The 72,089-nt window shown below is 41.9% G+C and overlaps 3 protein-coding genes across 3 annotated transcripts; all 3 read left to right on the forward strand.

The window, feature by feature from the left end:
- Positions 1–6,052: 6,052 nt before the first annotated feature.
- Positions 6,053–8,799, forward strand: mrps14 (mitochondrial ribosomal protein S14). The gene is made up of 3 exons (XM_055883290.1): positions 6,053–6,162; positions 7,407–7,571; positions 8,348–8,799. Exons 1-3 carry the CDS (start codon positions 6,094–6,096, stop codon positions 8,528–8,530), a joined length of 417 nt encoding a protein of 138 aa, XP_055739265.1. The 5' UTR covers positions 6,053–6,093; the 3' UTR covers positions 8,531–8,799.
- A 3,683-nt stretch (positions 8,800–12,482) lies between these two features.
- cacybp (calcyclin binding protein) lies at positions 12,483–16,119 on the forward strand. Its single transcript, XM_055883292.1, has 6 exons — positions 12,483–12,619; positions 13,072–13,279; positions 13,407–13,503; positions 13,633–13,732; positions 13,829–13,923; positions 14,093–16,119. Exons 1-6 carry the CDS (start codon positions 12,602–12,604, stop codon positions 14,271–14,273), a joined length of 699 nt encoding a protein of 232 aa, XP_055739267.1. The 5' UTR covers positions 12,483–12,601; the 3' UTR covers positions 14,274–16,119.
- Positions 16,120–17,061: 942 nt separating this feature from the next.
- Positions 17,062–24,996, forward strand: LOC129824024 (serine/threonine-protein kinase PLK3-like). Its single transcript, XM_055883293.1, has 15 exons — positions 17,062–17,394; positions 18,248–18,355; positions 18,469–18,585; positions 18,687–18,816; positions 19,019–19,106; positions 19,215–19,310; positions 19,584–19,782; positions 20,124–20,250; positions 20,347–20,456; positions 20,898–21,021; positions 21,302–21,385; positions 21,505–21,667; positions 21,821–21,950; positions 23,376–23,486; positions 23,626–24,996. Exons 1-15 carry the CDS (start codon positions 17,185–17,187, stop codon positions 23,818–23,820), a joined length of 1,992 nt encoding a protein of 663 aa, XP_055739268.1. The 5' UTR covers positions 17,062–17,184; the 3' UTR covers positions 23,821–24,996.
- The last annotated feature ends 47,093 nt before the right edge of the window (positions 24,997–72,089 follow it).

The raw sequence follows: 72,089 nt of genomic DNA on the forward strand, positions 1-72,089 counted from the left end.
GGAGGACCAAAAAAGCCGATAGCGATTAATCGGACGATTTTTTTAGTTTTTTTGTAATAATGACAATTACAACAATGAACACCTATTTTAACTTAATATAATACATCAATAAAATCAATTTAGCCTCAAATAAATAATGAAACATGCTCAATTTGGTTTAAATAATGCAAAAACAAAGTGTTGGAAAAGAAAGTAAAAGTGCAATATGTGCATGTAAGAAAGCTAACGTTTAAGTTCCTTGCTCAGAACATGAGAACATATGAAAGCTGGCGGTTCCTTTTAACATGAGTCTTCAATATTCCCAGGTAAAAAGTTTTAGGTTGTAGTTATGGGACTATTTCTCTCTATACCATTTGTATTTCATTAACCTTTGACTATTGAATGTTCTTATAGGCACTTTAGTATTGCCAGTGTAACAGTATAGCTTCCGTCCCTCTCCTCGCTCCTACCTGGGCTCGAACCAGGAACACATCGACAACAGCCACCCTCGAAGCAGCGTTTCCCATGCAGATCAAGGGGAACAACCACTCCAAGTCTCAGAGCGAGTGACATTTGAAACGCTATTAGCCCGTACCCCGCTAACTATCTAGCCATTTCACATCGGTTACACCAGCCTAATCTCGGGAGGTGATAGGCTTGGAGTCATAAACAGCGCAATGCTTGAAGCACAACAAAGAGCTGCTTGCAAAACGCACGAAAGTACTGTTAGAATGAATGCTTACGAGCCTGCTGCTGCCTACCACCGCTCAGTCAGACTGCTCTATCAAATCATAGACTTAGTTATAACATAATAACACACAGAAATATGAGCCTTAGGTCATTAATATGGTCGAATCCGGAAACTATCATCTCGAAAACAAGACGTTTATTCTTTCAGTGAAATACGGAACCGTTCCGTATTTTATCAAATGGGTGGCATCCATAAGTCTAAATATTCCTGTTACATTGCACAACCTTCAATGTTATGTCATAATTACGTAAAATTCTGGCAAATTAGGCAGCCCAAAGTGTTGCATATACACGGACTCTGCGTGCAATGAACGCAAGAGAAGTGACACCATTTCACCTGGTTAATATTGCCTGCTAACTTGGATTTATTTTAGCTAAATATGCAGGTTTAAAAATATATACTTCTGTGTATTGATTTTAAGGAAGGCATTGATGTTTATGGTTAGGTACACATTGGAGCAACGATACGCACCGCATCGATTATATGCAACGCAGGACACGCTAGATAAACTAGTAATATCATCAACCATGTGTAGTTAACTATTGATTATGATTGATTGATTGATTGTTTTTTATAAGATAAGTTTAATGCTAGCTAGCAACTTACCTTGGCTTACTGCATTCGCGTAACAGGCAGGCTCCTCTTGGAGTGCATTGTAATCAGGTGGTTAGAGCGTTGGACTAGTTAACTTTAAGGTTGCAAGATTGAATCCCCCGAGCTGACAAGGTAAAAATCTGTCGTTCTGCCCCTGAGCGAGGCAGTTAACCCACCGTTCCTAAGCCGTCATTGAAAATAAGACTGTGTTCTTAACTGACTTGCCTAGTTAAATAAAGATTAAATAAAGGTGTAAAAATAAAATATATATATTTATTTATTTTTTTAATCGGCCAAATCGGTGTCCAAAAATACTGATTTCCGATTCTTATGAAAACTTGAAATCGGCCCCAATTAATCGGCCATTCAGATGAATCGGTCAACCTCTAGTTGAAACCCCCAAAAAAGAGCGAGGAGTACCTCGAATAAATAACACAAGTGCACAATGATACCTCACGGGACGAGACTCGTAATCATCTGTGCAATACACGCGGCACGAAAGCCAAAACAACACAGCACAGGTCGGCACACGCGACCAACGGACTTTGTAAGAATATTTATACAATTACTAATCAATGGGAATAGGGGCCAGGTGTGCGTAATGAAAGTTCCGGAGGGATCCGTGGCAGTGATGGTAGGGATTTCAGAGGAATGGAGCTTTAAAAAAGAAGGGCAACATACTGCTTGTAATTGAGACGTTATGCTAATTTAAACAATTACATAATCAGAGAATTAATTGCGCAATGTAAACATGGAAAGTATCTGAATGTCTTGCCTCCTGATTTTTGAAAGCTCAGCTCGCATTTCTATTGTTGCAGGGAGGAAGTTGTTTGACAGAAGCCCACGCCATGGCAGCCTGGTATGGAACCAAAAAAAAACTATGGTTAAACTACCTATCATGAATGTAGTAATTCAGCAAGAAATCAATTAATTTACACACATACATTGGTATTCAATAGGTACTGTTATTGCTAGTCTGAAATCAGCTTCTCTATTAGTAGACCCAGGTACAATCTGATCGCTCATGATGACCAGAAGACTGATTAATGGAGTTCACCTATTTCCCATAACATTTCACAGCTGATATAGCACTTGCAATAATACTTGTCATAGGCTACCTAGTATTCGAGATATCTATTTAAATCAACTGAATTTCTACAAACACAAATAGTACAAAACAAAGCTTAGCTTAGCTGGCTAGCTAAATAAAGAGATTTGGAAAAGCTTACCTCACAGTAGTGTTTGCAGCCATAGTTTGCAGTATCCATGCTTGCTTGCAGCATTCTCATGTCAGCTAAATCAAGGTTTGCAATCAAATTTTGCAAGCAAGGAAACACCAATGACCATGCATTGATCATGATTCGTACTTTATTCACCAATAATCGGTGAGATTTCCAGCTAAAACATATCATAAATAACCTGTAACAATGATCACATTTTCCCGTCTTTTGACGGCACACGCTTCTCTCTCTGCACGCCTCAGAACAATCAGAACATTGCAACGAACCCTATTGATTTTTTTCTTTCCTTACGTAGCCCAGGCAGAATTTGGCATGTTCTAGCAACAGATGATAGTAGCTTCTCAAATCCCATTGTGACACAGGGGGGGACACGTTTGGGCAGTGGGACACTATTTGGCATGACAGGGCCCCTGGAGGTCAGAGCCCTAGACACGGGCCCCCATGCCCGGTAGATAATTTGACCATGAGGACTATAAGTTCAGATAGCTGGCTAGAATAACTTACCAATCTTAAAAATGTGTGCTGACATGGCAAATTGAGTGACTGTGTCACGGCTCCTCCTCTGCAGTGCAGGGGGCGGTTCCTCCTGCAGGCAGAGGAGGGTCGTTAGTGATTGGAGCCACCTGGGCTCAGGGTATAAAACTGTCACTAATCGCTCTTGCTCTCTCTCTCTCTGCTCCTCCAGGTATGCTCATGATTTGTTTGTTCCTTTTTAGTTTTGCATAGTTTTCACTCAGTCATGTTCACACACACATATTCATGCACCCATGCACTTTACATACACCTTACATTATGATACATCCACACCTCATTCCTGTTTCTTAGTTTAAGTTAATAGTTTGTTTAATAATAAAGAACACTTTTAAATTGGCCTATACCTGTTGTTCGTGTCCCCTCATTTTTGTCACAGGCTATGAGCCGGCTTGTGACAACTGTCAGTGGCTGACATAACAAGAGAAAAACTGCTGATGCACAACCAAACGTTGATATTGCAACTTGTGTATTCTACTATTCTAACTCTCAACCGTCAACAGACTGAGTTCCAAAAAATAAACACTGAGTGGACAAAACATTAAGAACACGTTCCTAATATTGAGTTAAACCCCTTTTGCCCTCAGAAGAGCCTCAATTTGTGGGGCATGGACTCTACAAGGTGTGAAAGCGTTCCACAGGGATGCTGGCCCATGTTGACTCCAATGCTTCCCACAGTGGTGTCAACTTGGCTGGATGACCTTTGGGTGGTGGACCATTCTTGATACACACGGGAAACTGCTGAGCGTGAAAAACCCAGCAGCGTTGCAGTTCTTGACACACTCAAACCAGTGCGCCTGGCACCTACTACCATACCCCGTTCAAAGGCACAGTTGTGCTGTGACAAAAGTAGTTGTGTTATGCAGAAGATAGCCCTATTTAGTAAAAGAGGAAGACCATATTATGGCAAAAACAGCTCAAATAAGCAAAGCGTCCATCATTACTTTAAGACATGAAGGTCAGTCAATGCGGAAAATGTCAAGTTTCTTCAAGTGCAGTCATAAAAACCATCAAGCGCTATGATAAAACTGGCTCTCATGAGGACCGCCACAGGAAAGGAAAACCCAGTTACCTCGGCTGCAGAGGATAAGTTCATTTGAGCTACCAACCTCAGAAGGAGGTTGCTTGGTCCAAGAAACACGAGCAATGGACATTAGACTGGTGGAAATCTGTTGTTTGGTCTGATGAGTCCAAATGTGAGATTTTTGGTTCCAACCGCATGTCATCTGTGAGACGCATGGTAAGTTAACGGATGATCTCTGCATGTGTGGTTCCCACCATAAAGCGAGGAGGAGGTGTGATTGTGGGGGGGGGGGCTTTGCTGGTGACACTGTCAGTGATTTATTTAGAATTCAAGGCACACTTAACCAACATGGCTATCACAGCATTCTGCAGTGATACGCCATCCCATCTGGTTTGCACTTAGTGGGACTATCATTTGTTTTTCAACAGTACAATGACCCTACACACCTCCAGGCTGTGTAAGGGCTATTTGACCAAGAATGAGAGTGATGGAGTGCTGCATCAGATGACCTGGCCTCCATAATCACCCAACCTCAACCCAATTGAGATGGCGTGGGATGAGTTGGACCGCAGAGTGAAGGAAAAGCAGCCAACAAGTGTTCAGCATATGTGGGAACACCGCCAAGACTGTTGGAAAAGGATTCCAGGTGAAGCTGGTTGAGAGAATGCCAAGAGTGTGCAAAGCTGTCATCAAGGCAAAGGGTGGCTACTTTGAAGAATCTAAAATCTAAAATGAATTTTGATTTGTTCAACACTTTTTGGGTTACTACATGATTCCATATGTGTTTTTTCATAGTTTTGATGTTTTCACTATTCTACAATGTAGAAAATAGTACAAATAAAGAAAAACCCTTGAATGAGTAGGTGTGTCCAAACTTTTGACTGGTACTGTATATATATATATCATTTTCATTTTTTTGTTGTTGTAGGTCCCCTATCGGCCAGGGGTCCTAAGCGACCTCTTATGTCGCTTATGCCTAGAGCCGGCCGAGGGAGGGTATCTCACATTATACACATAGTGTATAATGTGAATTTGATGAGTTGAACTTTATTCAAAATTCCAACTTAGCTCCATATTGTGTCTCTTTATTGTGAACACATTAGCAGTTTATTATGTGTTAGTATTTATCCAGGAACGCATCTTCAAGCAGCTACATACGATGATGGTCTGGTGGAAAATTGTGAAAGAATTCACTTGTATTGTTTTATAAATGATTAAGGACTGCCCTCAACCGATTTGATGTGAAACTGATTAAATCCAAACATTATTCAGACTGAGATATCGAATAATTTCATCACCGCGAAACTGATTAAATCCAAATACTGCCATCCTTAGGTGAAAATGGGGTTCTGCAGGGAATCTCTCTCTTTTTCCCTTCTCGATCTAGTCATTAAAACCTAATTTAATTATATTTATTATTGTTATTCAAGATATGTTGTGTTTATTGCATTTGCATTGCACCTGACCTGAATGAGTTCACACTGCCATCCATAGGTGAAAATGGGGTTCTGCAGGGAATCTCTCTCTTTTTGCCTTCTCGATCTAGTCATTAAAACCTAATTTAATTATATTTATTATTGTTATTCAAGATATGTTGTGTTTATTGCATTTGCATTGCACCTGACCTGAATGAGTTCACACAGTGTAAAAGGTCGTCACTCGTTACAATATCATAATTATACCTAAACTCTGCCTATTTCTACAATTTCTCTCAAAACCTGATTTTAAATCTAACACAAACCTTAACCCTGACCTTAACCACACTGCTAACCTGATGCCTAACCCTAGCCTTAAATTAAGACCAACATTTTTTGTTTTCATGAATTGTTGCGAAAAAGACAATTTTACTTTGTGGCTGTAATAGTGACAACCCAGTGTAAACTACATGCAGGCCAACTCCCGCCTTGTCGCAAGGTGGTAGTATTGTGCAAATCAACGTTTCGAGCATTACAGAAGAAGACGCAATTGTCAAGATGGCGGCGGCCTGTAGGACTGCACTTGCGGGGTTAAATGTTTTTCACTCCTTTTGTACACCTAAACAGGTATGACGACGTTTGAATTATTGTTAAGGATTTCATCAAGGGTACATTTCAGTTGTGGACTTTATAACCTGAAAGAGGAGCAGAAGACAGGATTGCTAGCTAGTATGCTAACGAAAGCCTAACTCTGGTCCATCGCGCGACAACGACTAATTATTTGCCTCTACCGTAATAGAATTAGAATACTAGAATGGACATGAACCTTCTTATGATGGGATAAAGGTCAGGGAGTTGGTCAACCAGTGCTGTGATAAGATAATGTAAAATAATGAATTTATCTGCACTAGGCTAGCAAGACAGTTTGAGGAGTGATTCCATACATTTTGCCAATAATACATTCAGACCATGCAGTCAATCCACAGCCATACACTGGCTGAGGTCAGTTGATGATAGGATACATTCATGGTCTGTTTACATATGAGGCTATTATACAGAAAATGTGTATAAAACCTCTATAAACTATTGATAACTTTTTGACAATGTTTTAGGTTGACTAATTCTATTACACAATTTCTAATATCACATTTTATTTTCCTGCACAAGTAAAATCAGGGTCATGCTTCTACTGCCATTAATTCCAATTGGACTGGTTTGGATTTCTCCCTGACCAATATGGCTGCCATAATGCAACTTTGAGGGTTTATGACATTGACACTCTAGTTGACACTCTAGTAATTTAACAGGATCACTATGGCCTCTATGCTCTGATGCTTTCCATTTATCATTTCATAGAAGATGTTTGTTTCCCCAACTTTGTTAAGTGACTACTGGCTTCAATCTATTTTCGTAACTCACCAAAGTAAAGATGTTGCTAGAGTGCTGGATAGCTTTTCTCTGCATGCACGGCCATTCTTCTGTAGCCCAAAGGCCTGTAGCCTGATGGCGATATTGAGTAATTTCAGCTTACCGTCCAAAGAGACTGCATGCAGCCGGTTATACACTCGTATCCCCTGTGGACCGGTTCATAAATTTTCTATTCAGGCTGCAAAGGCGTTTCCTTTGTATGGTAAGATGAAATGACTATCGCCATCTGCCGGCCTTGGGCTAAGTCTTCTAACCACGAAGGAAAACGTTTGAGCAGCACTTTGTGTGCCACCAGACTGGCTCTGCTTCTGATACACGTGCATGCGTTGGATCAACACTACGAGCTGTATGCGTATCCTACGAATGATCGTGGACCAGAGGTAGATCTCCTGTATGCTATCATCTGTGTATGGTTTCTCAACTTATTCATTTCTGTGTTCCAGACTCTGAGAAGCGGCTGGAGTGTGGTGGAGCAGGTCAGAGGGTACTATGTTGACTGGAGAATGCTACGCGACGTGAAGAGAAGGCAGATGGCCTTTGACTATGCAGATGAAAGACTACGGATCAATGCACTAAGGAAGAACACTGTTCTCCCCAAGGAGCTTCAGGTAGCCCACAATTATGCATATTGTGCTTCAACTATTTTTTCTGTGGTTGTAATGTTCAGAATTTTGTGTTGTGTTGAATAGTTTGTTGGGATGTCCTTGCCCCAGTATCTGTGCGTTAGAGATGCCGACGATGAGTATGACGTGTCTTCTCTAACGCCCAGGAAGTTTTGATTCAAACTCCCATTAGACAGCAACAAAAATAATATTTTTTAATTACAAGCAACTGAAAAAAATTCTATTTGGCACCTCCAATCACTCATTACTGCCACGCACAGGTCGTAAGTTTACAACAGCTCTGTACATTGGAGGTGCCAAAGTGGCATTTTTTTCAGTTGCTTGTAAATTTTTGGAAGTACGTACTGGCCGTAAAGGGAGTAAATTAAGATTATTGCCCAGTAAAACTTCATATTTGGTGAGTAAAGAATGTATTTTGACATTAACGCTAGCAGAGCTGTCGTTAATGAGAAAAGACACGTCATGCTCATCGTCAACATCTCGAATGCACAGATCATGTTCTTACCCCCCCCCCCCCCCCTTATGTTGCTTTCAGTGCCACACTGATATTGATTACTGCATTGTGGGGTTTAAAGCTTGCAAGAAAGGCTTTTCACTGTACTTGTGCGCGTGACATTGAAACTTGAAACTACTGGGGCGGGATGTCCTGTGATAACATCAATTATAATTTAATTAATGGTAACGACAACTTGTTTGAGTAGCTTATGTTTGACGAATATTAAGCCTCCACCATTTTACATGACAAATAACTGTCCTTGCAGGATGTTGCTGATAAAGAAATCGCCGCGCTGCCACGTGATAGCTGCCCAGTACGAATCCGGAATAGATGTGTGATGACCTCACGGCCGCGGGGCGTCAAACGCAGGTGGCGTCTCAGTCGCATAGTCTTCCGTCACCTGGCAGACCACAACCAGATGTCTGGAATACAGCGGGCCATGTGGTGATTTTATTTATCTCAATGATGTAGTGGTAAAAAAAAAATAAAAAAAAAAAGGTGGTCATCGTTTGCAGTGAGTAAAGTAATGGTCCCTAAACCTGCAAAAGACAGGTGATTAAGTTAGTCATTGTCGGACGACCAGACCAACACAGTACACTATGCTGTGAACTCTGTTTTTCTTTTCCACCCCACTTTGAATTATGTTAATTGAAGGTTGCAACTGGTAGCTTAAAGGTGTCAACTGTATTAAAACAAATAAAAGGATGTATGTTTGAATCCCCTCCTGATTGACTTTTAATGAGAATCGGTGCTTTGCCGTTGGTGTTGTAAAAAGCCTTATGTCAAGGATGCTCCTGAGATAACTTATCATTTTCTATGTTCAATTAAACATTTGGTATTGCTGAGAGCTCACAGTGCTCAAATGAGGTTGTCCATTCACTTGTTATCATTCTGACAAAGTGCTTTCACTAGCAAAGTGTCTTCCATTATTGAATGTAACTATTCAATGGCTGTGTTTACACAGGGAGCCCAATTCATTAAATTCAATTCGTTTCACTAACTGGTCTTTTGAACAATAACATCAGGTAATTTCACAGATCTTTTTCACAACCAGTGTGGCTCACATTTATCCCTGAGACATTAACTACGTTTACATGCACACCAGTGTCCCGTTATTATTCGGGATACTCAAGTATTCTGTTTTTGAGTTGACACATATAAACATCGTCCCGTTTACAATAACCTGAAAAGGCTTGTATCCTGGTTATGAGAAACCTGGATAAGATGCCTGGGATATGCTGATCTAAAACGGGATACTGTGGCATGTAAACATCTCATCCTGTTGACTGTTGTTTTTGCGGTCTGCGCAGGCTCAGTTGCACATAACAAATTACTGGACAAGCAAACAGCCACAAACTGAACACTCCCATGACACGCACAGGCCGTTATCAGAACTCTCCCATTCCATACTTCACTAAACAGATCAATGCACACCAAAGAGCCCAGGGCCTTAAAAATGCCTTCCTAAGAACTCTAAAGATGTATTTTCTAAAACTGCCAGCCCTAACCTTGTTGTCATAGTATTGTTGTTTTGTATACACAGTGTACAAAACATTAGGAACATCTGCTCTTTCCATGACAGACTGACCAAGTGAAGCTATGATCCCTTCTTGATGTCACATTTTAAATCCACTTCAATCAGTGTAGATAAAGAGGAGGAGAGACAGGTTGAATAAGGATTTTCAAGCCGTGAGACATGGCTTGTGTATGTATGCCATTCTGACGGTGATTGGGCAAGACAAAATATTTAAGTGCATTTGAACAGGATACGGTAGTAGGTGCCAGGCACACTGATTTAAGTGTCTCAAGAACTGCAACGCTGCTGGGTTTTTCACACTTAACCGTTTCCCTTGTGTATCAAGAATGGTCCACCACCCAACATCCAGCCAACTTGACACAACTGTGGAGTCAACATGGGCCAGCATCCCTGTGGAACGCTTTCGACACCTTGTAGTCCATGCCCCGACGATTTGAGGCTGTCCCGAGGGCAAAAGGGGATGCAACTCAATATTAGGAAGGCATATTTTAAAAATGTATTATATTAAAGCTGCAATATGTAACTTTTTGGGCAACCTGACCAAATTCACATAGAAATGTGAGCTAAAGATCTGTCATTCTCATTGAAAGAAAGTACTGAACAAAAATATCAACGCAACATGTCAAGTTGGCATGGGTCCCCAGATCCTCAAAAAGTTCTACAGCTGCACCATCGAGAGCATCCTAACCGGTTGCATCACCGCATGGTATGGCAACTGCTCGGCATCTGACTAAGGCGCTACAGAGGGTAGTGCGTACGGCCCAGTACATCACTGGGGCCAAGCTTCCAGACATCCAGGACCTATATACTAGGCGGTGTCAGAGGAAGACCCAAAAAATGGTCAAAGACTCCAGTCCCCCAAGTCATAGACTGTTCTCTCTGCTACCGCACGGCAAGGGGTACCAGAGCGCCAAGTCTAGGACCAAAAGGCTCCTTAACAGCTTCTACCCCCAAGCCATAAGACTGCTGAACAATTAATCAAATGGCCACCTGGACTATTTACATTGACCCCCCCTTTGTTTTTACACTGCTGTTACTCGCTTGGTATTATCTATGCATAGTCACTTTACAAATTACCTCGACTAACCTGTACCCCTGCACATTGACTCGGTACCTGTACCCTGTGTATCTAGCTTCGTTATTGTTATGTAATTTTCTTGTGTTACTTTTTGATTTTGAGATTTTTTTTCTTCACTTTAGTTTATTTTGTTTATATTTTCTTAACTCTATTTCTTGAACTGCATTGTTGGGGGCTTGTAAGAGCATGTGCATGTGACATAGACGATTTGATTTGTGTTGGTCCCATGTTTTCATGAGCTGAAATAAAATATATTGTATGTCTATGTATATTACTGTAAATGTTGATCACATTCCTTGTGTATTATCATATATTTTGATACATTGAATGTTAATATTGTGAACCTTTGTTATACATGTTTTACTTCCTGTTTCAGGAAGTTATGTCACTGAGTACTGCCCCTATATATAGGACCTTTCACCCCCACCTGGGATATGGATGCATGATGAAGACCTAAGGGTCGAAACGTTGTTATAAATAAATATAACCTGGGAGCATGAGCAGCAGTGTGTGGCGTTTTCCTTTCTGTTTTCCCTGAAATTAAAGATCCCAGAATTTTTCCATATGTCTCTCATTTTGTGCACAAGTTTGTTTACATCCCTGTTTGTGAGCATTTCTCCTTTGCCAAGATAATCCATCCACATGACAGGTGTGGCATATCAAGATGCTGATTAAACAGTATGATCATTACACAGGTGTACCTTGTGCTGGGGGCAATAAAAGGCTATTCTAAAATGTGCAGTTTTGTCACAACACATTGCCACAGATTTTGAGGGAGTCTGCAATTGGCATGCTGACTGCAGGAATGTCCACCAGAGCTGTTGCAAGATAATTTAATGTTAATTTCTCTACCATAACCCACCTCAACGTCGTTTGAGAGAACTTGGTTTTAAGTCCAACCGGCCTCACAGCCCCAGACCACGTGTAACCACACCAGCCCAGGACTGCTTTAATAAAGCCCCTTTGTGGGGAAAAACTCGTTCTGATTGGCTGGGCTCCTCAGTGGCCTGTGGGTAGGCCTGGCTGCCAAGTGGGTGGGTCTATGCCCTCCCAGGCCCACCCATGGCTGCGCAGTCATGTGATATCCATAGATTAGGGCCTGATTAATTTATTTGACTGGTTTCCTTATATAAACTATAACTCATTAAAGTCGTTGAAATTGTTGCCTTTATATTTTTTTGTCAGTATATAAGAAGCGGTAGATCAGTTCTTTGTGCACTATTTGTATGCTTTCTGTTCTTTAGTTTAGTTTTTGTGCCTTTACTTTCAGTTTTGTACACCAGCTTCAACCAGCTGAAAATACTATGTTTTGGGTTATTGACATATTTCACAGCGGTTTAGATGGTACGTTGATTCTCAACACTAATGAATTGCTTGTATTGTCACAAACTGAAATTAGGCGAACTATTAGAATTTTAGCAACCAGGAAATGGCAGAGCGATTTCAGCATATTGCACAAGTGTTTTGCTAGTTTAGGATTTTACTATTCGATAATTATATATGATTGATGTTATGATTGTAAATTTGTACAATTCAGTGTGACTGCGAGAAACCAATAAAACGTACTACTACTGCGTCTCAGAGCAAATATAGTGCTTTCCTCTAAATACACTGTTGATTTTTATTCTGAGCCAAATAGTAGTTGTACTTGTTTCCTTTAACTCTAGTAATGTGAAATAAAAGTTGTAAAAAATGATTCATAGGCTAATTGATTTTCAGGTATCCTTGGACATTGTACAGTGCACATTTTGACCGATAGCGAAAGGTGAAAATATTGGCGGAACTCAACTCAAACATCAATCGCTCTAGACGGAGCATTTTCATTGTTACAAAGGAGCAATTGGAAACTTCGCTGTTAATCTATCCAAACACACCCATACAAACCTTACAGAATAAACGACGAAATGGACCTCAGCGAACAGGTAATCAGCCATCTTGTTATGGGACTGCTGAGGATTGCATGAAAATAGCCTGGTCAAAGTCTTCTCAGTCTGGTTACTTGCCAGTTAGCTACCAATGCTTATCTGGGATGGTATCGTTAGCAAGCTAGCTAACGTTAGCTGATGTTGCGCCATAGAATTGGGAATGAGCTAGAATATTTAATTCTAGTTATTTTAATATGATCTAAATTGTACACATTTTGTACGGACCAGAAACGTTAGTTAACTAAATATTAAGTCAACTGTGGCATGTCAAGTAGCTAGTCAACTTTAGTTAGCTTAATGTTGGCGTTTTGGTGTGGCAGCTAACTTACTTGTTAGCTAGCTAACGAGTGAGTTGCTTACTAGCTAGCTGTTGCAAATCAATGTTTGCTAGCTAACGTTAACTTTATTCTCGATGTTCAGACAAACGTTTTTTTTATATATACACTTAGATCAACCAGTTGGAGACAGACCTACAGGATATCGCCAGTCTTCTGGAGAAGTCTGAGAGAACACGTGTTCAGGATGTCCTCAAACAGGAACAGAAGAAGATTGAGAAGGAAATTTCAGTGAAGCGACATCAGAAAGAGCAGCAGGCAAAAAGGGAGGCAGATCCAACGTCTGCCTCAAAAGCATACACAGTCAAAATAAACAACTATGGTACTACTTTTGTAATATCTAAAAGTATTAATTGCTTTCCTAGCAGCTCAGCTAGCAAACACTAATTTAAAAAATGTAGGCAACGGCAACTGCTGCTTTTACAATGAATGCATGTTCTTTGACGCAGGGTGGGACCAATCAGAACATTTTGTCAAAATCTACATCACCCTCAATGGTGTACACAAGATTGCACCAGAAAATGTGATGGTCACTTTCACAGAGAGGTAGGCTATGCTTTAGTCATGTCACATTGATAAACGCTTTAATCCCTTTTTTTTGCTCTCTCTTAGTCAATACTTTTGCCTGTTTATTTTTTTTAACATTTAAACTGATCTATTGTTTCCTGCATACAGGTCTTTTGTTCTACTTGTGAACGATTTGGATGGGAAGAACCATCAAATGGTGATCAACAATCTTCTTAATCCTGTTGATGTTCAGGACAGCTCTAAAAAGGTGTTTGATTATTTTAGATTTACATCAACATTGTAAACTGCAATACTTTATCTGGGCAAAGTGTAAATTACACACACCTTGTCATATTTATTATAGATTAAAACGGATATGGTCCTGGTAATGTGTAAGAAGAAGACTACCAAGAAGTGGGAATGCTTAACACAGGTGCACAAACAGATCAAAGAAAAGGAGTAAGTCAAACACAATTTAGTGTGCTAAATAATTGAATGGTTCAAGATTAAATCACTCTTAATTGATTAGACTTGTAATGGATATTAAGCTGTAACTTTGACACTGTTCAAGATGTTTACTGCCAAACCTTCTTAGAGATATACAAATAACATTGTCGTTTTTGCACAGTAAGCCCAGTGTAAACCCAGACGAGAATGCTGATCCTAGCGATGGACTAATGAGCATGCTGAAAAAGATGTACTCTGATGGGGACGATGAGATGAAGCGCACCATCAACAAGGCCTGGTCTGAGTCCCAGGACAAGAAAGCCAAAGGAGATGGAGACATTAGCAACATGGGCATGTTTTGAACCTGATCCACCCCCTCTAAATCACGTGTCAACCTCATTGCACCTAGAGCCGAGTTTCTGCATGTTTTCGCTCTTCCCTTGTACTTAATTCATGAATTAAGATCACTAATTAGTAAAGAGCTTCCCTCACCTGGTTGTCTAGGTCTTAATTGTAATCAAAAACCTGCAGACACTAGGCCAGCGATATACAAACTCTGTCCTGGGCTCATTCAAATTGTCTAAACTTGGTGATTATTTGAATCAGCTGTGTAGTGCTAGGGCAAAAACCTAAACGTGCACCCCTTGGGATCCCAGGGACTGAGTTTGGAAAACCCTGCACTAGGCCTTCCATGGAATGAGTTTGACACCCCTGCTCTAAATCTACCAACCTTCCAGTCCTTCATTCGTTTTTTTATTTTTGTACATTGATTTTGCATTCCAATGCCCTCTTAAGTCTTTAGACTGGTTGAAAATGAAAGTTTGCAGTACTGTTCATCCTCAAATCATTCAAAAGGTGAAGATCACAAAGTATATTTGTGAAGGTAAAATTGCATGTATGTATTCATTCATGCATTTCAGAATAAAATGTCAAAGTTATTCACTATAATTAAATGTTTATTGTTGCCTTCCATAGTCTGATTCTGAAATGCAAGTGAAGTGATCAAGATGCAGACCCCAGAGACATTTACATAAAAAGGGATTGCCATTGTTTGAATTACAGGGGGGCAATTATTAGCAGGAACCTTTATTAAAAAGAAACATTATTTATTCGTAACATGTATTTTATGCCTACAACCAAGGAAGCAGCTTTCCGATTGCTGAAAAGTTACTGTTTTGAAAACAGCGTCTCAACATGTAAAGCTGAGAAAGGGTTGACCTACTGGGTGTGTCCAGATCCTGAATTAACCCAGCCACTGATTATTTGCCATTATAAACCAGGTGGTTTGAGCCCTGATTGCCTGAAATCTGTCATATATCAGACTCTACTGCAGGTATGACAAAAATCATTTTACGATGTTAACAAGTTTATAATAGCTATAAGGCACCTTAGGGGGTTGTGGTATATGACTAATATAGCTGTATCCAAACACTCTGCATTGCGGTCCCCCTTCCAGCATTGGGTAACACCGCTGTGCACCCCTAGACTATTTCTATGGCCACAGGCCCTGTTCATGACACAAGCTGTTCGCACCCCTCTTATTGGTGTAGGGATTTTAGCATGTTTAAAGCTTATTTCCTGCAATTCTACACATTTTCTCATGAGGTGCAAAGAACATTTTGATGTTTTAAAGCTATTTTCCTTTCAATTCTATACATTTTACCATGTCTAATGTGTAGTCGTGATATTTGAGTGACAAAAAAAGTACAGCAATATCTATAGGCTAAAAAAACGAAATAAAAAACGTTAGCTGGCATGGGCTAGTTGATCTGGACATTTCTGACAAGTTATAAATAGCTCGCTACGGTATGCAATGACTAACATGACAAGAGGAACTCATGATGCACTACCCTAGTTCGAAATTGCACTTTGTGCATTCTACTAATACAACTTTCATGAGTACATTTAAAGCCGGACCCCCGCGCCTCCACTGCCGAATGTGGTATAGTTCATGCTGAAACCATTCAATGTTTACTCCGCTAGGTGGCATCTGGAATCACTTTCCCATGCACTGTCAGAAGTGAAATGAGTAGACAGCCTCAATATGTTCAGCCAAGTGATAATGTCAATGTGATAAAATGCTGTTCGTTGATTGCGGTTTTTAGTTTATTACATGCAATTTCATTCCTAAGATACTGGTTACATTACAATTTTTGAGACAAAATCATACTAACAAGATACGTGAATAAATATATATTTAATCGTGAATATCCATGTCATGTGTGATTTGCTCTGATAGAATAGCAATGGTGGGAAATGTACCCAATTGTCATACTAGAGTAAAGGTAAAGGTACGTAAATAGAAAATGACTCAAGTAAAAGTGAAAGTCACCCAGTAAAATACTACTTGAGTAAAAGTCTAAAAGTATTTGGTTTTAAATATACTTAAGTATCAAAGTAAATGTAATTGCTAAAATATACTTAAGTATCAAAAGTAAAAGTACAGGTATAAAACGTTTTAAATTCCTTATATTAAGCAAAGCAGACGGACACATTTTCAAAAAAAAAAATTTTTACAACTAGCCAGTTGCACACTAACACTCAGACATCATTTACAAACGAAGCATGTATTTAGTGAGTCCTTCAGATCAGAGGCAGTAAGGATGACCAGGGATGTTCTCTTGATAAGTATGTGAATTGAACCATTTTTCTCTCCTGCTAAGAATTGAAATTGTAACGAGTACTTTTGGGTGTCAGGAAAAATGTATGGAGTAAAAAGTACATAATTTTCTTTAGGAATGTAGTGAAGTAAAAGTTGTCAAAAATATAAATAGTAAAATAAAGTACAAATACCCCCAAAAACGACTTAAGTAGTACTTTAAAGTATTTTTACTTAAGTACTTTACACCACTGTATGATAGTGTTGTTGCTCTGATAATGTGAAAAAATGTCTTGCCTATTTTATAAGACAGGTTTAAACCGTCCATGTCTCTCAAAAAAATCATATCATTCAACAGCAGTGGAATCAATACAGTCACGTGACTGGATAAATTGTTCATGGGGACATTCAGTATTTCACACACACATAAAAATCACATTTATCGTTTCAATCAGCTTTGATTGAGAAGTATTTCGAGCAAATAGGGTTGGTTCATTTCAGGAATGAGCCACCTATTCATCCGCCCACTTCTGTGACGTCAGGGACAGTTTATATAGCTGAGGAATTTTCTGCTTGGGCATGTCAGATGTATACGAGTTGCATTTCAGGATACAACACCGCTGAAAGGATAAATTGTTTATTCAGAGGATTGTTGGATAATTATTTTTGGATGAATGGATACTGCGTGTTTTACCACCTCTCAGCGTACTTCATGTCTCACGATGAATCCGGATCTATTCAACCCTTGTCCAGAACATGGCCAAGTTATTCTTCCTATTAAACCGAACAAGACAAAATCGGAACAAATCAAACCAGATCTCGCCCATGTGGTGACTGATTCCAAGACAGGAAAATCTTACAGCAAAGGAAAGCTTCTGGGAAAGGTATATTATTCTATCAATGTGATCTATGTGCTGCTATGTATCGCACACAAATCAATTATTTAAACACACATTTAGAATGTGGCTTGATGGTAGTATGAAGAGATTGGCTATTGCTGCGTCAGTGTTACAACGTGGCAACTTTCATTAATTGGCATGATTTATTCCGGGTTGGTTCGCATGTTCTGCGAGTAAGGGCTGGCTACACGTTACACTCAAATGTGATTGTTTTATTGCGGGATAATGACCACGTGCGGGATATGATACTCTACCAGCTTCATTAATTCTCTAGCGAGGTATAATCAAGGCTACTATCGAGATTGTCTCTTCTGACTTTATTTTGAGGTCATTGGTAGGCTATCTTCCAGCCGCCTTTTTATTTTATTAAAATAACTATCCTCATGGATGGCTTAACGTTCTTTTGCCAGTTGTAATGATGCGATGTAACGCCGGACGTGTCACTGATAATTAAGTAGTTGATAGAATGTACATACATATTCTAAATACGTCTTGTATCAACACAGCGCCGTGTCTAAACATCTTCGCCTGTCTGCTGCCGCATGGGGAGGATTTTTTTTGTTGTTAAAATGCTGCAGTCGCATTATCCTAATTCGAATTACATTTCATTATAAACAAATGGTAGTGTAATTGACACAATTGCTAATGTCATTCTTATTTAAGAATTTGTTTGAAGAAAGGCATCACATTTTGTACAAGATGTGTGGTTACAACATACGTCATTGGATAGGCAATGCCAACAGGCAGGTGCAAAGTAGCATGCATGAAAAGACATGTCACTGTCAACAGTAATTTTTATGGCCGATACTGATTTGTAGTGTATTGTTTTACTTCAAAGGGTGGCTTTGCAAGATGCTATGAAATGACAGACCTTTCCAGCAACAAAATGTATGCTGTGAAGGTGATACCACAGAGCAGGGTGTCAAAACCTCATCAGAGGGATAAGGTAAGGACACATTTCATTGTCAATCATCTGCAGACTTTAACTCCTTTCCAAAAAGGATTAGTCTTTATTCCTACTGATATATTTTTGTACCTGTTTCATTACTCTTCTGACAGATAACAAATGAAATCGAACTTCACAAAACCCTACATCACAAACATGTGGTAAAGTTCTCCCATCATTTCGAAGACCAAGACAACATCTATATTTTCCTTGAGCTCTGCAGTAGAAAGGTGAGCTGTGCGGTTGCTTTGGTCTGTGGTGGTACAGCTTGTGCAGACCTTCTGAAGGGTGCTCACTGGGTACTAACAGCACTCTGACCTTGTCTTTGTAGTCCCTGGCACACATTTGGAAAGCAAGACACACACTGACAGACCCAGAAGTGCGGTACTACCTCCGGCAGATCATATCTGGGCTGAAGTACCTTCACAACAGAGGCATCCTTCACAGGGATCTCAAATTAGGTGTGTAGCGTGATTTGTGGAATAAGATTTATAGTTTGGATTATTTTACCACACAATCTCTCACTATGTTCAGCCATTTTGATAATCTTCATGGCATATTTTGAATTTGTCATTATTTGGTTGTACTTTTATATCAAAGCACTTCAGACTATTCCTCATGGGAGGCCTGGGAAAACTGACTTGATTAATGTTGCCCTTGCAGGCAATTTCTTTGTGAATGAGAACATGGAGTTGCGGTTGGGAGACTTTGGGCTTGCTGCGAAGTTGGAAACAGTCGAGCAGAGGAAGAAGTAAGTAAACTGGTGGAATATGTCCTATTCCTTTAACGGAATATTCTTGTTTCATTCAAAGCCAATCCGAGGTGAACAACTGCTCTAATGCAAATGGTTTCTCCTCAGAACAATCTGTGGAACGCCAAACTACCTTGCACCCGAGGTGTTGAACAGGCAGGGCCATGGAACAGAGTCTGACGTCTGGTCACTAGGTTGTGTAATGTAAGTATACTTGGAATGTTTGTCTTTTGGTGTCAGTTGTATTTTATTAAGTGCGTACTTGTCACACTTTGATATATGGTGGTGCTACAGCTCCTACTTAGGCCTTGAATGTAAATGATATACACAATTGAGTGCATTCAAATGGTTTAAGGGTTATGAGGTAGACCACTGGTAAGCTAGTTTAGGCTTTTATAACATTCCTCAGAGGAATGTGTCAACAGTTTAAATCACGTGGCTGTGGAGAGACTTAATATTTATATTTGCTTTAACCAGGTACACGCTGATGTGCGGGAACCCTCCCTTTGAAACCCTTGACCTGAAGGAGACATACAAGTGTATCAAGGAAGTAAAATACAACCTGCCCTCGACCCTGTCTCCTGCGGCTCAGAAGCTCATCTCTGGCATTTTGCAGAAGGACCCCAGTGACCGCCTCACACTAGACCAAATCCTGAACCACCAATTCTTCACCAAGGTATGTGGCCCATGCCTAGAATTAGGCGTGACTTTACAGCACCAATTCCTGAGGCTTTTTACTCATTGGATTATATTTTGAGCCCCCTCCAATGCCATGATTTGTACTTGTATTTTGAATGAAATTCCAATTGCATTATGCTTCATCTTTAGATGCAATTTGGGTACAATTGGAGGGCTGAGCCTTGGATATAAAGTGTACTTTCTAAAGAGCCACACTAGGAATAACAGCACGTGCCCACTGACTAAAGAGACTCGAGAGGATGGCACTATTAATTGAGCTAAGTGGTTCCTTGAATTGCCGACCTTGCAGTTTCCCTGACCCAAACTTTTTTTTCTCAGGCTTTCACCCCGGATAAACTGCCTCCCAGCAGCTGTGTGACAGTGCCAGAGCTCAACCCGCCCAGCCCTGCCAAGAGGTTTTTCACGAAGATGGCCAAGAGTCTCTTTGGCAAGAGAAAATCCAAAGGTAAGCTTTGTGGCAAGTCATGACTGACCATCAAAAGGCTGCAGTTTAAGATTAACTTTTGAATCAGGGTATAATTTAACGGGTTTGGTTTTATAGTGGAGAAGAACCATTGTGAAGAGCGAGAGAGCATCTCCAAACTTGTGTCCGGCATCGTCAAATGCTCCATCAGTCGGCAGATGAGTTACAAAACAGTTTGCACCGATGAGGTATGTATTTTGAAGGATGGATTGTTTTTAGCATAAGCTAAACTTTTCTATAGTGCAGGCTAGACTTAAGGTTAATTACTTTCAAACAATGCAGCAGTTTTGATTGTTAGCCGAGATGAAGCAAGAGACCTAGACCATCAAGGGACTCAGAGGGCAGTCATAGTAGTGAATGTCTCAGAATAGTGTTGTACTGTACTTAGCAGAATCCCATTTCAGCCAGATCTATGGGGAGATTGTGGGTGATGGCTTGATCCATCTTTTAAAAGGTTTGTGAATCAGGCCTGTGGAACAAAATGCAATTGCATATGCACTCTGTAAATCATAGTTTTCCCAGCCCCCTGATGTCTGTAGCTCTCATTCAATACAACAAACTGCATTTGGCTCATGTGCCATTCTTTCTAAGGAAGGACAACCGCTCATGACAGCTGTTTCCTCTTTCAGGCTCCCCCTCCCACGGTAGGCCAGCAAGTCAGCTCTGGTCTGCTGGATACACCAGCTGAGGAGGAGTCCAGGAAGTCTGCAGCATCACGCTCCTTTAAAGGCACGGTGGCCAGCAGCACAGAACGTAAGTCACTACTCGGGTTATGTTTGATGAACCTCAATTGCTGAACATGATGCTTTAAATGTGGTGATGTGCCAATAATGGACCACTAACAGATCATGATCTCTTCCATATGTATAGCCGAGACAGCTTTTCATCTACATGTATTATATTTAAGTGGCATAAGTGCATGGCTTGTTTTGTAACATCTGAGCTCATGGGCCTGATAAGTGGTTGAATCAGTTTGCCAGACTGTCACACTGTTGGTGGGGAGTTCAACTAAACTTCACCCTCCCCTCTCAAGCGTGTGAAGATGGCCTTACCCCAGCGTCTATAGCGGAGTCGGCCATGAAGGTCCTCAACAGCTGTTTGTCTGCCATGCCTGCAGGTGAGCTTTAAACCTCTCCACAAGCTATTCTAGTACTATACTTCAAATTGCATTTAAACAAGTTGATTATACTGAAATCTATTACTGTGCCATTTCTAAACTAGTCTCTTCCTCTCCAGCTACAAGAAACCCGCCATGTCTTTCCAGGCCCAAATCCTTTATCTGGGTCACAAAGTGGGTTGATTATTCCAACAAATATGGCTTTGGGTACCAGCTCTCCAATCAAAACATTGGTGTGCTCTTCAATGAGGGGACACACTTGAGTCTGTGTGATCAACGCAAGTAAGAGTCCTTTTCAACTTGATAAATTATGATCAAGCAGTTATTAGCCTTAGTTTATTGATTTGCCAACCTGTATTCTGCTGGTTTATTGTAGCCTTTTCAATGTCTCAAACCCTTGTCTCGTTTAATGCGTCTCCATTGTTTTCCCCACAGGACTGTGCACTACTGCTTGACCAACAACAAACACTTCACCTTTCAGGCCAGTGCTTTACCAGAGCAGCTCTGCAGTCAGAAGCAGATTGTGGAGCTGATGGCCAACTACATGGAACAGAACCTCATGGAGGTAAGGCTTTGAAGGTTCTCTATTAACCACCTTATCAGGGTATGACTAATCAGGATGTACAGTGCTGTGCAAAACTATTCATCCCCCCTCTGCTTTTTTCTTATTTTGTTGCATTACAACCTGTCTAAAATATTTTTATTTCGATTTCATTTAATGGACATATACAAAATAGTCCAAATTGGTAAAATATTTTTTTTTTATTTAAATAAAAAAATTAAATGGAAAAGTGGTGTGCATATGTATTCACCCCCTAAATAAGATCTGGTGCAAACAATTACATTCAGAAATTGCAGAATTATTTAGTTTGCACACAGGTGGACTTGATTTAACATGATCTCAGTGTGTGTATATATACACCTGTTCTGAAAGGCCCCAGAGTCTGCAACGCCTCTAAACAAGGGGCACCACAAAGCAAGCAACACCATGAAGACCAAGGAGCTCACCAAACAGGTCAGGGACAAAGCTGTGGAGAAGTACAGATAAGGGTTTAAAAAAAATATTCTTAACTTTGAAAATCCCACAGAGTAGACTAAATCCATTATTTAAAACAATGAAAGAATATGGCACCACAACAAACCTGCCAAGAGGGCCGCTCACGGACCAGGCAAGGAGGGCATTAATCGGAGGGATCAATGAGCTCCACAGCGGAGATTGGATTATCTGTCCATAGGACCACTTTAAGCCATACACTCCACAAAGCTGGGCTTTACAGAAGAGTGGCCAGAAAAAAATCCATTGTTCAAGGGAACATGTTTTGTTTGCCAAAAGGTATGTGGGAGACTCCCCAAACATATGGAGGAAGGTTCTCTGGTCAGACAAGCCTAAAATTTAGCTTTTGGCATGTCTGGTGCAAACACAACACCTCGAACACCATCACAACAGTGAGGTATGGTGGTGGCAGCATCATGCTGTGGGGATGTTTTTCATTGGCACGGACTAAAAAACTGAAGGAATGATGGATGGTGCTAAATACAGGGAAATTCTTGAGGGAAACCTGTTTCAGTCTTCCAGAGATTTGAGACTGGGATGGAGGTTCACCTTCCACCAGGACAATGACCCTAAGCATACTGTTAAAGCAACACTCCAGTGATTATTAAGGGGAAATATTTGTCTTGGAATGTCCTAGTCAAACCAGACCTCAATCTAATTGAGAATCTGTGGTATGACTTTAAGATGGCTGTACGCCAGCGGAACCCATCCAACTTGAACGAGCTGGATCAGATTTGCCTTGAACAATGTAGATATTTTGCATCTTCAAACTGGTAGGTATGTGTAAATCAAATGATACAAACCCCCCAAAATCAACTTTAATTCCAGGTTGTAAGGCAGCAAAATAAGAAATGCCAGGGGGGTGAGTACTTTCCCAAGTCACTGTAGTTTGATCTAAATGGGGTTGTAATGTAACAAGTTTCTTGTCTCTTCCAGGGTGGCGACCTCCACTGTGAAGACCAGCCTCCCTCCCAGCCACCGCTCCTTCTGCAGTGGGTGAAGACCGACCATGCTCTGGTGATGCTCTTCAACAACGGTACCCTGCAGGTAAGGCCTTACAGCCACACGGTCACAACCTGAAGATGTAATGCTGCTTTTAGAGAACCAATTTAGTTTAAAACCCTCTTGTGATAGCTTAGCACTGTAATTATGCCCCGTGACTTTATTTACCTTTCCCCCTCCCCAGGTGAATTTCTACAACGACCACACCAAGATCATCCTGTGCAAGTCCTCCGACTCTTACCTACTGACCTATATCAGCCGCGAACGCGTCTCCTACACATACCTCCTGAGCATGCTGTCAGAAATGGGCTGTTCTGCCGAGCTGAGGCACCGCATGCGCTACGTGGTCCAGCTGCTCCAACATCACGGAGATTCATAATGGACCCACAGCTCAAGTAAGGTGAGGTGGGGGGGGGGGGGGCTGATCATGGCTCTGTACCTAGGGAAAACTTCTCCCCCAGGGCCATGACTCCGGGCGCCATCCAAGTCTCAACCAACCTGCTGCTTTCTGCTTCCACTGGGAGCAAATGACCAGGAGGCTCTGTTCATTCAGGGAGTCCTCCCCAATCTTAGGCTAGTGTCTGGCCTCTGGACTATGGTGCCCTTTTTTGTTTTTTGAATGAACCTATAATCTGACTACAGTATCACACTACTGGCTTGATTCACTTCATGCACACAAACCTGACCCTGTTCTCTCAGCTAATGCTCAGACCTGATTCTGAAATGGCAGAGTGGGATCACAAGCTGCCAAGTGACCACCCCCCAATGTCAAAACTGAAGTTGGTCTTCGCTTTTTTTATGCTTTGACATCGCTTGCCTTTTTTATGATAATTACACTTCACAAATAGGTTCACAACAGCATATGGAGGGCAATGGGTGTGACGACTTTCACTTTCTTTGGATTCGCGGTAATTTTACCACTTAGTTTTTAGCTATAGATACCAAAAGGTCATTTTTTAACCTTAACTGGGTAATATAGATTTTTAGTGTTCAGTTGAGAAAGGCTGCGCTACATTGCATTGCGATTTGGCAAAGGGGATAAAGTGCCTTTGAAGGATGTCTGCCTGTATTGTGCAATAACAGCCCTTTTGAATGTTGATGTGGTGGCATGAGATGGTCTACAGAGGCAAGTACTTTTTACTTGGAATTGGTTAACTTCAAATGTCTGAATAGCACTAGTGTCACTACCTGGTATAAGATTTTGATAAAATGGTATAACCCTGTAGTATCAGTATGTAAAAAAAAATAATAAGTATTGTGTTTATCATACTGTACCATCCTCTTTGGTTTACATTGCCCTCTCTACCCAGAATTTGATCCTTAAACTGTGATTCCTGAGTGCAAGTATTATACAACTTCCAGGTAATGTCTTGTCAAATCAAACATTTTGAAAGGATCTGCTTCTTCAGAATCTTTATTTTTGTGCACAATAATGTCCTGTATTTATTTTATTTATACATTTATTTATTGTGTAATTGTATGGTCTTGACATGGGAAATGTTCAATATGATCACATTTGTGCTATATTGGCGTAAAATAAAGTTTATGGAAATCACATTGACCATTTTGAATTATTTGACAATTTGCTTGACTTTAATCTGAAACTACAACTGAATGGTTGCTTTTTTTGCCCCATGAGCAAAATGTCTGTACAAGAGCGTAACATTTGACAATGGTGTTGGTGAAATACAAATTGATCCACAAACAAGTGTTGGCCATACATTAGAACTAATGTTCTAGCCCTAGGAATTTGCCAGCAATCTTCCAGGTGAACTAGATGCAACTTAGATCTCTTAGATCTCTGTCACTCAGTGCCTATTACTCACGCAAAATAAACCTAATGGACCAAGGAAATAATAGGGGTTTTTGGAACATGGCAACTGCAAAGTCATCAGGCTGCGAGTCCCACAGACAGCAACTGGCCACCCATGGGTCCTGTCTCCTGTTCTGCCCCACGATCTGATGCACCAGCATGTACCGTGCAAGACTGATCTTTTCACTGTCTGACAAGATGGCTGCCGGAGTCTATCCAGTTAACTATCCAACATGGCTTGCACAAGCTTCTGGATCTTACTGGCTTTAAAAAGATGGCCCTTTGGTTGTCTGCTAGGTGTTCTCTAGCTGGGTCTCAGGCTAATGGAGAGGCAACCAAGAAGCTGGCCAGACTGCCCTGAAGCCAACCGCCAAAGAAAGTGTTTGTCAGGGCGATTGAGTCCCGGCATAAAAGGGTACCGTAGTTGCTAAAGTTGATGGCTCCTGAATGAGGACTTTTTTTTTTTCTTACCTTTATTTAACTAGGTAGGCAATTTGAGAACAAGTTCTCAATTACAACTGCGACCTGGCCAAGATGAAGAAAAGCAGTGTGACAGTTACACATGGAATAGACAAGCGTACAGTCAGTAACACAATAGAAAGAGTATATACAGTGTGCAAATGGCGTGAGGAGGTAAGGCAAACAGGCCATAGTAGCGACGTAATTAGTTTAGCAAATTAACATGAGTGATAGATGAGCAGATGTGCAAGTAAAAATACTGGTGTGCAAAAGAGCAGAAAAGTAATTAAAAATATATAGGGGGGCAGGCCCCAGGGAAGCCCCTCAGGAGTAGAGTGGGGGTGTTGTGGGTGGTGCTCACGGACCCCCATGGTTCTGTGGCTTGCTGGTTAAACTGGGCCGGGGGCTGCTGGGTTATCATATCGAGCCAGACCTGAAAGTCAAGGGAGCTGTACTGTACAAAGATGCTGGTGCATTCATTTCATCGCATGAATTTACATCACTTCTCTGCCAGAGGAATCAATCTGTCTTGAACTATTGATTTCACAGTGCTGCCCTAATACTTGTCTATGGTATTAGTAAAATCCACGTGGAGATTGAAAGTGGTCTTGAGATAAAATGTAAATCAGACACGAACACCTTGTCACGAGTTCTTTCTGAATTTCCATAATCCATAGCATTTTGGATTACTTTAACTGTAGTTTCATCCCATTGGCTAATACCCCCATGAATTCCTATCAGCATGTGTAAAATGCCATCATTCAGTACAATTTCTCCTATTCAACAGTAGCTTTAAATAGCCTCTTTAAAGCTACGTACAGTATGTAAGAACATGCATACAATAGCAGGTGAGAATTAGCTTTTAACAAAACATGGCATCAAATTTTGTACAGTAGCCTACTACCCTTCTCTTCAAATTAGTCAACCATGTAGCTGGTGGCATAAAGTGGATATATACCACACCCACCCTAAAAACAACAAATGGACTTACTGTCACTAGCCCGCTACAACCAATAACGACAGTAATATTAATATGACCTTACCTTTTAAATTCACCTGAGACTATGATGATAAACTCTCTCGTAAAGGCAACAAACATTTCACAATGTTTTTAAATTAGAAATTTGGTGAAAAAAATATGAAATCCCCTTACCTTGATGACTTCTGCAAATCCAATCAGTTTTCCGCGTTGATTCAGTCATCACATAGATACATTTGTTTTAAATGACACGGCAGCAACTCGTTTTTGCCCAGTGGGTGACTTACTTCCACGTCCTCTGCTGTTGTCATGACAAATCATTTTATTTAACCTAAAAGGAGTGACCTTCTGAATCAATGGTGTCTGTGTTTGCTGTCTTTGGAATCATTCGATTAAGAATTACATATACGAATGGATGAATATGACATTGTCAATAACTGGAATAGTGAACAGGATCCATCATGAGGGTATTTCATTGCTGAGTTTCTATAGCATTGGTATTGGAGACACTATTTACATTGGACTATTTAATTTTGAGATTCGTGCGTGATTAACAGATGACCTTCCCTATAGTACGATGGCTTTGTATTTATAAAGCACAAAAATCTGCGTTTACACAGGCAGCCCAAATTTTGATATTTTCCCACTAATTGGTCTTGACCAATCAGATCAGCTCTTTTGCCAAAAATCTGGCAAAAGATCAGGATTGGTCTTTTGCCAGATTTGTGCATGTGTCATGAGGTGAAAAAGTGACAGATTCTTTAGGATATGGGTTAAGCAACCAGGGTGAAGTAGAGGCAGACAAAGGCATTTATCAAATATTTAATCAACTAAAGAATGGTTTCACAGGGTCACCTTTTCAGCATGGCCTTTCACTCTGGCCCAGGAACACATTCACAAACCATGCAATTTAAAACATACAATTTTCTTTCCCACATCTTCACTCATAAGACTCCATTACCCTCATGCTCCCAGGAACCACTATACCTCTGAACTCCATCACCACCTCTGAATTTTTTTAATGTGAAATAAAGATCAGAATTGTGCTGCTTGTGTAAATGCAGCCTAAGATCATTTGGGTAGGCAAGAATGGCCAGGTTATACATCAGAGTAACAGGCTGTGTTTACACTTTTTTTTCACTAATTGGTATTTTGACCAATCAGATTAGCTCTGAAAAAGAGCTGATGTGAAAAGATCTGATGTGATTGCTCAAAAAACTAATTAGTGGGGGAAAAAAATCTGAATTGGGAGGCCTGTGTAAACGCAGCCACAGAAACCCATGGAAGAGAGTGTGTATGATGTGGACTGGGGATCTAACTCCAGAGTATCTATCACTTGATTGCATAAAAAAAAATGTAACCAAGTCAGTTAATTAAGAACAAATTCTTATTTACAATGACGGCCTACCCTGGCCAAACCTGGACGACGCTGGGCCAATTGTGCACCGCCCTATGGGACTCCCAATTACGCCGGATGGGATACAGCCTGGAATCGAATCAGGGACTGTAGTGACACCTCTTGCACTGAGAGCCTTAGACCTCTGCACCACTTGGCACACTCGCAACATCCAAGCAGCGGAACTAGGGCACCAGCGGGTGGTCATCAAAAGACATCTGCCACCCATTGGGAGAGAGAGTGGGTTTATGCCTGCCTTACTCAAGCTAAATGTGCTATTCCAAATGCTTAATTGCAATGTCACTTTAGCTTTTAATTTCAGGGCATTCAGAGTAATGCATAGGTACAAATGAGAATCCTTCTTAGTTTTTAAGGAGGGTATTGTTTTACTCTAACCAAAAATACCCCCAAAGCATCCATGAGAGTAACTCTGTCTGTTCAGTCTCTAGGCATTTAACATTGTGACATCAGAGGAAGAGAAGAAGGGCAGAAGCACTGATGAGCAGAGGACCATATAATTAACTTGCCTAATTAACAATGTTATCTCCTCACGGTCGCATGTACTGTACCTCCCTATTTTCAGGGCTGCAGAATAGTTCTGAGGGCTTCTGAAGGGATGACTCATGGATTTCCAAGGTCTTGCAGTATCATCTTCAGATGGAAACTGAGGGTTTCTGCTTTCTTTCATGTCTGTTCTGTTGAAGCTGATAGGGATCAATAACTTTGATGTTGAACAACAAAGAGGAGAGGAGAGAGGTTGATGACTTCACTTCTCCTTTGAATGGAAAATATGTTTATATACTATAACTAAGGGAACTTTTCTGTCAGACTTTGAAGACCTTGTTAGGTCGGGTTTTATTTGCTTTTGTCTAGATTAAACCTTTTTATTTTATCTATGTGATGGAGTGTGAGGGAAACTGTATTGACTCCAACCACTTCAGGAATACCTTCTATTCATTTCTATAATTTCTATGGCCTATTGGCCAAAGGATGCTAAAACCTGACAAAGCATAGAAATATCGGCCAGCCCACAGTTTTAGTAACAATAGGTGATCATTGGACCCTTACGAATCTTCAGAGCTGAGGTTGAAGCACAACTGTAATGTCAGCCAAACCTACTGTTTTTATCCATTATTAAATTTAAGGATTCTGTTGCCTTGAATTATTAATATTGATTCAAGATGATGCATATTTCATCTAATTTAATCATGGCTTCTATGTGACCTCAAGTATACAATAGGCACCATTAAAATGTGTTGACAACCCACAGTGATTGGATGTTTGCATCCTGTATTTTGTAACTAAAAAGACATACATCCCTTTATCCAATGCTCTTGGTGCTTAAAACATAATCACATAATTTTTGTGATTCATGCACAAGTAAGCCATGGAGAGACAAAACAGAGAGCTAGGGGCACACTTTGTTATCAGTGATTGTAAACTCTTGTCTCGGTTTTGACCTTTCTGCAGCAAGCTGAAGGATTTCTTTGGAGTGCCACTCAGTTTTGGCGGAGAGTCTCTTTCTGGTAAAAAAAATAAGAAACACTCAAATCTTTCCCTAAGGAGAACACAGCATCTTTTTCAAAGCTGTTTCAAAGCTTGATGTTCCAACTTCTCATCATTCCTTTCATACAGTGCCAGTATGTGCCAATATGCTTTTGTATAATCATGACATGCTACTTATTGTATGTTCAGGGAGGATCATTTGAATGCTAAATGCAATATTCTAAATGTGAGTTCAATGGATGTATTTGCATGTGTCCCAAAATGTATAACTTTGTAGAAGAGATGTAATCAACTGACAACGACATAGTTCAGAACTGACCAACTTGGTCAGATAAAGGTTAAATAGAAGAACATTTGGACTATGAAAGTTTATTGGAAACTATTCTCTCGTGGAAAGACTATGTAACCATAAATGGTATCAAGCATCTGACCAAATTACGTGAGATTTTAGTTCTGGGTTAGGCAACATTTTTAGAGACAGGAAGAGTAACTGAGAGTAACTGTACTGAACGACCAGTTCAAAAATGGTGTGATTATATTAGCCTAGAGGCTAGTTACCATATGGTGTCCTGCACGAGTTTTACGATATCAGATGGTCACACCCATATTGATCTAGCCACACCTACCAAACATACCTCAAAGACTGTTGAAGTACGGTGCGAATCGTTTAGGGGAATGTGTCGTTCAGTACAAACCGTCACATAATGTAGCAAGCGTTGAAGCAAACTGAACACACCCAGGTGATACTTTAAAGGCCTAGTTTTCCTCATGTGATACATTCTCAAATACTGAACAGTGCAACTGAACTGGTAATATTAATCCGTATTTAATTTGTTATGATTTTTCCACATTTATAGGGATTTCTAACTGGATTAAACATTTACTTTAATTGGAGGGCAAATACACTGTTTCCTTATTAAAACAGAGACTTGATTTAGCATTTTTATTTGTTTCAGAGACTGAGCTATACATTTTCTTTTATTTTGGGAAATGTTGGTTGGAATTTTGGTCCGTATGCCAGCTGATTTACAGTGGGGAGAACAAGTATTTGATACACTGCCGATTTTGCAGGTTTTCCTACTTACAAAGCATGTAGAGGTCTGTAATTTGTAATTTTATCATTTTATGCAATAAAATGTAAATGAATTACTTAAAAATCATACAATGTGATTTTCTGGATTTTTGTTTTAGATTCCGTCTCTCACAGTTGAAGTGTACTAATGATAAAAATTACAGACCTCTACATGCTTTGTAAGTAGGAAAACCTGCAAAATTGGCAGTGTATCAAATACTTGTTCTCCCCACTGTATATGTGAAAACACATAATTTTTTACATGACATTTGTGCCCTGCCTTGTATTTATATTAGTGGTGCTTGATTTAGTGCTAATTTACCATTATAATGAAATGCTCTTGAGCAGGGATTAAATTGCAGTTTTGTTGTTAATAGGACTGTTTTCACTTCACTGTCTCACATCCTAGTAATTTCCTTGTTCCCCCTTATGTGAACTCTGCTCAGCTCAAGTGCCGGCAATTAATTTGTTCTAAGAGTCGACCTGGGATTGACTGACTGATGTCATAGATGTACCATTAACGACTCTAGTGGCCCACGAGGACTGAATCACACAGGGAGAGTAACGTCACTCTGGAAGCCCACTGCAGGATGTGCTCTGCCTTTCCTTCCTTACATCCTTCCCTCTGTTACTCATCATAAAAACAGAGTAAATCCTAGCACCCCCCTTCCATTTACATTTCCAGTTTTTAGTCATTTACCAGACGCTACCATCCAGAGTGACTTACAAGAAGTTACAGAGAGGAGTGAGGTTTGTGTTTATGTAAAGTATTAAGAGTTACTGACAACTTTACTCTCTGATGATAGTGTCTCCTCTGATCCTGTACCTGTGATTCTTTAGAATATTCTATTTCTCCTCTGATTGGACTATTCTACTTCCGTTCCTATCACTATTCAGTCCTGTCTAGTGATTAGCATAGCTTCCTAGTATGACAGCAGCCGCAGAATGGAAGGCTATTAACAATGGTCTAAAGTAACTAAGTAAAAATACTTTAAAGTACTACTTAAATAATTTTGTGCATATATCTGTACTTTACTATTTATTTTTTGACAACTTTCACTTCTACTCTATTACATTCCTAAAGAAAATACATACTTTTACCACCATATATTTTCCCTGACAGCCAAAAGTCATTGTTACATTTTGAATGCTTAGCAGGAGAGTAAAATGGTCCAGGGGTCCAACACGTGGTCATACCTACTGCCTATGATATGGCGGACTCAACTAAACACAAATGCTTCATTTTTAAATTATGTCTGAGTGTTGGCGTGTGCCCATGGCTATCCGTAAATTCAAAAAACAAGAAACTTGTGCTTTTAAATTATTTATAGCATTTACTTTAACTTTTGATACTTAAGTATATTTTAAACCATATACTTTTAGACTTTTACTCAAATAGCATTTTACTGGGTGACTTTCACTTTTACTTGAAACATTTTCCATGACAGTATCTTTACTTTTACTCAAGAATGATATTTGGGTACTTTTTCCACCACTGACTATGAAAACCATCTCAACAGGAAGTGAAACATCTGGATAAAGGCATTCAGAAATTCAGGTCTGTGGGTTGGAGAATATTCCTAATTATTAACTTGTGTTTTCCCGGCCACATGGCAGCTCTGGGAGAGGCAGCCAGATCAGGGCCTATTGAGGTGTTGGCGGTGGGTGATTTCCTTATGAAGGCAGGGCTTGTGTGGGTGGCTGGGAGGTGGTCTGAGTGAACTGACTGACTGAGTGGGTGGATGGGCGATGGGGGACTGACTGACACTAGCTTCCTCTGAACAGAGGTGCTGCTGCTGTTGGGCAGGCAGAGGCCAGGCTGATAAGCAGCCATTGTGATGAAGGTCAGAGTGGAAGATTTGGAATGCCATTTTCTCCTCACAGCAGACTAATTGAGGCCATGTTTTTTTAACGACATAGTGTATTTCTTCTGGAGGCATGGAGTTCATCATGTAAGGGTGGGAAATGGGAATGAATGACCTCATTCATTTATCATACGAGTCAGCAGAGACACTCTAGTCTGTGTGTGTCCCAAATGGCACCATATTCCCTATATGGTGCACTACTTTTGACCAGGGCCTATGTTGGGAATAGGGTGCCGTTTGGCACGTAACCCAATTCTGGTCAAGTGAGCTGTCTACTCTCAAAGACCTCACTCAAGATGGTCGGGGTGAAATTGACCACATTCACGTTATTGTCACATGTTAGGCCCCTTGCTTTTTAATATTTCTACTAACGACATGCCACTGACTTTGAGTAAAGCCAGAGTGTCTATGTATGCGGATGACACTATACACGTCAGCTACTGCAGCGACTGAAATGAGTGCAACACTCAACAAAGAGCTGCAGTTAGTTTTAGAGTGGGAGGCAAGGAATAAGTTAGCCCTAAATATTTCTACAACTAAAAGCGTTGTATTTGGAACAAAACACTCACTAAACCCTAAACCTCAACTAAATATTTTAATAAATAATGTGGAAATTGAGCAAGTTGAGATGACTGAACTGCTTGGAGTAATCCTAGATTGTAAACTGTCATGGTCAAAACATATTAACGCAGTAGTAGCTGAGATGGGGAGAAGTCTGTCTATAATAAAGCGATGCTCTGCCTTCTTAACAACACTATCAACAAGGCAGGTCCTACAGGCCCTAGTTTTGTCGCACCTTGACTACTGTTCAGTCGTGTGGTCAGGTGCCACGAAAATTGCAATTGGCTCAGAACAGGGAAGCAAGGCTGGTCCTTGGATGTACACAGAGAGCTAATATTAATAATATGCTTGTCAATCTCTCCTGGCTGAAAGTGGAGGAGAGATTGACTTCATCACTACTTTTATTTATGAGAGGTATTGACATGTTGAATGCACCGAGCTGTCTGTCTAAACTACTGGCACACAGCTCGAACACCCATGCATGCCCCACAAGACATGCCACAAGAGGCCTCTTCACAGTCCCCAAGTCCAGAACAGACTATGGGAGGTACAAAGTTCCACATAGAGCCATGACTACATGGAACTCTATTCCACATCAAGTAACTGATGCAAGCAGTGAAATTAGATTTAAAAAACTGATGAAAAAACAGCTTATGGAACAGCGGGGACTGTGAAGCAACACAAACATTGGCACAGACACATGCATACGCACGCACGCACGCACGCACACACACACACACACACACACACACACACACACACACACACACACACACACACACACACACACACACACACAGACACACACACACACACACACACACAGACACACACATGGATTTAGTACTTTAGATATGTGGTAGTGGTGGAGTAGGTGGAGAGTGGTGGTGGAGAGGGCACACAGTGTGTTGTGAATGTATTGTAATGTTTTTAAAATTGTATAAACTGCCTTCATTTTGCTGGACCCCAGGATCCATAATAAATACAAATACAAATAATACCTTGCTTTGACTGACTATCTGCATTATCCATTCTTGTCTTCATGGTGTGTAGAGCATTCAAGGCACGGTTTAAACTCTACCCCTCCATTTTTTGTCTGTGTATTTTGATGTGTCAGCAGCAGCATTTGCCAAAGACATTAGGGGATTAGATCAGTATGTCACACAAGGTGTCTCCACATTATTCAAGGGTGTGGACACGTTGTTTCAGAAAGTCTTATTGTCTCTCTCATCAGGGAGAAAATAATTCAATGTGGTGTTCTCCCTGATAAACAAATATCCCACTGGGCACAAACTGTTTGAATTAATGCTGTTTCAACATAATTTTTTAAGTATTTTGATATGGAATCAACAAGAAAAATACATTGGATTTGGGAAAAGTCGTTTTGAGGGTGAAATTTCAACCACAGGATTATGTCATCATGGTAATCAAATTTCAACATAGACAAACCTTGTATAAAATATGTTGAATTTGAACCTTTAAAGCAACATCAGATCTTCAACATTATATCCACTATCAGAAAAAATATATAGGCTGGGCAGCACCTCCTACTGGGGAATTGATCTGTCTACAGATAGAACAGTACACGACGAGTGGGGGCGGTCTGTACATATTTGTAAACAACAGCTAGTGCACAAAATCTAAGGAAAAAATCAAAATCTTTGCTCACCTGAGGTAGAGTATATTGTGATGAATTGCAGGCCACACTACTTGCCTAGAGAGTTTTCAGCTATACTTTTCGTGGCTGTTTATTTACCACCACAGACAGATGCTGGCAATAAGACCGCACTCAGTCAGCTGTATAAGGAAAGAAGCAAACAGGAAATCACTCACCCAGAGGCGGCGCTTCTAGTGGCCGGAGACTTTAATGCAGGGAAACTTAAATCACTTCTACCAAATTTCCATCAACATGTTAAATGTGCAACCAGAGGGAAAAAAATTCTAGATCACACAGAGACGCGTACAAAGCTCTCCCTCGCCCTCCATTTGGTAAATCTGACCACAGCTCTATCCTCCTGATTCCTGCTTACAAGCAAAAATTAAAGCAGGAAGCACCAGTGACTCAGTCTATAAAAGTGGTCAGATGAAGCAGATGCTAAACTACAGGACTGTTTTGCTATCACAGACTGGAACATGTTCCGAGATTCTTCCGATGACATTGAGGAGTACACCACATCAGTAACTGGCTTTATCAATAAGTGCATCGAGGACGTTGTTCCCACAGTGACTGTACGTACATACCCCAACCAGAAGCCATGGATTACAGGCAACATTCGCACTGATCTAAAGGGTAGCGCTGCCGCTTTCAAGGTGAGGGACTCTAACCCGGAAGCTTACAAGAAATCCTGCTATGCCCTGCGACAAACCATCAAACAGGCAAAGCGTCAATACAGGGCTAAGCTTGAATCATACTACGCCGGCTCCGGCGCTCGTCTTATGTGGCAGGGCTTGCAAACTATTACAGACTACAAAGGGCAGCACAGCCACGAGCTGCCCAGTGACACAAGCCTATCAGACGAGCTAAATCACTTCTATGCTCGCTTTGAGGCAAGCAGCACTGAGTTATGCATGAGAGCATCAGCTGTGCCAGATGACTGTGTGATCGCGCTCTCCGTAGCCAACGTGAGTAAGACCTTTAAACAGGTCAACATACACAAGGCTGCGGGGCCAGATGGATTACCAGGACGTGTGCTCTGGACATGTGCTGACCAACTGGCAGGTGTATTCACTGACATTTTCAACATGTCCCTGATTAAGTTTGTAATACCAACATGCTTCAAGCAGACCACCATAGTCCCTGTGCCCAAGAACACTAAGGCAACCTGCCTAAATGACTACAGACCTGTAGCACTCACATCCGTAGCCATGAAGTGCTTTGAAAGGTTGGTAATGGCTCACATCAACACCATTATCCCAGAAACCCTAGACCCACTCCAATTTGCATACAGCCCAAACAGACCCACAGATGATGCAATCTCTATTGCACTCCACACTGCCCTTTCCCACCTGGACAAAAGGAACACCTATGTGAGAATGCTATTCATTGACTACAGCTCAGCGTTCAACACCATAGTACCCTCAAAGCTCATCACTAAGCTAAGGATCCTGGGACTAAACACCTCCCTCTGCAACTGGATCCTGGACTTCCTGACAGGCCGCCCCCAGGTGGTGAGGGTAGGTAGCAACACATCTGCCACGCTGATCCTCAACACTGGAGATCCCCAGGGGTGCGTGCTCAGTTCCCTCCTGTACTCCCTGTTCACCCACGACTGCATGGCCAGGCACGACTCCAACACCATCATTAAGTTTGCAGATGACACAACAGTGGTTGGCCTGATCACCGACAACGACGAGACAACCTATAGGGAGGAAGTCAGAGACCTGGACGGGTGGTGCCAGAATAATAACCTATCCCTCAACGTAACCAAGATTAAGGAGATTATTGTGGACTAAAGGAAAAGGAGGACAGATCACGCCCCCATTCTCATCGACGGGGCTGTAGTGGAGCAGGTTGAGAGCTCCAAGTTCCTTGGTGTCCACATCAACAACAAACTAGAATGGTCCAAACACACCAAGAAAGTTGTGAAGAGGGCACGACAAAGCCTATTCCCCCTCAGGAAACTAAAACAATTTGACATGGCTCCTGAGACTCTCAAAAGGTTCTACAACTGCAACATCGAGAGCATCCTGACTGGTTGCATCACTGCCTGGTACGGCAACTGCTCGAGCTCTGACCGCAAGGCACTACAGAGGGTAGTGCGTACGGCCCAGTACATCACTGGGGCTATGCTGCCTGCCATCCAGGACTTCTACACCAGGCGGTGTCAGAGGAAGGCCCTAAAAATTGTCAAAGACCCCAGTCACCCCAGTCATAGACTGTTCTCTCTGCTACTGTTCTCTCTGCTAAGCGGTACGGGAGTGCCAAGTCTAGGACAAAAAGGCTTCTCAACAGTTTTTACCCCCAAGCCATAAGACTCCTGAACAGGTAATCAAATGGCTACCCGGACTATTTGCATTGTGTGCCCCCCCCCAAACCCTCTTTTTACGCTGCTGCTACTCTCTGTTTATCATGTATGCATAGTGACTTTAACTATACATTCATGTACATACTACCTCAATTGGGCCGACCAACCAGTGCTCCCGCACAGTGTCTAACCGGGCTATCTGCATTGTGTCCCGCCACCCACCACCCGCCAGCCCCTCTTTTACGCTACTGCTACTCTCTGTTCATCATATATGCATAGTCATTTTAACCATATCTACATGTACATACTACCTCAATCAGCCTGACTAACCGGTGTCTATATGTAGCCTCGCTACTTTTATAGCCTCGCTACTGTATATAGCCTGTCTTTTTACTGTTGTTTTATTTCTTTACCTACCTATTGTTCACCAAATACCTTTTTTGCACTATTGGTTAGAGCCTGTAAGTAAGCATTTCACTGTAAATAAACTTTGATTTGATTTGATTTGAGCTACCCTTTGGTCTCCCATTCAGGGTTTTAACCAATCCCTGCTTAGCTAAACACATTCACGGTTGGTATCGAAGTCATTTCAAAAGGGTAGGTTTAACAGATGAAATTAAAGGTGACCATACTTTATCACTCATATATCACCAATGATGCTTTTTAGGCCTGCATAGCTTTTGCAAAGTCATAAAAAGCCATTGTTTTAATTCAACCCAGAATTCAACTAAAAATAGAGATACAACAGGGTTTCAAGCTCTGGTTGATTTAAAATGTAATGGTATTTAGTGATATTGAATTGTGTATGTATCTTCTGCTTGGATAGTTCCATCTGTGCCACTGACTTAGTCTGCCTTTACGTCCAGTTGATCTACAAATGAATAATTGATATGTTCGATTCAAGCCGCCCTCTCAACCAAAAATCAAAGTTAAAGAATATAAATATATCAAACTTTATTAAAAGGGCATTTTCAAGGCAAAGGGGGATTTATTCCTATTCTTTAACTTATATTGTTGGTTGAGATGAAGAGGTGAATCCAACATATAAATTATTAATTTGTAGACAAACTAGAATTAAAGCCAGACTAAGTCAGTGGCACAGATGGAACTATTCAAGCAGAAGATAAATCTCCCTCGAATGTTGATAGTTGGGTGTTGACAATCAAACACAATTCAATATCACTTTTGAAATACAATAAATAGCCTACTAACTTGTCGACAGGTTAACAAATTAAAATGTTACATTCATGTCTCCAACTCAACCACAAATAAAAGTTAAAGAATAGGATTAAGCCAGTGGCTTAGATGGAACTATCCAAGAAGTAGATACTGTACATCTCCTTTAAATGTTGATATTTGGTTGCATTGTCAATCAAGCACAATTCAATATTACTTTTGTAATAGAGTAAATGGCCGAAAGTTAAGGCTATTTTACAAACTAATGTAGCATTCAACCTTAAAATGAGTAACACATCCATGGCCACATATTGAGGTTACTGTATCCATACATTTCTTCTTATGTAATCATACAAAGCGTGCATGTTCAAGATAGCATGCATAGGTTGTCGCAGGTCTGTGGAGATCTTCACTATTGCTGTAATAATCTGCGCAGAATATCGAACTGCATCGATCACTTGGACCATGTACTTTGAATGTAATCTCAACTGCAATCCAGGTAATCTGGTTGTGCTATTAGATGAAGAACAGTGATAACACATTAAACTGTTGTATAAATAAACAAAATATCTGACATTGTATTTCCCATTTGAACTTTACTGTGCTTTTAAATGGTTGAAAGCGAAGTGATAGTCATTTGGGTGACAACTAAACCAAAAATCAGACATTGTTTTTCCATTGAAAATTGGTTGTGCTTTTAGATGGTTGAAGGAAAGTGATAACACATTGGAAATTCAACTAACTTTTGGCTATCTTTTTGAGTGGGTGAATATAGGTTGTAATCTCAATGATCAACATCCTAACCAAATATTACCTAATTATCCATGTTGAAATGAGATGATGTGCCCAGTGGGATAGGTTTAGACTCAGAGATATAGTGTATGCTGACAAAATTACACACGGTACAGTACACTTTCAAACAGAGTTAGAGGATGGCTTTATGATCTGTCTTCGTTTATGATCTATCTGAAGATCTGTCTTCATTTATGATCTATCTGACGATCTGTTTTCATGTATGATCTACCTGATGATCTGACTTCATTTATGATCTGTCTTAATTTATGATCTGTCTGAAGATCTGTCCTAATTTATGATCTGTGATGCTTGCTCATTTCCCAACCAAAGTAGGCTACAGTAAAACAATGCATCAGGTTGAAATTATATCAACACTAAAATGGCTTTCATTTGTATATGTATTTATGAGTGTCTACTGCATTCACCTTCAACTGCCAATGAAAGTGAAGTGTTGCAGAGCTGATGGAAAGCACTGCAGCAGGTGATGGAAAGTACTGCAACATATGATGGAAAGTACTGCACCAAATGCATCCCTCAGACTTTTTGTTGTTGTGTTGCTTTGTTTTACGTGGGTGCTGGTCATACGCATGACTTCTGCTGTCAGTACATGACTTCCTATGCACCTGGTAAAGAGGATGTAAGCTGTTAATTCATTGATCTCCACAAGCAACTGCACACCCACAATATTTATTTTATATAATATCTTATAATATACAGTACCAGTCCAACGTTTGGACACGTCTACTCATTCAAGGTTTTTTCTTTATTTTTTATATTTTCTACATTGTAGAATAATAGTGAATACATCAAAACTATGAAATAAACAAATAAATATATTTGAGATTTGAGATTCTTCAAAGTAGACACTCTTTGCCTTGATGACAGCTTTGCACACTCTCTCTCAACCAGCTTCATGAGGAATGCTTTTCCAACAGTCTTGAAGGAGTTCCCACATGTGCTGAGCACTTGTTGGCTGCTTTTCCTTCAGTCTGCACTCTGTATATATTTTATTGAATTATTGAATTGTTTCTTGCAGAAAGCCTGCATTATTAATTGCAATATTTACTTATCTCTGGCAGCTACAGTCTTGTGAAATGTAAAAATGTGACTGGCATTCACAATCAGATATTATGTCTCCAGAGGTCTGGTTTGCATCTCAAATGGCACCCTATTCCCTATATAGTGCACTACTTTTGACCAAGGCCATAGGGCTCTGGTCAAAAGTAGTGCTTAGGATACCATTTGGGACACATTCCAGAACTGAGGATGCCATTTGAGATGCATTCAAGCACTGTTTCAGGTGAAGCACTGTTACTGACTATGAAAGAGGCTGTTAAGTAGATGGTCAGCATTCATGTCTGAATGCTACCCTTTGTTTATTGTTTGTATTGTGGATTTTATTGGAAATCCCTAAAGACCGTAACGTTTATTAGGCTCTAATTCAATTCTGTCTAAGGACATAACAGCTGAAAAGCAGTCTCAAACCAAAATATTGTAGGTTCTACATCAAAATGGGCTAATGTGGTGTAATGTGGAATAATGTCATGATGCTAAATATGACAGTAGGCTATGTTTCTTTCCCGAATGTATTTTTAGAATGACTGTATTTATCTGTTTTTCTTTCTCTGAAACCCTAACAGTCATGTGCTGTGTGCCAGAGAAAGATTCCAGACACTAGATAAGGGGGAATTCCGACCCTCGCTGCACTGTTGATCATTCTGACAGACTCTCTCCTCCCTCACTTCTTCCCAGCTGAACAAAGTTCAGGCCAGATCAGAACAGTTCACATTACAACTATGTGTCTAGCCCTATTTTGGGCTTGGGAGAAACAGGCAGATTTATTTGTCTCTAACATTTACATTTTGGGAAGCTACAAAGGGAATGTCATTTGATTTACAGTACAGCCGGGGAAGTTCCTGCCGTGCATTTCCCCTATACCTAAACCGTACATCAGGATTTATAGAAAGAGAAAATGTCTTGTGAATCTTGTGAGTCTTGGGATTTTTTCCTTTTTGGTCTAGAGGAAGTTTCCAGAAAGAATTAAGATAAAGGACTGATGTCTGATGGATAGACTAAACAGAAATAAAACTTGAGTTACAGTGTGCTATTGCATGACATGCCAGTAAGAATACAGGTCCAGACTAGGAAGATGAAGAAGACCAAGGTCACCATATGGATGCTGTTATAATGCAGAGCGCTGAGTGAGAGCTTTAATTGATAGGAATAAATCACTTATACTAGTCCTATTAATCAATGACAGAGTACGATAAGGGGCATCAAATCATCTCCAATACTAATCTTATCAACAATATTATTGACCATATGTTGTATGTAGAGCAGGCATATAATTATTGTTCCATATTTCAAGATGTGTGCACATGCCAACAGTACGATACGGACTTGTTTCAAGCCTGTGTGCCAACTAATCTAGCAATATAGGTAACCATATTGCACTGATCTACTTGAAGACCCACAGGCATGGAGCAGGGTACAACAACTAACTGTAAAACACATGGTTGATAACCAAGGTACAGTCTGACACCGTAGCTGGGGATGACATAGAACATTCACTACAGGAGTGGGTTTCGGTCTAGTGACGGGGCATGTTTTTAGTCACTGAATGAATTAGGGAAATTTGAGAAGGAACATGACATATAACCTAGATATAACAAACACAGCATACACATAAGAGAGAAGGAGAACTTGTGGCAGGTTGGGGACAACAAGGTATAATTGACGCAGCAGAAACCCCACATAGTTGCTCATTCTGTGGCTCTCCCCACAATGTCCTCCTCCTCATATGTTCCTACTGGGCCTCTGTAGTCTCTCTAGTGATGAGATAGACAGGGGTGTCAGTCCACCTACTTACCTGGGGCTGTCCCAGGTTGACCTCCCCTCCCCCAGCCAGAACTCCCCACCACTTTTTCTTGGTAGATCAGACATACTGTGGGTTTATGCACTTACTGTAATATGTTGGGGCTAAAATGACTGTCTTCCCTGGAATCATAAGGCAATGGGCCATAAGAGAGACCTAATCGTCACCGTGATATAGAAAGCACACTTTCTTAGGGCAATAGAAACCTCATAACTTTGTCTGTTAAATAACTACTGTACTAACATAAAACACCTGTTGAGAACGATTTATGACAGTGGAGATAAGTTTGGTATTTACTGTCTCATTTTCTGGAAACTTTTGAACTTTAATTGCACCTCTAGCATGTGTACTGTATGCTAGTGTGTCTCCATGTTGATATATATGTTGATACAAGCTGATAGTGTGAGGGAAGACTTGATGTGGCTATCTACATGACTATCTATTTTTAAAATAGCTGTGACATTTAACACCTCTATTAGTAAGATTGCTGTTCATTTGCTTATTTCTTTCTGCTATTTCTCTTCGTTTGATTGGATGGTATATTTACAAGGCAGCAGAGTTTCAAGCCCACTCTATGTGTGTATACATTGCATTTGGAAAGTATACAGTCCCATTGACTTTTTCCACATTTTGTCACATTACAATCATATTCTAAAATTGATTAAAAAGTTTATTCCCCTCATCAATCTATACACAATACCCCATAATGACAAAGCAAAAACTGTTTTTTAGAAATGTTTGCACATTTATTAAAAATAAAAAAATAAAATAACACATTTACATAAGTATTCAGACCCTTTACTTAGTACTTTGTTGAAGAACCTTTGGCAGCGATTACAGCCTTGAGTCTTCTTGGGTATGACACTACAAGCTTGACACACCTGTATTTGGGGAGTTTCTCCTATTCTCTGCAGATCCTCTCAAGTTCTCTGAGGTTGGACGGGGAGCGTCGCTGCAATTTACATGTCTTTCCAGAGATGTTTGATCGGTTTTAAGTCCGGGCTCTGGTGGGCCACTCAAGGACATTCAGAGACTTGTCCCGAAGCCACTCCCGCATTGTCTTGGCTGTGTGCTTAGGGTCATTGTCCTGTTGGAAGGTGAACCTTCGCCCCATTCTGAGGTCCTGAGCGCTCTGGAGTAGGTTTTCATCAAGGATCTCTCTGTACTTCAAATCAAATTTTATTGGTCACAGACACATGATTAGCAGATGTTAATGCAAGTGTAGCGAAATGCTTGTAACAAAATACTGCATAGTTTCCTAAAAATGCAAAGCAAGGGTGGCAGGTAGCCTAGTGGTTAGTGCATTGGACTAGTAACCGAAAGGTTGCAAGATCGAATCCCTGAGCTGACAAGTTAAAAATCTGTTGTTCTGCCCCTGAACAAGGCAGTTAACCCACTGTTCCTAGGCTGACATTGAAAATAATAAAATGTTCATAGCTTACTTGCCTAGACAATAAATACAGTACCAGTCAAGAGTTAATGCCTACTCATGTTCACTATTTTCCAATTTGTAAGTCGCTCTGGATAAGAGCGTCTGCTAAATGACTTAAATGTAAATGTAAATGAAGCGAGGCATCCTTCTCTGTCCGCACCGGATGAATGTGCTTTGCTCCGTTCATCTTTCCCTCGATCCTAACTAATCTCCCAGTCCCTGCCACTGAAAAACATCCCCACAGCATGATGCTTCCACCCCAATTTTTCACCGTAGAGATGGTGCCAAGTTTCCTCCAAACATGACGCTTGGCATTCAGGCCAAAGAGTTCCGTCTTGGTTTAATCGGATCAGAAAATCTTGTTTCTCATGGTCTGAGTACTATAGGTGCCTTTTACTGAGGAGTGGCTTCCGTCGGGCCACTCTAGCATTAAGGCCAGATTGGTGGTGCTGCAGAGATGGCTTTCCTTCTCGAAGGTTCTCCCATCTCCACAGAGGAACTCTGGAGCTCTGTCGGAGTGACCATTGGATTCTTGGTCACCTCACTGACCAAGGCCCTTCTCACTTGATTGCTCAGTTTGGCCGGGCAGCCAACTCTAGGAAGAGTCTTGGTGGTTCCAAATTTCTTCCATTTAAGAGTGATGGAGGCCACTGTGTTCTTGGAGAGAACATAAATGTTTTGGTTCCCTTCCCCAGATGTGTGCCTCGACACAATCCTGTCTTGGAGCCCTTCAGTTCCTTCTACCTCATGGCTAGGTTTTTGCTCTGACGTGCACTGACAACTGTGGGACCTTGTATAGACAAGAGTGTGCCTTTCCAAATCATGTCCAATCAATTGAATTTACCACAGGTGGACTCAAATCAAGTTGTAGAAACATCTCAAGAATGATCAATGGAAACAGGATGCACCTGAGCTCAATTTCTAGTCTCATAGCAAAGGGACTGAATACTTATGTAAATATTTCTAAAAAACTGTTTTCACTTTGTCATTATTGGGTGTTGGGTGTAGATTGATGAGGAAAACTTTTATTTAATCCTTTTTAGAATAAGGCTGTAACATAACAAAATGTAGAAAAAGGGAAGGGATATAGAGTTGAAGTCGGGAAGTTTACATAAACTTAGGTTGGAGTCAATAAAACTACTTTTTCAACTACCCCACAAATTTCATGTTAACAAACAATAGTTTTTTGCAAGTTGGTTATGACATCTACTTTGTGCATGACACAAGTAATTTTTCCAACAATTGTTTACAGACAGATTATTTCACTTATCATTCACTGTATCACAATTCCAGTGGGTCAGAAGTTTACATACACTAAGTTGACTGTGCCTTTAAACAGCTTGGAAAATTCCAGAAAACTATGTCATGGCTTTAGAAGCAATTGGAGGTTGTCAATTGTCAATTGTCAATTGTCAATTGGAGGTGTACCTGTTGATGTATTTCAAGGCCTACCTTCAAACTCAGTGCCTCTTTGCTTGACATCCTGGGAACATCAAAAGAAATCAGCGAAGACCTCAAAAAAATGTTTTGTAGACCTCCACAAGTCTGGTTCATCCTTTTGAGCAATTTCCAAATGCCTGAAGGTACCAAGTTTGTCTGTACAAACAATAGTACGCAAGTATAAACACAATGGGACCCGCATCCGTCATACCTCTCAGGAAGGAGACGTCTCCTAGAGATTAACGTAATTTGGTGTGAAAAGCGCAAATCAATCCCAGAACAACAGCAAGGGACCATGTGAAGATGCTGGAGGAAACAGGTACTAAAGTATCTATATCCACAGTAAAACGAGTCCTATATCGACATAACCTGAAAGGCCACTCATGTTGTGGGGGTGCTTTGCTGCAGGAGGATCTGGTGCACCATACAAAATAGATGGCATTATGAGGGAGGAAAATTATGTGTATATATTGAATCAACATCTCAAGACATCAGTCAGGAAGTTAAAGCTTGGTCGCAAATGGGTCTTCCAAATGGACATTGACCCGAAGCATACTTCCAAAGTTGTGGCAAAATGGCTTAAGGACAACAAAGTCAAACCGTTTGGGAGTGGCCATCACAAAGCCCTGACCTCAATCCACTTGAATATTTGTGGGCAGAACTGAAAAAGCGTGTGCAGGCAAGGAGGCCTACAAACCTGACTTTACAGGTTACACCAGCTCTGTCAAGAGGAATGGGCCAAAATTCACCCAACTTATTGTGGGAAGCTTGTGGAAGGCTACCTGAAACGTTTTACCCAAGTTAAACAATTTAACCCAAGTTAAACAATGTGTGTCTCTAGGCGCTCTCATTTATTGACTTCTGTAACCGTAAAAGCCTTGGTTTTTTATCTTTATTTAACTAGGCAAGTCAGTTAAGAACATATTCTTATTTTCAATGACAGCCTAGGAACAGTGGGTTAACTGCCTTGTTCAGGGGCAGAACGACAGATTATTATTATTTTAACCTTGTCAGCTCAGGGATTTGATCTTGCAACCTTTCAGTTACAAGTCCAACGCTCTAACCACTAGGCTACCTGCCGCATGTTAACATCAGAATCCTCCTCCCTACGTTTCTTTTACTCACTGTTTTAGCACACTCCGCCAATCCTGATGTCCTAATTGAGTGTATGTAAATACTAGAGGTCGACCGATTAATCGTAATGGCCGATTTATCGGGGCCGATTTCAAGTTTTCATAACAATCGGAAATCGGTATTTTTGGGCGCCGATTTGCCGATTTTTTATTTAATCTTTCTTTAACTAGGCAAGTCAGTTAAGAACACATTCTTATTTTCAATGAGGCAGAACGACAGATTTTTAACCTTGTCTGCTCGGGGGATCCAATCTTGCAACCTTACCGTTAACTAGTCCAGTGCTCTAACACCTGATTACATTACACTCCACGAGGAGCCTGCCTGTGCCGCGAATGCAGTAAGCTAAGGTAAATTGCTAGCTAGCATTAAACTTATCTTATAAAAAACAATAAATCAATGACTGTCATTGCTCCAATGTGTACTTAACCATAAACATCAATGCCTTTCTTAAAATCAATACACAAGTATATATTTTTAAACCTGCATATTTAGCTAAAAGAAATCCAGTTTAGCAGGCAATATTAACCAGGTGAAATTGTGTCATTTCTCTTGCGTTCATTGCACACAGAGTCAGGGTATATGCAACAGTTTGGGCCGCCTGGCTCTTTGCGAACTAATTTGCCAGAATTTTACGTAATTATGACATAACATTGAAGGTTGTGCAATGTAACAGGAATATTTAGACTCATGGATGCCACCCGTTAGATAAAATACGGAACGGAATAAACGTTTTGTTTTCGAGGGGATAGTTTCCGGATTAGTCAAAGGTACAGTATATGGTTTAGAGAGAAATAGTCGACGCGTTATAATTCCTGTAATAACTTGCGGCTGAACTTGAAAGGGGTTCCTTCGTTATTTTACCGTTCATGTCTTCCATAGAGAATGTCTTGATCTACTTCAAATAAGGTCTGTGTTTCGTGCAGGCTTAAACCGCCTCGGCGTTTTGATACCCGTGTAAATCTCACTAGGTGTCAGGACCCGGTGCGAGAAACAATCACTAATAATCGTCAGAACCCAGAAGATGAGGCAGACACAACAGTACTAGAGATGGTGGTTTAATAAAAGAACAAAATCTTCAGGCAAAGAAACTAAATCCACAATGTCCAAAAATAAAGTCAAGAGGCACAAAATTGAAATCCTCCAAAATACAAAAGAAACTCCACAAAGTGGTAAAAAACAGCAGGGAAAAACAAACCTCAAAGGACTACTCAAATAATACACAAGAACTAAACCAGAGAACCTCTGGAAAATCCAACAAGAGAAATATCTGTATAAAACAAGGCTTGGGCTGGGGCTGGGTGCTAACTTACAAACACTGAGCAAGGAACTGAGGAACACACAGGGTTTAAATACTAACAAGGGAATGACCTACAGGTGCAAACAATAATTAGAGCAAGAAAAACAAAAGGTACAAAAAAGGTGCAATGGGGACATCTAGTGACCAAAACCCGAACAGTCTTGGCCAAAACCTGACAGAATCCCCCTCCTAGGAACGGCTCCTGACGTTCCTACCAGCCTTCTCAGGGTGGAGGGTCCTGAACTGACGAATGAGGTCAGGGTCCAGTATGTCCTTGGCAGGAACCCAGGAGCGCTCCTCGGGACCGTAGCCTTCCCAGTCCACCAGATACTACCAGGACCGCTGCACCCGGCGGGAATCCAGTATCCGGTGGACGGTATAAGCCGACTGGCCACCGATGACACGGGGCGGAGGTCTGCCTGCCGGGATAAGGGGAGAAAAAACAACAGGTTTTAATAAAGAAATGTGAAATGTTGGATTGATCTTAAGGGATCTGGGTAAGTGCAGGCGAAAAGTAACGGGATTGACTCTCCTGGCAATCTTAAAGGGACCGATGAACCTCTGGGACAGCTTGCGAGACTCCACCCGTAGTGGTAAGTTCTTAGTTGAGAGCCATACTCTCTGGCCGGGGTACAGGGTAGGACCGGGACGGCGACGTCTGTTGGCTTGTCGTTGGTACTGCTGAGAGGAACGCAGAAGATTAAGACGTGCCTTCTTCCACGTAAGCCGACAGCGTCTGATGAACCTCGAGGCTGAAGGCACTCTGACATCTGCCTCCTGGTCCGGGAACAATAGAGGCGCATAGCCAAACTGACACTCATGCGGGGATATACCAGTGGAGGAGGAGCACAAGGTGTTGTGCGCGTACTCGGCCCAAACAATGAAGGATGACCATGTGGACGGGTTGTTGGAAACCATGCATCTGAGGGTGGTTTCCAGCTCCTGATTCATCCTCTCAGTTTGGCCATTGGACTCCGGATGGTACCCTGAAGATAAACTGGCCGTGGCCCCTATGAGTTGGCAGAAGGCCTTCCAAAACCTTGAGGCGAACTGGGGACCTCTGTGGGAAACCATATCTTGCGGAATCCCAAAGACTCGGAACACATGGTTAATCACCAACTCAGCTGTTTCCTTGGCAGAAGGTAATTTGGTCAAGGGAACAAACCTGGCCGTCTTAGAAAACCCGTCGATGATGACTAGGATCGTAGTATTACCATGGGACGGAGGAAGGCCAGTAATAAAGTCCAACGAGATATGGGACCAGGGTCGGTGGGGAATAGATAGAGGGTGAAGGAGTCCTTGAGGGCGGAGGTGAGAAGATTTGCCCTGGCAGCACACGGAACAGGCCTTGACGAAAGTGGCAACGTCTTCTTTTATGGTGGGCCACCAGAACTTACGCTGGATGAACTCCAAGGTGCGACCTACGCCCGGGTGACAGGTGAGGCGAGAGGAGTGCCCCCACAGAAGGACTTGGGACCTTGCTGCCTTGGGAACAAACAACCGATTAGCAGGACCTCCTCCAGGGCCCGGTTCGATGGCTTGAGCTTGTTTCACGGAATCCTCCACTTGCCACGAGATCGGAGCCACGATCTTAGCGGCCGGAAGGACAGTCATGTCAGTATCTTCTCGAATGGCAGGAGAGTAGATTCGTGACAAGGCGTCCGGTTTGAGATTCTTCGACCCAGGTCTATAGGTGAGGATAAACTGAAATCGGCTGAAGAAAAGAGACCATCGAGCTTGTCTGGAGTTCAACCGCTTCGCCTGCTGGATATACTCCAGATTTTTGTGATCCGTAAGCACTTGAAACGGTTGAGAAGCCCCCTCGAGCCAGTGTCTCCATTCCTTCAATGCCATCTTAACCGCTAGGAGTTCACGATCCCCCACATCGTAATTCCTCTTGGCCGGGGTAAGCCGGTGAGAGAAGAAGGCGCAAGGATGAAGCCTCTTGTCTTCACCCCTCTGAGACAGGACAGCTCCAACCCCAACCTCTGATGCGTCTACCTCCACCACAAAAGGTTCATCCGCCGTTGGTAGTGTCAGGATGGGAGCAGAGAGGATGCGCTGCTTGAGTCCTTGGAAGGCCGTCTCAGCTTCTCTTCCCCACAGAAACCTTGTGTTGCCACCCTTGGTTACAGCTGAGAGAGGGGCTGCCACCGAGCTGAAGTTCTTGATGAACTTGCGGTAAAAGTTGGTGAAGCCCAGGAAACGCTGAACTTCCTTAACGGACTTGGGGGTGGGCCAATCCGCTACCGCCCCTACCTTCTTGGGGTCCATCTGGACTCGACCGGGTTCCACTATAAATCCCAGGAATTGTACTCGAGAGGAATGGAATTCACACTTTTCCGGCTTAACGTACAAATGGCTGTCTAGGATGCGTTTGAGCACTTGTCTGACATGCTTAGTGTGTTCTTGAAGGGAGCTCGAAAAGATGAGGATGTCATCCAAGTAAACAAACACGAAGATGTTAAGCATATCCCTAAGCACATCGTTTATGAGCGCTTGGAACACAGCCGGGGCGTTGGTCAGGCCGAAGGGCATCACCGAGTATTCGTAGTGACCAGTAGGCGTGTTGAAAGCGGTCTTCCACTCGTCCCCGGGTTTGATCCGCACAAGATGGTATGCGTTCCGCAGGTCAAGCTTAGTGAAGACAACTGCTTCCTGGAGCAGCTCAAAGGCTGTGGCCATAAGGGGTAGCGGGTAGCGGTTACGGACGGTTATGGCATTGAGTCCCCGGTAGTCAATGCAAGGTCGCAACCCACCGTCTTTCTTGGCTACAAAGAAAAACCCTGCTCCCGCCGGCGAGGTAGATGGACGCATGAGGCCTGCTGCCAGAGCGTCCTTGATGTAGGTATCCATAGCAGCTCGTTCGGGAGGAGAAAGGGAAAAGATCCGACCCCTGGGAGGGCAGGTCCCCGGAAACAGGTCGATGGTGCAATCGTAAGGTCTATGGGGTGGTAGTTTGGTGGCCCTCTGTTTGCTAAATACCAGTTTGAGGTCATGGTAACACTCGGGAACTCGGGACAGGTCGATGGATTCTAGAGACTCGGAAGGGGAACTCTGGGAACTCGGGAAGATACAAGTGGCTTGGCACGTAGGACCCCACTGCTTGATAGTGCCCACAGACCAGTCGATGTGAGGGTTATGGCTGTGAAGCCAGGGATAACCAAGGACGACAGGGAACTCGGAACAGGAGATCAGATGAAAGTTCATCACTTCCTGGTGTTGGGAAACTGAAAGTCGCAAGGGGTTAGTGGCACAAGTGACAAGTCCAGATCCCAAAGGGCTTCTATCCAACGTAGTAACCCTTATGGGGTCACTTAGAGGTTCAGAAGGAACGCCATTCTCCTTCGCCCAGACCCCATCCATGAAGTTACCTTCGGCTCCAGAGTCTACCAAAGCTTGAAGAGAAAACTTGTGGTTGTCCCAGGAAAGGGTAACTGGAATGAGCAGGCGGGAGTTGGATGGATGGGAGGAGGTTATGTTTCCCGTTACAGTCCTCCCAGGCCTGCACGGGAGAGTGCGTTTCCCTGGAGCCCGGGACACGTGGAGCGGAAATGGCCCGGTTTGCCGCAATATAGACAGCATCGCTCCCTCATCCGGCGGTCTCTCTCAGCCTGGGAGATGCGTCCAACCTGCATGGGTTCTGGTGGAGCCAGCGAGGATAAAGGTGGAGACTCGGAGCTGGGACCGATAGGAGCTAGGGTGAGCGGTCTACGGTTGAGTTCTCTCTCTCTCAGACGCTGGTCTATGCGTGAAGCCAACTTGATAAGGGACTCGAGGTTGTCCGGTGGTTCCCGAGTGGCCAGTTAATCTTGGATGGTGTCAGAAAGACCCTTCAAAAAACACACTGTGAGCGCCTCGTCGTTCCAGCCACTTGCTGCTGCCACAGTGCGGAACTGGATGGCATAGTCCGTCACGCTGCGCCGACCTTGGCGGAGAGTCAGGAGCTGTTTGGCTGAGTCAGGGCCGTTGGTAGGACCTTGAAACACTCGCTTGAATTCTTCAGCAAAGGTAGAGTAGCTGGCACAGCAGGGACTTTGGGCATCCCACACAGCAGTAGCCCAGGCTAGGGCTTTTTCCGACAGCAGGGTGATGATATATGCTGTCTTGGACCGGTCGGTGGGAAACGACGATGGTTGCAGCTCAAAGGAGAGAGAACATTGGGTGAAAAACCCCTTACAAACACTCGGATCCACTGAGAACCGTTGGGGAGGCGGCAGACGAGGTTCAGCCAGGGGGTTAACTGCCAGGGGCACTTGAATCGGATGAACTGGAGCAGAAGCGGTTGCCGGGGAAAGTCGATCCGAAATCTGCTTTATGGAAGTCAGCATCTCTGACAGAAGTTGAGAATGTCTAGCCATTAAGGCCTCTTGCTGAACCAGAGCAGCTTCGTGGCGTTGGACCGTCCCCTCGTGGTGGGACAGCATGGGGAAAAAAATCCTGGGTACTGGCTGCCTCTGGGTTCATTATAATGGCTCAGTGTTTCTGTCAGGACCCGGTGCGAGAAACAGTCACTAATAATCGTCAGAACCCAGAAGATGAGGCAGACACAGCAGTACTAGAGATGGTGGTTTAATAAAAGAACAAAATCTTCAGGCAAAGAAACTAAATCCACAATGTCCAAAAATAAAGTCAAGAGGCACAAAATTGAAATCCTCCAAAATACAAAAGAAACTCCACAAAGTGGTAAAAAACAGCAGGGAAAAACAAACCTCAAAGGACTACTCAAATAATACACAAGAACTAAACCAGAGAACCTCTGGAAAATCCAACAAGAGAAATATCTGTATAAAACAAGGCTTGGGCTGGGGCTGGGTGCTAACTTACAAACACTGAGCAAGGAACTGAGGAACACACAGGGTTTAAATACTAACAAGGGAATGACCTACAGGTGCAAACAATAATTAGAGCAAGAAAAACAAAAGGTACAAAAAAGGTGCAATGGGGACATCTAGTGACCAAAACCCGAACAGTCTTGGCCAAAACCTGACATTAGGATAAGGTAACGTTTGTCAACATATTTTCATAAATCCACTCTACAAAAAAAATGATCTTCGCTTATATTTAGCCAATATTGATCAGAGTTACCTTGTCCTATGGATATCTACACAGTTATAAAATTGGCACGGTGGTGTAAGCGTAAAACGAAACATAGACCTTATTTTAAGTGAATCTAAAAATATCCTATGGAATAATTGAAGGAACCGCTTTTCAGATTTTGCTAGAAGGTGACATGGGAATTATGACTCGCACTTTGGTCGTCAATTCTTACCATGCCCATTATTAAAATAGGATTTCCTGCATATAGAAATGACAGTTTTTGTTTTCAACATTCATCACAGGTAACTTAAACTAAATTTTTATTCAAACAGTTGAGAGTATTTGTCTTCTAAGCAGACTCTTCAGTATCATTGTCACTCAGAGCTGTGTGTGTGTGTGTGTGTATTTATGTATTATATTAAGTTAAAATAAAAGTGTTCATTGTTCATTCAGTATTATTGCAATTGTCATTATTACAAAAATGTGTGTGTGTATTATATATATATAATTTTTTAATTTTAATTTTAAATAAATCGGCCGATTAATCGGTCTCGGCTTTTTTTGTCCTCCAATAATCGGTATCGGTATCGGCGTTGAAAAATCATAATCGGTCGACCTCTAGTAAATACTAATTGAGTGTAGGCTAATTGAGTGTATGCAAATACTAATTGACATTTTTGACCCAATGGGAATGTGACGAAAGAAATAAAAACTGAAATAAATCATTCTCTCTACTATTATTCTGACATTTCACATTCTTAAAATAAAGTGGTAATCCTAACTGACCTAAAACAGGGAATTTTTACTAGGATTAAATGTCAGGAATTGTGAAAAACTGAGTTTAAATGTATTTGGCTAAGGTGTATGTAAACTTCCGACTTCAACTGTACACTACCGTTCAAAAGTTTGGGGTCACTTCGAAATGTCCTTGTTTTTTAAAGAAAAGCACATTTTTTGTCCATTAAAATAACATCAAATTGATCAGAAATACGGTGTAGACATTGTTAATGTTGTAAATGACAATTGTAGCTGGAAACAGCAGATTTTTTATGGAATATCTGCATAGGCGTACAGAGGCCCATTATCAGCAACCATTACTCCTGTGTTCCAATGGCACGTTGCGTCAGCTAATCCAAGTTTATCATTTTAAAATGCTAATTGATCTTTAGAAACCCCTTTTGCAATTATGTTAGGGCAGCTGAAAACTGTTGTTCTGATTAAAGAAGCAATAAAACTGGCCTTCTTTAGACTAGTTGAGTATCTGGAGCATCAGAATTTGTGCGTTCGACGACAGGCTCAAAATGGCCAGAAACAAATAACTTTCTTCTGAAACTCGTCAGTCTATTCTTGTACTGAGAATTGAAGTCTATTCCATGTGAGAAATTGCCAAGAAACTGAAGATCTCATACAACGCTGTATATTACTCCCTTCACAGAACAGCGCAAACTGGCTCTAACCAAAATAAAAATAGGAGTGGGAGGCCCCGGTGCACAACTGAGCAAGAGGACAAGTACTTTAGAGTGTCTAGTTTGAGAAATAGATGCCTCACAAGTCCTCAACTGGCAGCTTAATTAAATAGTAACCTCAAAACACCAGTCTCAACGTCAACAGTGAAGAGGCAACTCCGGGATGCTGGCCAATATATGTTCTATACTGTAGATTTCTTACTCATGGTTGCCACAAACTGGGATATGAGAGAGGGGAATGGAGGGGTGTATTTTTATTTTTATTTAACCTTTATTTAACTAGGCAAGTCAGTTAAGAACAAAGTCTTATTTTACAATGACGGCCTACCGCGGCCAAACCCTCCCCTAACCTGGACTATGCTGGGACAATTGTGCGACGCCCTATGGGACTACCAATCATGGCCGGTTGTGATACAGCCCGGGATCGAACCAGGGTCTGTAGTGATGCCTCTAGCACTGAGATGCAGTGACTTAGACCGCTGCGTCACTCTAGATAGTGTGCAGGATAGTGTATGGTGTTCTACAGTATACTACAGTTTACTATAAAATACTATAGAATTATTTAGTAAGTACTATAGTATTTTATAGTAAACTGTATAATTGTTTTATGTGGGTATCCAGGAATTACACCTGATAATTAATATATGTCTCCCACTTGCTAGCGTAGTAACGACTACCTAGCGGCTTCCCTGATTCATCTATTGCTGTTCATGGGACCCTATGATCACTTGGCTACATAGCTGATGCCTGCTGGACTGTTCATTAATCACGGTACTCCATTTTTTAAATTTTGGTTATCTGTCGGCCCCAGCCTCGAACTCAGGCCCTGTGTGTAGTTAACTGACCCTCTCTGCCCATTCATCGCCATTTTACCTGTTGTTGTCTTAGCTGATTAGCTGTTGTTGTCTTACCCGTTGTTGTCTTAGCTAGCTCTCCCAATCAACACCTGTGATTGCTTTATGCCTCGCTTTATGTCTCTCTCTAATGTTAATATGCCTTGTATACTGTTGTTTAGGACAGTTATCATTGTTTTAGTTTACTGCGGAGCCCCTAGTCCCACTAAACATGCCTCAGATACCTCTTTTGTCCCACCTCCCACACATGCGGTGACGTCACCCAGCATAACTAGTGCGTCCAGAGATATAACCTCTCTTCTCGTCACTCAATGCATAGGTTTACCTCCGCACCCTACCATACCCCTGTCTGTACATTATGCCCTGAATCTATCCTACCACGCCCAGAAATCTGCTACTTCAATTCTTTGTCCCCAACGCACTAGATGACCAGTTTTGATAGCCTCCTCCTCTGTCCTCGGGAGATGTAGAGGTTAACCCAGGACCTGTGTGTCCCCAGGCGCTCTCATTTGTTTACTTCTGTAACTATAAAAGCCTTGGTTTCATGCATGTTAACATCAGAAGCCTCCTACCTAAGTTTGTTTTACTCACTCCTTTAGCACACTCCGCCAACCCTGATGTCCTTGCCGTGTCTGAATCCTGGCTTAGGAAGGCCACCAAAAATTTGGGGATTTCCATCCCCAACTGCAACATTTTCCGTCAAGATAGAACTGCCAAAGGGGGAGGAGTTGCAATCTACTGCAGAGATAGCCTGCAAAGTTCTGTCATACTTTCCAGGTCTATGCCCAAACAGTGCAAGCTTCTAATTTTAAAAATGAATCTCTCCAGAAATAAGTGTCACTGTTGCCTACTGTTCTAGACCCCCCTCAGCTCCCAGCTGTGCCCTAGACACCATGTGTGAATTGATTGCCCCCCATCTATCTTCAGAGTTCGCTCTGTTAGGTGACCTAAACTGGGATATGCTTAACACTCCGGCAGTCCTACAATCTAAGCTAGATGCCCTCAATCTCACACAAATTATCAAGGAACCCACCAGGTACAACCCTAAATCCATAAACATGGGCACCCTCATATATATTATCCAGACCAACTTGCCCTCCAAACACATCCCTGCTATTTTCAATCAGGATCTCAGCGATCACTGCCTCATTGCCTGCATCTGCAATGGGTCCGTGGTCAAACGACCACCCCTCATCACTGTCAAACGCTCCCTAAAACACTTCTGCGAGCAGGCCTTTCTAATCGACCTGGCCCGGGTATCCTGGAAGGATATTTACACTTACATTTAAGTCATTTAGCAGACGCTCTTATCCAGAGCGACTTACAAATTGGTGCATTCACCTTATGATATCCAGTGGAACAGCCACTTTACAATAGTGCATCTAAATCTTTTAAGGGGGGGGGGGTTTAGAAGGATTACTTTATCCTATCCTAGGTATTCCTTAAAGAGGTGTTGTTTCAGGTGTCTCCGGAAGGTGGTGATTGACTCCGCTGTCCTGGCGTCGTGAGGGAGTTTGTTCCACCATTGGGGTGCTAGAGCAGCAAACAGTTTTGACTGGGCTGAGCGGGAACTGTACTTCCTCAGAGGTAGGGAGGCGAGCAGGCCAGAGGTGGATGAACGCAGTGCCCTTGTTTGGGTGTAGGGCCTGATCAGAGCCTGAAGGTACGGAGGTGCCGTTCCCCTCACAGCTCCGTAGGCAAGCACCATGGTCTTGTAGCGGATGCGAGCTTCAACTGGAAGCCAGTGGAGAGAGCGGAGGAGCGGGCTGACGTGAGAGAACTTGGGAAGGTTGAACACCAGACGGGCTGCGGCGTTCTGGATGAGTTGTAGGGGTTTAATGGCACAGGCAGGGAGCCCAGCCAACAGCGAGTTGCAGTAATCCAGACGGGAGATGACAAGTGCCTGGATTAGGACCTGCGCCGCTTCCTGTGTGAGGCAGGGTCGTACTCTGCAAATGTTGTAGAGCATGAACCTACAGGAACGGGCCACCGCCTTGATGTTAGCTGAGAACGACAGGGTGATGTCCAGGATCACGCCAAGGTTCTTCGCGCTCTGGGAGGAGGACACAATGGAGTTGTCAACCGTGATGGCGAGATCATGGAACGGGCAGTCCTTCCCCGGGAGGAAGAGCAGCTCCGTCTTGCCGAGGTTCAGCTTGAGGTGGTGATCCGTCATCCACACTGATATGTCTGCCAGACATGCAGAGATGCGATTCGCCACCTGGTTATCAGAAGGGGGAAAGGAGAAGATTAATTGTGTGTCGTCTGCATAGCAATGATAGGAGAGACCATGTGAGGTTATGACAGAGCCAAGTGACTTGGTGTATAGCGAGAATAGGAGAGGGCCTAGAACAGAGCCCTGGGGGACACCAGTGGTGAGAGCACACCAGTGGTGAGAGCACGTGGTGAGGAGACAGATTCTCGCCACGCCACCTGGTAGGAGCGACCTGTCAGGTAGGACGCAATCCAAGCGTGGGCCGCGCCGGAGATGCCCAACTCGGAGAGGGTGGAGAGGAGGATCTGATGGTTCACAGTATCAAAGGCAGCCGATAGGTCTAGAAGGATGAGAGCAGAGGAGAGAGAGTTAGCTTTAGCGGAGCGCCTCCGTGACACAGAGAAGAGCAGTCTCAGTTGAATGACTAGTCTTGAAACCTGACTGATTTGGATCAAGAAGGTCATTCTGAGAGAGATAGCAGGAGAGCTGGCCAAGGACGGCACGTTCAAGAGTTTTGGAGAGAAAATAAAGAAGGGATACTGGTCTGTAGTTGTTGACATCGGAGGGATCGAGTGTAGGTTTTTTCAGAAGGGGTGCAACTCTCTCTCTCTTGAAGACGGAAGGGACGTAACCAGCGGTCAAGGATGAGTTGATGAGCGAGGTGAGGTAAGGGAGAAGGTCTCCGGAAATGGTCTGGAGAAGAGAGGAGGGGATAGGGTCAAGCGGGCAGGTTGTTGGGCGGCCGGCCGTCACAAGACACAAGATTTCATCTGGGGAGAGAGGGGAGAAAGAGGTCAAAGCACAGGTTAGGGCAGTGTGAGCAGAACCAGCGGTGTCGTTTCACTTAGCAAACGAGGATCGGATGTCGTCAACCTTCTTTTCAAAATGGTTGACGAAGTCATCCGCAGAGAGGGAGGAGGTGGGGGGGAGGAGGAGGATTCAGGAGGGAGGAGAAGGTGGCAAAAAGCTTCCTAGGGTTAGAGGCAGATGCTTGGAATTTCGAGTGGTAGAAAGTGGCTTTAGCAGCAGAGACAGAAGAGGAAAATGTAGAGAGGAGGGAGTGAAAGGATGCTAGGTCCGCAGGGAGGCGAGTTCTCCTCCATTTCCGCTCGGCTGCCCGGAGCCCTGATATTGACCTCATCCAGTCAGTACAGGATGCCTGGTCATTCTTTAAAAGTAATTTCCTCACCATCTTAAATAAGCATGCCCCTTTCAACAAATGTAGAACTAAGAACATATATAGCCCTTGGTTCACTCCAGACCTGACTGCCCTCGACCAGCACAAAAACATCCTGTGGAGGACTGCACTGGCATCGAATTGTCCCCGCGATATGCAACTCTTCAGGGAAGTCAGGAACCAATACACACAGTCAGTTCGGAAAGCAAAGGCTATCTTATTCAAACAGAGATTTGCATCCTGTAGCTCTAACTCCAAAACGTTTTGGGACATTGTGAAGTCCATGGAGAATAAGAGCATCTTCTCCCAGCTGGCCACTGCACTGAGGCTAGGAAACACTGTCACCACTGATAAATCCACAATAATCGAGAATTTCAAGAAGCATTTCTCTATGGCTGGCCATGCTTTCCTCCTGGCTACCCCAACCTCGGCCAACAGCCCTGCACCCCCTGCAGCTACTTGCCCAATCCTTTCTAGCTACTCCTTCACCCAAATCCAGATAGCAGATGTTCTGAAAGAACTGCAAAACCTGGATCCGTACAAATCAGCTGAGATAGACAATCTGGACCCTCTCTTTCTAAAATTATCTGCTGCCATTGTTGCAACCCCTATTACCAGTCTGTTCAACCTCTCTTTTGTATCGTCCGAGATTCCTAAAGATTGGAAAGCTGCCGCGGTCATCCACCTCTTCAAAGGGGGTGACACTCTAGACCCAAACTGTTACAGACCTATATCCATCCTGCCCTGCCTTTCTAAAGTCTTCGAAAGTCAAGTTAACAAACAGATCACTGACCATTTTGAATCCACCGTACCTTCTCCGCTGTGCAATCCGGTTTCCGAGCTGGTCACGGGTGCACATCAGCCACGCTCAAGGTACTAAACAATTTCATAACCACCATCAATAAAAGACAGTACTGTGCAGCTGTCTTCATCGACCTGGCCAAGACTTTCGACTCTGTCAATCACCGTATTCTTATCGGCAGACTCAACAGCCTTGGTTTCTTAAATGACTGCCTCGCCTGGTTCACCAACTACTTCTCAGATAGAGTTCAGTGTGTCAAATCGGAGGGCCTGTTGTCCGGACCTCTGGCAGTCTCTTTGGGGGTACCACAGGGTTCAATTCTCGGGCCGACTCTTTTCTCTGTATATATCAATGATGTCGCTCTTGCTGCAGGTGATTCCTTGATCCACCTCTACGCAGACAACACCATTCTGTATACATCTGGCCCTTCTTTGGACACTGTGTTAACAAACCTCCAAATGAGCTTTAATGCCATACAATACTCCTTCCGTGGCCTCCAACTGCTCTTAAACGCTAGTAAAACTAAATGCATGCATTTCAACCGATCGTTGCCCCCGCCCGCCCGACTAGCATCACTGCTCTGGACGGTTCTGACTTAGAATATGTGGACAACTACAAATACCTAGGTGTCTGGCTAGACTGTAACCCTCCTTCCAGACTCATGTTAACCATCTCCAATCCAAAATTAAATCTAGAATCGGCTTCCTATTTTGCAACAAAGCCTCCTTCACTCACACTGCCAAACATACCCTCGTAAAACTGACCATCCTACCGATCCTCGACTTCGGCGATGTCATTTACAAAATAGCCTCCAACACTCTACTCAGCAAACTGCATGCAGTCTATCACAATGCCATCCGTTTTGTCACCAAAGCCCCATATACCACCTACCACTGCGACCTGTATGCTCTCGTCGGCTGGCCCTCGCTACATATTCGTCGCTAGACCCACTGGCTCCAGTTCATCTATAAGTCTTTGCTAGGTAAATCTCCGCCTTGTCTCAGCTCACTGGTCACCATAACCACACCCACCAGTATCATGCGCTCCAGCAGGTATATTTCATTGTCATCCCCAAAGCCAACACCTCCTTTGGTAGCTGTAGGGTTGTGATGGGTCCATTTTGCTGTCATCTAGTGGACATTTTGCTCTATTGCCCTCAGCTATGTTTGGACTGTTGTTCATGTTTTGCTGTGTTCTAGTATACTGTGGAATATATTGCTTTCTTGTTCTGGACACTTCTCCCAGTCATATTTAAGGTTAGAACTGCCTCTCTGGGTGTTCTGATGCTTCTAGCTTGGAGTTGTATGCTCATGATAACATAGCTACAGTATTTCACCTTTTCATGTGTATGTTATTGCTTACTAGGTGTGTCCAATTTGGTAACCACTCCCTCTTCTAATTAGGGCTAATTGGAAAAGCCTTTCAAAAGAGGACATTGTGTACTCCTTTTTCTATACTCCCTGACGAAGGCCATGCAACCGAAACGCGTCGTTTTTTTAAACAACTTTGTTTCTATTGAACATGCCATACTAATAAAGGCATTTTAATTAATTATATGAAGAGTGCCTTGGTCCTCCTTTCTTTTTGATGACCTATTTACACCTTTTACCAAAGAGCACCTTCTATTTACCAATATTCTATAGTGTACCTTAGTAGCGCTTCCCTTCCTCCTCTTTCTACCTCCTTTGGTAGCCTTTCCTTCCAGTTCTCTGCTGCCAATGACTGGCCGTGCTGCTGCTCCAGTTTCAACTGTTCTGCCTGCGGCTATGGAACCCTGACCAGTTCACCGGACGTGCTACCTGTCCCAGACCTGCTGTTTTCAACTCTCTAGAGACAGCAGGAGCGGTAGAGATACTCTTATTGATCGGCTATGAAAAGCCAACTGACATTTACTCCTGAGGTGCTGACTTGCTGCACCCTCGACAACTACTGTGATTATTATTATTTGACCATGCTGGTCATTTATGAACATTTGAACATCTTGGCCATGTTCTGTTATAATCTCCACCCGGCACAGCCAGAAGAGGACTGGCCACCCCTCATAGCCTGGTTCCTCTCTAGGTTTCTTCCTAGGTTTTGGCCTTTCTAAGGAGTTTTTCCTAGCCACCGTGCTTTTACACCTGCATTGCTTGCTGTTTGGGGTTTTAGGCTGGGTTTCTGTACAGCACTTTGAGATATCAGCTGATGTATGAAGGGCTCTATAAATAAATTTGATTTGATTTGACTGGAACGATTTGCAAAAATCGCTGAAGTTGGAGACTTATATTTCCCTCACTAACTTTAAGCATCAGCTATCTGAGCAGCTTACCGATCGCTGCAGCTGTACACAGCCCATCTGTAAATAACCCATCCAACTACCTACCTCAACCCCATATTGTTTTTATTTACTTTTTTTGCTCTTTTGCACACCAGTATTTCTACTTGCACATCATCATCTGCACATCTATCACTCCAGTGTTAATTTGCTAAATTGTAATTACTTCGCTATTATGACCTATTTTTTGCCTTACCTTCTTACGCCATTTGCACACACTGTATATGGATTTTTCTATTGTGTTATTGACTGTACTTTTGTTTTGTTTTTTGTCGCACTGCTTTGCTTTATCTTGGCCAGGTCACAGTTGTAAATGAGAACTTGTTCTCAACTGGCCTACCTGGTTAAATAAAGGTGAAATCAAATAAAAAATACAAATACATATTCAGACCTAATTCAAAATACATTTACTTGGTACTTGTAGTACATGTCAACACACTAATTTGATGCTATATGTCATGAGTTTCCCCCATTCTTTATACATATTGTTTTTAGTACAGAGTGCTTTTCTATGTATTCCTCTTAGTATTTTAATATTTTATTAGGATATACTACGTAACAAAAATAACACATGACAGCTTCTCTGCATCACAGAATACCACAGTACATACAGTCTTTCCTTATAATTCGTCTATGACCAACACATTCCCACTCGATTTCTCAGCCTGAAGCCCAAGTGATTGAACATGTGGTGGAATCAGGGCTCTAAAGCGTAACCAATTTGCTCTCATATGCTACGAAATATTTATCTTTATTTGGGAGCACTGTGCGACTAGGAAAAAAATCTCCCATATAGTAATTGTTGTAATGTTAAGGCTTTGCTGTAATGTTGTTTCCCAGTGCTCTAGAAAAAAAGTGAGTGCAGAGTCGATAGCGTAATGGCACCATTACTACAGCAAATATAGCTTGCAGTCTGGTAACTTTACCAGTATTTCCAAACATTTTGGGGCAGAGAAAGAAAGGAAAAGGGAAAACTTCAAAGACAGTACTGTATGAAGATAGGCAGAAACGGCTTCTCCAATAGAAATCCCAGATCTTGCTTGTAGGCTATGTCATGGTGACTTTGGCTAGCTAAGCTCATCCGCAGAAACACGTCATCGGGTCTAATGGTCGTCTCACGCTGTCACTTTCACAAGGTTGGAGTAATAACATGTTCAACTACTTAAGACATTGGCTCAAATCTAGGTTGCGCCTTTAGATTTCAAGAAAATTAACAACTAAGGAAGAATGCTTTACTTCTCTCATTGACTTCTCAAATCTCAAACCCCGGCCTGGTCTGCTTGGTCTGTTTCACAAGCGTTCCCGGAAGTCTCGGGATGTTGCACCTCTGGATTTAGAAACTCTGTGTGATAGTTTCTTCAGGAGATCAATGATCAAAGCAATGAATGAGTGACATATCTCGTACATATCTTGAGACAGTGTACAATTTTCAATGTAATACATCTCAATAGGAAAATAGAGCTTTTACACAATGTAGAAACCTAATATTCAACAAATTACTGTAATTTAAAGGACAGGTATTTGTATCAACATTTTAGCTTTTATAATAAACAAATGTCTTTAAAGTGTTACATATTAGTTTCCAGAACACAAGATTTGCTTCAAAAGAAGCTTGAATTCATATAGGCCTAATATAGGCTGTCAATCACATGAAAACCATGTGTTTGATGTATTTAATAGCATTCCACTCATTCAGCTCCAGCCATTACCACTTGGCCGGCCTACCCTATTAAGGGGATAATATGGACAGAGCATCTATGGGAGGCCTGTGTAATTATTTTCCATGGAGGGCCACATTAGCATATATTTTTGCCATCGCGGGCCAGAATCATATTGCAGGATTATACATCATGTATAATCCTCAAAACGATGAGAAAACTCACCGTTCAAAGCACGCAGCAGCGATGTATACTTCTCCCGCTGGTCATCTGTTAGGGAACAGACTAGTAGTGTTCAGAAGATGGGTGAGATTGTTGGCTTCTACTTGGCGGGTCAGGAGGAGTAATTTTCCCTTGAAGGCTTTGACAAAGCTGTATATCTGATGTGCAAAAAGGCCCTTCCCTTGTACTTTGGAATTCAGTTAATTCATGACGGCCATGATGTCCACGGTAAAGGCAAAATCAGCCAACCATTCTTTATCTTGCAGTTCAGGGGAATCCACATATTGTCCTTTAACTTGGAAAAACTCAGCAATCTCCGACTTCAGGTCTCACATCCTTTTAAGCACCTTCCCCAAACTCAGTCATCTCACGTCTGTGTGGTAGGGGAGATCTGCATGACCCGACTCTGTCTCTTCCAACAGTGAGACAAACTGCCTGTGGTTTAAAGATTTTGCTCTTATGAAGTTTACCACTTTAGTGACTGTATCCACAACATGGCTCATTTTCAGAACACATTTACAGAGCACCTCCTGACGAATAATGCAATGCAGGAAAATAATTTTCTGATCTGGGTTCAGCTCAGCTCCTTGATCTTGTATCCTTTTCAAAAGGCCAATGTTTTTTCCTGTCAAGTTTGGGCACCCATCAGTGGTCACAATGGCTAACTTTTCAAAACTCAATCCCAGCTTTGCCACACACTTATTAACCTCCTCCAATAAGTATTTCCCTGTGGTTGTGCTCTTCATTTACTGCACTGATGCAAGCTCCTCTGTAATTTCAAAGTCTGGGGTTATGCCTCGTAAGAATATCAACAACTGCACCGTGTCACGTGCATCACTGCTCTCATCCAGGGCCAAGGAGAAATAGGTGCAATCCTTTACCTTGTCTTTCAACTGTTGTTCCATATTCTCTGAGATGTCCTCAACACGCCGTGTCATTGTTCGTCTTGACAGGGAAACATTTTCTAACAGCTCTTTCTTGTCGGGGCAAAGTATTGCTGCAGAGTCAATTAAACATTATTTAATGAATTTGCCTTCGGCGAATGGCTTGCTATGTTTTGTAATTTTGTGGGACAATACTAAGCTAGCTCTCGCATTTCCTGAATGCAATTTTGTGAAAAGTCCTTGCTGCTTTTGCAACTGGGAAAGCAACTCTTTCGATGCACTTGGCTTCTGCTCAGAATACATATTCCTATATTTCTCTGCATGCTTCGTCTGGAAGTGTCGGGACAAGTTGTAGTCTTTCAAGACAGCGATGCTCTCTTTGCACACTAAGCACACAGCTTTCCCTGATACCTCAATAAAGAACTATTTTGATGTCCACTCTTGCTGGAACACCCTACACTCATTGTCTACTTTCTTTTTCTTCAAAATCTTTGAAAAACTAATTTGCACAATTTCTAGCTATCTACTATTTGTAACTGTGACGTGTGTGTCAGCCTGTCAGTCACTGTCTGTCCTCTGTGCAGTTGTTATTTATACGTGCCTTAATAAAAAAGGCGGTGGGAGTTAAATCATTACACAAAGGCGAGTATTCATTGGGCTTTTAATTTGAATAACAAATACGTTTTTCAAAACTTTACTATGGCAAATTCCTTATGAAATCTGAGCATGATTCCGCGGGCCATATTGAATCAGGTCGCGGGCCGCATACGACCCCCGGGTCGGCCTTTGCCCAGACCTGGTCTATAGCATATGTTTCACACTCATTCCACGGAGGGCCGAGTATCTGCGGGTATTCGCTCCATGCATGTACTTGATTGATGAATTAATGTCACTAATTATTAAGGAACTCCCCACAACTGGTTGTCTAGGGATTAATTGAAATGACAAAACCTGCATACACTATAGGCCCTCTATGGAATGAGTTTGACACCCCTGGTCTATAGGCTGCGTCCTAGTACTGCACAGTGCCAGCAAAAGCTAGTGATTAGTCAGAGAGCTCCCTCCCACCCAAGGTTGTTGGAGTCATTCCTGTGGAGGGAAATCCTCATTAAGTTTCCAGTCACACACAGTGTCTGTGTCCCAAATAGCACCCTATTTCCTGTGTAATACACTACTTAGGGAATAGGGTGCGATTTTGGACGCAAACAATAGACCAGGGCTCTCCAATCCTGTTCCTGGAGAGGTACCCTCCTGTAGGTTTTACAACCCCAGTTGTAACTAACATGAGTCAGCTTATCAACCAGCTAATCAGCTTATCAACCAGCTAATTATTAAAATCAGGTGCGCTTGATTAGGGTTGGGGCGAAAACTTACAGGACAGTAGCTCTCCAGGAACAAGATTGGAGACCCCATGCTATAGACACGCTCACCACATTATCCTCCTACAAAGTTGAACAACTGACATCTCAGCCCTGAGCGACCCACCCTCCTCAGGCAGCTCTACTCAGCCCAAGCTGTTGAACATGAACCTGTGTACTGGAATCATTCCACCACACGTTCAATCACTTGGGCTTCGGGCTGAGATATCAAGTGGGAATGCGTTGGTCATAGGTGAATTATATGGCAAGACTATGTAGAGCCTGTCACATGTTGGTTTTGTTAGAGGGTGATGGTAGGCCTGCAGATAAACATTTAGCCATGGCATTAGATCAACAGATTTGGCAGATGAAATGCTTGTTGGCCTAAACTGTAAATTAGAGGATGCTAGTGATGCTAGTGACATCTTGAATGTCATTCGAAGAGATATACATGTGGATAAGTGAATCAGATGAGAAATCTTTGAACATTCACCAGATATTTACCTTACAAACTTTACCCTAATTGAAGATAGAACCATTCCCGAATAAAGCACAATAAACTACAACCTACTCACATGCGTAGTTGGACTGGCTGCACACATTGTGCAATTAGGAACAAGTGTCACAATCTATTCAGTCTCCCACACACATGGTAAAGCCTTTGCATTGAACAGGATGTGTTGCTATTGGAAACATTCAGGCCCTATAATCAGGTCAGGGGCCATGTGAGTCAACGTCACTGAGCATCAGTAAATCCATTTATATCCGTAGAGTCATTTTTGTTGGGGGGTTTACAGGTACAATATCAATTTAAATTTATATATTCAGTTTATATAACATGTACCAATGGGCTGCCACTCAAAATAAAAAGTAAAGTAAGAAATACAAACAGAGAAATTATCCTATTGATCATTTACATTTGGACATTTTAGTAATTTAGCAAACGCTCTTATCCAGAGCGACTTACAGTAGGGAGTGCACACATTTTTTTCTCCAAACATTTTTCCATACATATGATCAAAAGGATTTTGTAATAGTAGAATTAGTATTTAAAGTAAAAGAAACAAAAAGAGGTGGTTCTACACCCCTAATGTAACGGCTGTCCTCCTCCTCATCTGCACACTCCTCCCCACCACTTATCACCTAAGTACAGAATGATGTGTTAGCCATGCTGGTGAAGGGTGCCTTGAAGCTGGGTGAGAGAATGCCAAGAGTGTGCAAAGCTGTCATCAAGGCAAAGGGTGGCTACTTTAAAGAATCTCAAGTATAAAATATATTTAGATTTGTTTAACACTTTTTTGTTACTACATATTTCACTATTATTATACAATGTAGAAAATATTTTTTTTTTTAGAAAAACCCTTGAATGAGTAGGTGTGTCCAAACTTTTGACTGGTACTGTATATATACAGAGCAAAAATATAAATGCAACATGCTACAATCTTAAAGATTTTACTGAGTTACAGTTCATTTAAGGAAATCAGTTAATTTAAATTAATTCATTAGGTCCTAATCTATGGATTTCACATGACTGGACAGGGGCGCAGCCATGAATCATCCAATCAGAATTATTTTTTTCCAGACAAAAGGCCTTTATTACAGGTGTGGAGGGCTGGTGTAGTTACACGTGGTCTACGCTCGTGAGGTCGTTTGGACGTACTGCTAAATTCTCTAAAACGACGTTGGAGGAGGCTTATGGTAGAGAAATTAACATTCAATTCTATCGCAACAGCTCTGGTGAACACTCATGTAGTGAGCATGCCAATTGCAAACTCCCTCAAAACTTTATATACTGTATCTTTGGCATTGTGCTATGTGACAAAACTGCACATTTTAGAGTGGCCTTTTATTGTCCCCAGCACAAGGTGCACCTGTGTAATAATAATGCTGTTTAATCAGCTTCTTGATATGCCACACCTGTCATGTGGATGGATTATCATGGCAAAGGAGAAACGATCACTAAAAGGAATTAAAATAAATGTGTGCACACAATTTTAGAGAAATAAGAATTTTGTGCATATGGAAAATGTCTGGCCTCTTTTATTTCAGCTCATGAAACATGGGACCAATATTTTACATGTTGCGTTTATATTTTTGTTCCGTGTATATATACACTACCATTCAAAAGTTTGGGGTCACTTAGAAATCTTGTATTCCATGAAAACATACATGAAATTAGTTGCAAAATGAATAGGAAATATAGTCAAGACGTTGACAAGGTTACAAATAATGATTTTTTTATGAAATAGTAATCTGAAGATATTTCACCCCATGCTTCCTGAAGCATCTCCCACAAGTTGGATTGGCTTGATGGGCACTTCTTACGTGCCATACGGTAAAGCTGCTCCCACAACGGCTCAATAGGGTTGAGATCCGGTGACTGTGCTGGTCACTCCATTATAGACAGAATACCAGCTGACTGCTTCTTCCATAAATAGTTATTGCATAGTTTGGAGCTGTGCTTTGGGTCATTGTCCTGTTGTAGGAGGAAATTGGCTCCAATTAAGTGCCGCCCACAGGGTATGGCATAGCGTTGCAAAATGAAGTGATAGCCTTCCTTCTTAGAGATCCCTTTTACCCTGTACAAATCTCCCACTTTACCACCACCAAAGCACCCCCAGACCATCACACCATGCTTGACAGGTGGCTTTCATACTTTCATTTTATCTACGTCTCACAAATGCTCTTCTTTATGATCTGAATACCTCAAACTTAGATTCGTCTGTCCATAACACTTTTTTCCAATCTTCCTCTGTCCAGTGTCTGTGTTCTTTTGCCAATCTCAATCTTATATTGGCCAGTCTGAGATATGGCTTTTTCTTTGCAAATCTGCCTAGAAGACCAGCATCCCGGAGTAGCCTCTTCACTGTTGACGTTGAGACTGGTGTTTTGTGGGTACTATTTAATGAAGCTGCCAGTTGAGGACTTGTGAGGTGTCTGTTTCTCAAACTACATTTTAATGTACTGGTCCTCTTGCTCAGTTGTGCACAGGGGCCTCCCAGTCCTCTTTCTATTCTGGTTAGAGCCAGTTTGCGCTGATCTGTGAAGGGAGTAATACACAGCGTTGTATGAGATCTTCAGTTTCTTGGCAATTTCTCTCATGGAATAGCCTTCATTTCTCAGAACAAGAATAGACTGATGAGTTTCAGAAGAAAGTTATTTGTTTCTGGCATTCTCTCAACCAGCTTCGAGTTAGTCACCTGGAATGTGTTTCAATGGGGTGACAGGTAACCTAGTGGTTAGAGCATTGGGCCAGTAACAAAAAGGTTGCTGGATCGAATCCCAGAGCTGACAAGGTACAAATCTGACGTTCTGTTCCCCGGTAGGCCGTCATTGTAAATAAGAATTTGTTCTTATTAACTGACTTGCTTGGTTAAAAAAATGTTTTAAAAATAAAATGCATTTCAATTAACAGGTGTGCCTTGTTAAAAGTTAATTTGTGGAATTTCTTTCCTTCTTAATGCAAATGAGCCAATCAGTTGTGTTGTGACAAGGTAGGAGTGGTATACAGATGCTAGCCCTATTTGGTAAAATAGCATTTCCATATTATGGCAAGAACAGCTCAAATAAGCAAAGAGAAACAATAGTCCATCATTACTATAAGACATGAAGGTCAGTCAATATGGAACATTTCAAGAACTTTGAACGTTTCTTCAAGTCCAGTCGCAAAAACCATCAAGCGCTATGATGAAACTGGCTCTCATGAGGGTCGCCACAGGAAAGGAAGACCCAGAGTTACCTCAAGTTCATTAGAATTAACTGCACCTCAGATTGCAGCCCAAATAAATGCTTCAAAGAGTTCAAGTAACAGACACATCTCAACATCAACTGTTCAGAGGAGACTGCGTGAATCAGGGCTTCATGGTCGAATTGCTGCAAAGAAATCACCACTAAAGTACACCAATAAAAAGAAGAGACTTGCTTGAGCCAAGAAATTTGAGCAATAGACATTAGACAAATGGATATCTGTCCTTTGGTCTGATGAGTCCAAATTTGTGATTTTTGGCTACAACCGCTGTGTCTTTGTGAGATGCAGAGTAGGGGAATGGATGATCTCTGCATGTGTGGTTCCCACCATGAAGCATGGAGGAGGAGGTGTGATGGTGTGGGGATGTTTTGCTGGTGACACTGTCAGTGATTTATTTAGAATTCAGGGCACACTTAACCAGCATGGCTACCACAGCATTCTGCAGCGATACACCATCCCATCTGGTTGGCGCTTACTGGGACTATCATTTGTTTTTCAACAGGACAATGACCCAAAACACACCTCCAGGCTGTGTAAGGGCTATTTGACCAAGAAGGAGAGTGATGGAGTGCTGCATCAGATGACCTGTTCTCCACACTCACCCGACCTCAACCCAATTGAGATGGTTTGGGATGAGTTGGACCGCAGAGTGAAGGAAAAGCAGCCAACAATTGCCCAGCACATGTGGGAACTCCTTCAAGACTGTTGGAAAAGCCTTCCAGGTGACTACCTCATCAAGCTGGTTGAGAGAATGCCAAGAGTGTGCAAAGGGTGGCTACTTTGAAGAATATTAAATCTAAAATATATTTTGATTTGTTTAATACTTTTTTGGTTACTACATGATTCCATATGTGTTATTTCATAGTTTTGATGTCTTCACTATTATTCTACAATGTCGAAAAATAGTAAAAATTAAGAAAAACCTTTGAATGCGTAGTTGTGTTCAAACTTTTGACTGGTGCTGTATGTGTTGGGCTTTATAGATTGTTTATTCGGATGTGTGGGGCTTTAGCTGAGATTATTCTTTACAGAGTCAATTATATTTGTCCAGGCCTCAGTTGTTCTTTGACTAGCACCATTCATGCTCGCTGTCAATAATTCTGATGTTTTAACTTCTAATAGTAACTGTATCCACTGGCAAATTGGGTAGGAGTGGGGTGATTGCCATCTAAGAGCCAACATCTTCTTTGCGGCAGTTCTGCCTGCCAGCAGTAATCATCTCTGATTGATTGAGAGATTCAAGAAGCTATCCTTGTTAAGTAACATAGTAGATGCAACGCATTGCATATTTACATTCATGCACTTCTATATACATTTTTTGTAACTTTGTCCCAGAAGCATTTAACTTCATGGTACTACCACATCATTTGAAGGAGTCTGCCTTTGTGATTTAGGGGACACAGTCAACAGTTGGATGTTGGGCCCAATTTCGTCATAATACCTTTCCTTAGTTTTATATAGTCTGTGAACAAACTTAAATTGTAAGTTGATGGTTCGGCTTACGGGATGCCAAGGTCATATTTTTCCATATTCTGCTCCAGTTAAAGGGTTGTTCAGATTCACTTAGATCTGTGGACCATACTTTTTAAATAGCTAGCTCAGAGTATGAACATTCCAAAAGTTGTTTATACATTATAGAGATCAGTCCGTTCGGGAGATTATTTATTTATAAATCCCATCATTGGATGGTTTTGTAGTTGGGTTTCCCAAGGGACTCCATAGGCCAGCATAGCTGACCTAAATTGTAAAAATAGAAAAAAGGAGTTGTCATAGACCCTATCTGCCTTCACCTGGCTCTGTGTGATGTTTGTACAGTGATGTATTTGAAGTGATCAATCATATTCCCACGCCCTGAGGTAAAGGGATAATGTCTACTGAGGAGGACAAATAGGGTCAGGCCAGGCCAAGGCTCCTAGAATCAACCTGGATGTCTCCTGTTGAAAGGCACTTGTAGTTTATGTTGTAGTAATCTACTGTTTTGAGATATATAGTTCACTGTATTGAGATACTTTAACTCTCTTTTTTCTCTCTCTAAACCTCATTGCATTTATTTGATTTGCACACACACACCAGTATACATACTATTGTTGTATAACAGAGCTATACGGTAAGTGTTGATGATAAAGCCATCATTAAAATCAACCAAAAATAAAAATTACAAGTACAAACAAAAGGCTGAGTATGAGACATGTCCTTGTCATGTACAGAAGCACATACAAACAGAATGGTCTCCCATGCTGTTCCAGAGCAGGAGAAGGAGAAGATGGGAATATAATCACCTAGATGTTTACCATCAGATCAGAGAGAATGTTTTCCCCAGAGACCCCCCTGAGCTACTCCATACTGGGTTTACAGGCTGGAAGTGTGAAGTTCTTAATATTCAGGGCTACTTCCCAAGTGAAATAAGACATTCTGGGGCACTCCCAGGCTCTCCCATGGCTGCTGACCTCTCTCACCCTGGTGTGAACATCTCACTGCTACAGTCTCAGGCAGCTACGAGCAGGTGGGGCTTGGCCAGTAGAGCAGCACAGAGGCTTTGTGATTTACAAGATATGGGTGGGAAAATAACTTTGAGGTATTATTATTATAGGTATTATTACTTGGTATTATTGTCAGTGTACTGTTACTGGTAAAGTGAGTTTTAGTGCGGCGGTTGGAATGTTATGTAATAACCAAGGTTATGATGACTCACAGCTGCCTCGACTCCACTCCTGGAGAGAAAAAACCCACACAATAGTTATCACAGGGTAAGGGGTGTTATGTCTTTACTTTTCTTATTTTCTGTTTTTACAAACTGTTTGTGGAATCTGGAAGCAGGTAGCCTAGCAGTTAACAGTTAAGAGCATTGTGCCTGTAACCGAAAGGTTGTTGGTTCGAATCCCAGAGCCGACTATGTCAAACATCTGTTGATGTGCCCTTGAGCAAGGCACTTAACCCTAATTGCTCCCGTAAGTCGCTCTGGATAAGAATGTCTGATAAATTACGCAAATTAATCCAAAATGTGCAATGATAGGTGTTTTGCAAGTAATCAAATTAGCGGAGTGAGTATTGACGAGTCACTGACCTTTTTTTGGAAACAAGGTACACATGTGGCCTAGTGCCCATTTGGTCTTTTTTTCTTCATTTGAGCATGACAACTTGCAGG

The sequence above is a fragment of the Salvelinus fontinalis genome, chromosome 26 (genome assembly GCF_029448725.1).
Source record: "Salvelinus fontinalis isolate EN_2023a chromosome 26, ASM2944872v1, whole genome shotgun sequence".
Classification (NCBI taxonomy): Eukaryota; Metazoa; Chordata; class Actinopteri; order Salmoniformes; family Salmonidae; genus Salvelinus; species Salvelinus fontinalis.

Coding starts and splice junctions, on each gene's coding strand:
- mrps14 (XM_055883290.1), top strand. CDS start 6,094: ATGGCGGCGGCCTGTAGGACTGCACTTGCGGGGTTAAATGTTTTTCAC. Junction 6,163..7,406: donor CCTTTTGTACACCTAAACAG/GTATGACGACGT, acceptor TCTGTGTTCCAG/ACTCTGAGAAGCGGCTGGAG. Junction 7,572..8,347: donor TTCTCCCCAAGGAGCTTCAG/GTAGCCCACAAT, acceptor CTGTCCTTGCAG/GATGTTGCTGATAAAGAAAT.
- cacybp (XM_055883292.1), top strand. Junction 13,504..13,632: donor ATGGTCACTTTCACAGAGAG/GTAGGCTATGCT, acceptor TCCTGCATACAG/GTCTTTTGTTCTACTTGTGA. Junction 13,733..13,828: donor TTCAGGACAGCTCTAAAAAG/GTGTTTGATTAT, acceptor TATTTATTATAG/ATTAAAACGGATATGGTCCT.
- LOC129824024 (XM_055883293.1), top strand. CDS start 17,185: ATGGATACTGCGTGTTTTACCACCTCTCAGCGTACTTCATGTCTCACG. Junction 18,817..19,018: donor TCACAGGGATCTCAAATTAG/GTGTGTAGCGTG, acceptor TTGCCCTTGCAG/GCAATTTCTTTGTGAATGAG. Junction 21,022..21,301: donor GGTGGCCAGCAGCACAGAAC/GTAAGTCACTAC, acceptor TCCCCTCTCAAG/CGTGTGAAGATGGCCTTACC.